This window comes from Hibiscus syriacus, unplaced genomic scaffold (genome assembly GCF_006381635.1).
Source record: "Hibiscus syriacus cultivar Baekdansim isolate YM2019G1 unplaced genomic scaffold, ASM638163v2 tig00110895_pilon, whole genome shotgun sequence".
Classification (NCBI taxonomy): Eukaryota; Viridiplantae; Streptophyta; class Magnoliopsida; order Malvales; family Malvaceae; genus Hibiscus; species Hibiscus syriacus.
In genome coordinates this window covers 2,290,549-2,362,637 of record NW_024062903.1, presented here as the reverse complement: position 1 = coordinate 2,362,637, position 72,089 = coordinate 2,290,549, and the positions used below count along the sequence as shown (strand labels likewise).

The window sequence follows — 72,089 nt, the reverse complement described above, 5'->3', positions numbered from 1 at the left end:
TTTTGGATTTTTTAGTGTCGATGGGAAGCGTTCCTTGATGTATATTACTCAAGGCATTTCCTAGCTGACCAACTTGATTTTCTAAAGCTCTTAATGAAGCAGATTGACTACCCATACATTCTTTCATTAAAGCTTCAAGAGATGAAAAAGAAGAAGTTTGAGTTGAAGATTGACATTGATAATTTTGTCTTTGTTGTGGCTGAGCTACAAGATGCTATGCTTGTTGTTGTGGCATCAGGTTCTGCTGATTATAAGGATGATACTGCTGATGCTATTGATATTGTTGTTACTGTAAATATTGTGGGTTGACAACATTTTGATTTTTTCGAGAGAGATTTGGACGAGTTCTAAAATTTGCATTGTATTTGTTGCCAAAAAGATTGTCATTTCTTTGATAATTCCTCATGTAGTAGACATATTTTGGATATTGAGGGAATTCATCAAAGTTGTGCCCTTTACCACAATAGACACAAGTAATTAGAGATGTAGCTTTGAATTTATGTATTCCTCTTGGTCGTTGCAGCTTCTTTACCATTTTTGTCAAGGTTGATATTTGTGATGCCATAGAACTGAAAGATTTATAATCGATTACTACAATATTATAATGATCAAACATATTTCTCGTATTTGGATATTGGCAATTATTAGTTGAAATTCTTTCATATTTCATACTCCTCATTGTATGATTTATCTAGCAAAGCTGCATTCACTGAAGCGTTGACAACCATACAAGTGTGTATGTTTAAACCATTGTATAACATCTCCATTTGAGTCCAATGTAGAAATCCATGCATACGTCATTTCCTCAGTAATTCTTTGAATCTCTCTCAAAGCCTCATACAAACTTACATCCTCAATTTTATTGAATGAAGTCAGATCGTTTCGTAGCTTAGCATTCATGTTCGGTGGGTTGAAATGCAACACGAATTTCTAGGCTAATTCATTTCATGATGCTATAGCCCGAGGCGGTAGTTAACTCAACTAGCCTCGTGTTTTGTCACGGAGCGAGTAAGGAAATAGTTTCAGTTTCAAAGTCTCCTCCGGAACTCCTTATTGTATAAACGAATCGCAAACCTCCATAAAAGCTCTTAAATGGGTTCTAGGAACTTCCTCCATACTGTCCCATAGATTACAGTATCTGAAACATGACAGAATTTAATTCAAAGTTTGTAGCATTGATCACTAGCCTTGTAATACCCTAATGCAAATCGTCCAAAGTTGGTACCACATGCTCGAGAATCGGGTGATTCCGGTCATCAACATATTGATTTGGTTGCCTAGCTGACAAATCCTCATTTTCCCCGTGTGGCATCAGAGGTAAAACATTGTTATTATTCCCAACATTCATGTTTGCTCGATTTAGTGAAGCTTCTCTTCGACGTTAATGAAAAGTACATTCTATCTCTGGATCAAACGGCTCTAGCTCGTCACCACTTCTAGACATAAACTAACAAGTGAAAACTAACAAGTACCTACAAAAAAATAAAAAATAAAATCAAAATAAAATAAAACTCTAAATCAAACGAACACTCCCCAATAACGACGCCAAAAAATTGATGTTGTGTAAAATGCTATAGCAATAACGCAAGTGCATGTGTTGCAAATCAAGTAATAAAAGTGGTAACGGTTATGTTACGAGTATCGATTCCACAGAGAGCATATGGTTTTCAATTGAGATAAAAACAGAGAAACGTTGATTGATTGCTTTACGACGAGAAAATAAAATCAAAATGTAAAACTTCAGTTCATGCTACAGCATTACAGAGAGCGACAAGTCAGCTATCAAATGGAAATTTGAAGTATTAAGGGATTCAAGTTTCAAACAAACAATGAATACGATTTCTATGCTATTAGCAATGATTAAAACCTGTTGAATTACTTTAATCACTTTCATAAATCAAAGATCCAACATTTTAACAAGGCTAATACTAGGTTACCTACTTTTCAGTATGCACAATGCTACTCAGCATCAACTAGGCTATTAAAAGTATATGGCAAGTTAAACGAATCTATTTCTATAAGAATTTAAAATAATCATTCATTGATTACAAATATTTCGACTCATAATCTAATCATCCAAGCTCATAAAAACATAATCATAGTAGCATAAAACCATAAATCCAAAATATCATCCAATATAAATTTAAGTATATTCAAACACTCACTTCTCTCGATGAAATGCTTGAACAGTGATATGCTGAAGAACGATGCTACTCGACAATCTCTCTTTCTACTGCAATAATCCCTGGTAGAAGGCTTAGGCTTTCATCGGGTGAAGAAAACAGTGGCAGAGGTGTGGATTTATTCTCGAAATGTGATGTACTTAGTGTATGCTAAAGAAGAGGCAAGTGCCCTATTAATAGGTGAATAGGAAATCTGATCCTCCAATGGTTTATTTCCACGTTTTGGATAGGATATAACCCTTTTGAAAGCTAACCAGGACAACTGTCCCATTTTAGAGAATTCTACAACTGCCAGCTAAGTCATCAGATGCTCCATAGCAGTGGTATGCTCCATAGCATTGAAATGCTACAGTATCAGTAGCATCTTCAATCGGATGCTACACAACATTTCCTGCAATGTTACAGCGTCAGTGCACAATTTTAGCATTAAAATTCATTTTTAACCCAAAGCAACCCACAAAGGATAAACATTAAAATGATAAAAACTAATTAAAAATAATCCTAAAATACTCCTAAAAATGCTTAAGATCAAACTAAACTTAGGCTAAAAGTTTTTCTAAAGATAACTCTTTTGGAGAGTTATCAATATATGTGGACTAATTTGTGGTAAAGGGTCAGTGGCAACAACAGGAATATCTGTTGTGGGTCGCGTTTCTCCCTTACCTTGCTCTTGAGCTAGCTTTTCAAGTAACATATTTCTTTTAATGGAAGAGGGTGTTATGGTAGTTATATTCTCGAATACCTGGTCATAAGCCAAGACAACCACTTGTGATTGTATGCACAATGCAATAATTAACGAGGGGGAAAATAAGTGTCCAGACATTTTCTGAGAACATGCAAATAATTCTTTTGAGATTATTTTCCCTACTTCAATATGTCTATTAAGCATGATAGAGTGTAATAGCAAGATATGATCCTTAGTATTGGAAGAATAATGCATAGTGGGTATCAAACAAGTGCAAAGAAAAGGTAAACCATACCCTTGTCGGAATAGTAAGGTTGAACCTCTTGATGGTGTAGGCTCCGATTATCAACTTAATCCAGCCACGACCAGGTAGGCACATGTCAGTGCTGATTTTATCCAAGTCGGCCAGTGTGAGATTAGCTATGAACTTTGTGTGCTCGTATTCAGCCTCTTGGATACTTAATAATTTATTTATGGGTTTTGGACACTAATGCACCATCTTCTCCCTCACGTATACTAAGGGTTCTATTCATCAGTCAAGTTGTTATAAAACTCCCATACCAATTGTTGCATGATTTTGTTGGGGTGGCTACAAAAAGTTTCCCACTTTTAACTTGGCCATGGTGTTTGTGATATACACATATGCATGAGGGTCTTCCACCGAATTCAAGTCAAATTTCACCGGAGCAACGTTGGAATCAGTTAAATGAAGCACTGGTGGTGATTATTATATTATGCCCAAAGACTAATCATATGATGATTGTATGGAAACATTTTATTTATCGATTTTATTGAATAAATGAATTGCCACTATTATTTTTAGTTATATATTTGTGTCTAACATAAACTGAAAGATAATTAAGTCCATATAATAATATGATTATTATTAAGTATCCTTAGTCGAATATTATTATGTGTTTAGACAATAATAATATTTTTAAGGCTAACGTGTTATTGATTGATGACAATGAATTGTCATTGACATAGAGATGTCATAATCGATGCGTGAATATATTGTTAGAGAATGACATATTGGATTGTCCTACTATGAGAATATGTCTTGGATTATTATATGACAGTCACAACATTGCTCATGGTGATGACTATATGTATGATCCTCAGACTTGAGATAGTTACTATCTCAACATTTATTATTAATGTTTTGATGCAGTTAAACGTGCTCCGTAACTAGTTGCACTATAAATACTGATATTGAACATATCTCGATATATGTAGTGAGATGTGAATGATTAAGATAAGCTTCCTACATAATAGGAAATATATCACATGCCACTTGATTGAGTGAGACTATAAATGCATGGTCATGCTTGAATAAGTTGATATGAGATATAATAAATTATTCGTTAATTATAGTCTACTCTAGATATCAAGAAATAATAGATAGGTCATACAAGTGTGACTATTCTAAGACTTATGCCTTTTGGATATAAAGGATAAAATGATGTAAGGCATAAAAGAGTCAGTCACGAAGATTATATGTCAAATAATGATTTCTTGTAACTTAGGTGACAATGATATATTACTAGATGTCATTCATTGTTTGTAATATTAGAATGGTTCTAATAATTACTACTAATGTTACAAGAACCTACAGGGTCACACCCTAATGTTGAAATGAGCAAATATCACACCGGTTGGAAGGCGATTGATGTGATTAACGACGATAACAATAGCATAGGACCAAAATTTATAAGTTAAAGATGCTTGGGCCATCAGAGTTAGAGTTATCTCGATGAAGTGACGGTGTTTTCTCTCAACAACACCGTTTTGTTGTTTCGTCAAATAATTCAGGTTGTGGACGGTGAAGAACTAGAAGAATAGGTAGAATGTTGAGGATATGTGTGAGTTGTTTTCGGGTGATGATAAGTTTGTTAGGTTTTTAGGTGAGCTATCAATTAGTTATATTATTCTATGTACAAATGTCCTCATTCTATGGACATGTGCCCCTCCTTCTTGCTCCTATAAATAGGGTTAATGTGTAATCAATGGATATAGAAGTTTCTTTCTTCAATTCTATCTCTCATTTTTATGGTTTATAACAACGTGATATTATCTTATGGTGACACATCAACATTATCGATAAGTCTTTAATGACGAGAAACCAAAATGAAATCTAAACTAAACGTTAGGTGTGATTTTGAGAAAAAAAAATAAAGTTTAAATACCAAAACGGAACAAAAATAATAATTTAAATACTAAAATTATAGTTTACCCTAAAATCAAATGTAAAAAGAAATGGAAAGCGTCACCAAATTAATAACGAAGCAGGCGCTACTAATGGGGAATTGATGGGTCAAAACTTAAGGAGAGACATTGGCCCCTTGAGAGAGCATTGATCAACCTTTGTTTCTGGTGTCTGCCGCCAGCTGACAAAAATTGTTTTTGTCGAACTTGAATGAGGTCCATAGATTGAGGGCAAAAACTTTCCACAACCTTTGTTGTCGGTTTCTTCCAATTTTTCTAATGTATAAATAAAAAAATGGAAAAAATACTTTGCTTCTCACATTGTGTATGATGTCGATTGTCTTGTAAAAGGGCCATTAAAAATCAATATCTCAAAAGATTGAGGGTGCGGAGGATAATCTATTTGGTCTCTTTTCATTTGGCTTTTGCTCTTTGTTTTTGGCTGTTAAAGTAATGAAATAAATAGCCAAACTTTTGTATGCTATATATGATTTATGCTCAAGTGGCATCTCATTTTCACCATCAATGTATATACTCTTTGTTTACTTTCCTAGGTACTTCTTTTAATATATAATATTTTCACATACATATACACATTTGTAATATATTCTCATATATACAATATCAGTCACCCATATATATATATAATATTCACATACACATTTCAAATATATTCTCATATATATTATGTGTTGAGTAATGTTATATTCTTCGCCATACTCCGTCATTCCTATAGGGTTTATCTAAAAATCATCCATGAAGCTCAATAATGAATAACTTATATGATCTAATAGATTTGCATATTGTATCATGGAGTATTAGACCTGTAATGAATTAAGCTCAATCTTCACAACTCTATATCTAACTCGACTAAATGACAACTACGTGACTATCGAATACATGAGATACATGATAAAGTACCCGTGAAATTTTAGGGACTCCTATTTATTTCCTCTAGAAGAGTGAAAGCCTATTCTACACGTTGCATCCATAATTTAGTCGATCAATAGCTCTCCACCTAAATTAAAATGAATAAAACACGAATCGACTATTATTTTACATGTACATTGATATTGGTGGGATGAAAGTCGATCTTTCTCTCGAAAAAAATCAATTAAATCGCAAAAAATCCAAACATGCAACCATGTTCTCAAATTCTAATCACCTCAAATTCCGATCCAAGGAGGATATCAGCTCAAGGAGGGCAAGGTGAGCACATGTAGTTCCAATCCAGCTGTTGAAGAAAACGGGTAAAGAAAACAAAAGAACACGAGAATTTTACGAGGTTCGACAATGTGCTTATGTCCTCGGTGCCTAGGCGGCGCTAGAAGTTTTATTCAATGATATTTTAGGTCTAGGTTACATCTCTATTTATAATAGAAAACCCTGGTACATAATTACAAAATCAACCCTGTACTGTACCGCGGGGCTACGCCCCCGCACCCCCAACCCACATAATTCGTAACCCCACAACGAGACTTTCTTTGTAAGGAAAGTTGATGTTCACTTCGCTCACTCCGCTCCATCTTCTGTCCTCTTTACTGGTATATTTATGAGCCATACCTAACAAATCTCCACCATGGCGAATATCCTGCCCCTTGGAAACTTCAATGTGGGTTGGGTTACCTTACTTCTTTAACAACTCGAAACATTCAACAAGTCCAAGCAATGCTTGAACTTGTCTGTCGTAACTGGCTTGGTGAACATATCAGCGACATTCTCATCAGTATATACCTTCTGAAACAAAAGCTCTCCAGATGCAACCAACTCTCTGATCTTTTGGAACCTTACATCAATATGTTTAGTTCTAGCACGATACACCTGATTCTTAGCCAAGTGAATAGCACTTTGATTATCACAAAGCAACTGAACTCCACATTGTTGAACACCCAACTCCTTCACTAAACCAGTAAGCCATAAAACTTCTTTTGCAACTTCAGCCGCTGCCATGTACTCAGCTTCAGTTATAGATAGAGCCACAACAGATTGAACAGTAGACTTCCAATAAATAGGCCCTCCACCAAGAGTAAACACATACCTTGTCATAGATCTTCTATTATCCAAGTCACATGCATAGTCTGAATCCACATATCCTACAACCAAAGGATTATCCCGCTGACTCCCAAAAACAATTCCATGTCCCACAGTACCCTTTAAGTACCAAAAGATCCACTTGACTGCTTCCTAATGTTGATTACCAGGTTTAGACATCTACTTACAAACTTGACTAACAGCATGAGCTAAATCAGGACGAGTACATACCATCGCATACATCAAGCAGCCAACAGCATTAGAATACGGAACCTTTGCCATATCTTCAGCTTCCTTATCTGTCTTAGGGCACTGTTCTGATGAGAGCTTAAAGTGATTCGCCAATGGAGTGCTAACTGGTTTCGCGCTGCTCATCGCAAACCTTTCTAGCATTTTCTCAACATAACCCCGTTGAGATAGCCGCAGTTTCCTTGAGTCTCTATCCCTGCAAATTTCCATTCCAAGAATTTTCTTTGCAACACCTAAATCTTTCATATCAAATTCCTGACTCAATAAAGTTTTCAAACCGATAACACCATCCATGTTCTTCGCAACAATCAACATATCATCAACATACAGTAATAGAAAAATAAAAGAACCATCATCAAGGCTCTTAACATAGACACAACAATCATACTCACATCGGTTGTAGCCAATCTTGATCATATATGAGTCAAACCGTTTATACCACTGTCTCAGAGACTGTTTTAACCCGTACAAAGATTTCTTCAATCTGCAAACTAAATGCTCGTTTCCAGGTTGAGTGAAACCTTCAGGTTGCCGCATGTAGATCTGCTCCTCTAAATCACCATGCAAAAAAGCAGTTTTAACATCCATCTGCTCTAAATGCAAATCCCAACTAGCCACCAATGTAAGTACTGCTCGGATTGAAGTGTGCCTGACCACAGGAGAAAAGATTTCATCATAATCAACTCCTTTCTGCTGTGAAAAACCTTTCGCTACCAAACGAGCCTTGAACTTCTCCCCCTCTTTTTCTGTTACTGCTGGTTCTCTCTTATACACCAATTTGCAACCAATCGGCTTCTTACCCTCAGGAAGGGGAACTAACTCCCATGTGCGATTGTGATTCAAAGACTCCATCTCCTCAACCATGGCTGCCATCCACTTGTCGTTTTCCTGACTAGTAACGGCATCATGAAAAGTAATCGGATCATCACTGCTAACAATAAGTGCAAAAGATACCAAGTCTTCAAAACCCAATCTGTTCGGAGGCTTTATATTCGTCCGTCTCACCCTGTCTCTGGCGAGACTATAATCCTGCAAATCATCCGTAGTGGAACCACCAGAAGTCGGTTGAGAAGTTTTTGGTTTCTCAACTGGAAACTGCTCGAAATCCACCACTGTCGTGTCTTGCTTCTGCTGCAACATGGACTGTTCATCAAAAACGACATCTCTACTAATCACAACTTTCTTCGCAATTGGATCCCAGAACTTGAATCCTTTGACACCTTTCTTGTAACCCAGAAAAATGCACTCTTTCGATTTTGCATCAAGTTTGGATCTCTCATCAGCAGGTACATGCACATAAGCAGGACAACCAAAAATCTGTAAGTTATCAAAACTAACATCATGACCAGTCCATACCTCTTCTGCAACTTTCCCAGCCAGCGATGCCCTTGGCGATCTATTGATAAGGTAACACGCCATGTTAACAGCCTCAGCCCAGAAGTGTTTGGGAAGCCCCGCATTCAACCGCAAACATCTGGCTCTTTCATTCAATGACATGTTCATTCGTTCCGCAACACCATTCTGTTGTGGTGTCTTGCGCACTGTAAAATGCCTCTGAATCCCATGCTCCTTACAGAATTGTAGGAACTGTGAATCTGTGTACTCCGTACCATTGTCAGACCACAAACACTTGATTTTTCGTCCTGTTTGGTTTTCTACCTCAGCTTTCCACAGCTTGAACTTCTCAAAAACTTCAGATTTCTGTTTCAAAAAATACACCCAAACTTTCCGTGAAAAATCATCAATAAAAGTAACATAGTACCTAGATCCACCCAAAGACGATGTCGTGGAAGGCCCCCATACATCAGAATGCACATAATCAAGAATCCCTTGAGTTGTGTGCTTCGCAGTCTTAAAACGGACTTTAGTCTGTTTACCAAGAACACAATACTTGCAAAAATTGATCTTACAGCTTTTGACACCATGCAACAAGTTTCTCTTGTGTAATTCTGCCATACCACGTTCACTAAGATGAGCAAGACGCATATGCCACTATTTTGTCGTATTATCACAGGACTCAACAGAGTGAACTCCACCTGCAACGGTACTCCCTAACAATCTGTAGATATTCCCTGCAGTCATCTTGCCTTTCATCACAGTCAATGCTCCTTTAACAATCCGAATGGTTTCCCTATCCTCGTCAGCCTTAGGGATAAAACCATTCTTGTGCAAAGTGCCCAAGGAAATCAAATTCTTCTTCAAGTCTGGGATATGTCGAACACCACTCAACGTCCGAACGGAGCCATCGTGCATCTTAATTCTGACATCACCCAATACAACAATATTGCAACATCGATCATCACCCAAATAAAACCGAACCAGAATTAACCGGCCTATATGTCGAAAACCATTCCCTATTGGCGTGATGTGATAAGAACATCCAGAATCAAGAATCCAAGCATCGTCAATTGTGTCGTTGAAATAGAAGCATATCACCTCACTGCAATCAGAATTATCATCCTCGACCACGTTCACAGACTTGGATGAGTCATCACGCTTTCATCAGTCTGCTTTTTCAACTTCGGACAGTCGCTTCATATGTCCCGCCTCCTGCACTTGTAACAGTGAATTCTTTTCCCTGGATTGGATATGAAATTCCGCTTCCCAGACCCTGTCTTCCGTCCACGATCTCGATTACCCTTGACATATAAGCTATCGGCTTGAGAGATTTCCTTTGCATTCTGCTTCCGCTGGTTGTAAGTCAACAAGGCTGTAGTAATATCCTCAACGTTGATAATCTCTTTCCCACATGTAAGAGTAGTCACCATGTGTTCGTAAGAGGGAGGCAACGAACACAACAGAATCATCGCTCTGTCTTCATCCTCAATTTCACATCAAGCCGAGCCAGATCAGAAACGATTTGATTGAAGACATCACGTGTTGCGCCAAATCGTGATCGTCCTGCATCTTCAGCCCATACAGCCGCTGCTTTAGATACAGTTTTGTCGTTAAGGATTTGGACATAAACTGACTTTCCAACTTCCTCCAAATTTCGTCTGGAGACGATAGATGCATGACGTGATACATGACCTCGTCCGCCAAACATAATCGTATGGTTCCTGCCGCTCGCTGCTGCAATTCTTCCCAATCTTCCATCGACGCCGGCTTTGAAGGTGCAAAGCCTTCAAGATCCCTTGTTGCGCCAATAGATCCTTCACCCTCGTTTGCCATAATCCGAAGTTACCCTGACCACGAATTCGCGAACATCTCTATTATAATAGAAAACCCTGGTACATAATTACAAAAATCAACCATGTACTGTACCGCAGGGCTACGCCCCCGCACCCCCAACCCACATAATTCGTAACCCCACAACGAGACTTTCTTTGTAAGGACAGTTGATATTCGCTTCGCTCACTCCGCTCCATCTCCTGTCCTCTTTACTAGTATATTTATGAGCCATACCTAACACCAGCTAAAAATAATGTAAGATGGACACAAATATCAATGAAAGATGTGAAGTTGTAGAAGAGAGCATACAAGTTCGACATGCTAGCGATATAACAGAGAAAAGATAGGTAGATAACATCATCCAAGGAACGTGTCAGCTCGTAGGAGTTCAAATGAAGTAGATGCAATTAGGGGTTGGGTCTAATCAAGAGTTTAAGGTGAAAAAATCCTATTTGATTTGATATAATATTATAATTTTTTTTATATATTTTAAAATAATTGAAATAATAATTTTTTATATTTTCAATTAGATCTTTATTTTACTTAATAAAAATAAATTTATATATAAATATATATAAGTTAGATTGATCGAATTGGGTACGAGTTTTGACTTAAAAAATTGTCAGTTTAGAGCCGGGTGGAACCCTCCTAAATTTAAATCAGATAAGATGTAGGTAGATAAATTTAATTTTCAGGTCTAATTTTAGTAGACGAGAAATCTGATCATACCCTACCGATGATCATTCTTAAATACAACCCAACAACACATCAAGGAGATGTAAACAAACCACATGCAACCTCAAATACATAAGTCCTCATTCAACCTCATAAAAAGTTTCATGGATAATAAGATGGTACATGCGATTAGCATGAGTATAATATATTGTAAATGTATATAAATAAAATAATATAGTAGTGTGAATGTTTCATCGAAGGTTAGGGAAGTCCTCCTAATCGGAGGATTGAAATCCCTAATTGTGCAAATTTAGTAAAGTACAACCAAAATACTAAGTTTATCTTTTAGTAATATTTGTATTCAAACCTTTGAGATTTTAAATAAGCATTCGGGCTTGAGCGAGTATCCTGTCCTTGAACAGATCATTTCCAACGTATGTCGTCAAATTGCATTTCAACACCATTGAAAAAGAATAAGTAAGCATATTCTTCGTATATTCCTATTGCACTGGAACTAACCGAGCATCTATCTATTGTAAAATTTTGGCTCACATTTTTAGGTTTTTAAATTGTACAAAAAATTAACTTCTTGTGCTTAAAGATTTTTTCATTAAAAATATATGCATAAATTTTTTTTCGTTATATTTTTAATTGTCTACCGATATATTTTTTATTTTTTAATAATAAAAATATTATTTTAAAAAATTCTAAAAAAAAGAACAAACTCCCGTATCATCTCTCTCCCTCCCATCCCCCATGTCCGACAACGACAAAGGGTCACCACCGACTGGGTTTTGATCGGAGCAGGACGAGAAACACAAAAGTGACGATCGTGTAACGTACGACTAATTGTAACCATCAAAATCATCGAAAAACAACGAATGAAATTTAGAAAATCGACGATCCTTCATGGCGCTTTTCACGACAATCAGTGCAATTTAAGCGCCAATGACCATCAAAATCATTTAAAAAAACAACGAAAAACATTAGACACATAATTATATCAAAAAAAAATTAAGCGCCAAAAATTAATTTAAGCTACAATTTAAATACCTAAAAGTAGCCTACACTTTTCATTTCCTTATTGTCACATCAATGAAAATAAGAGAGTTCTATAAATCAAATTATAATATCAAAAACATAGCAAAGAACATGAGATACACAAATATTTTCAATGAATAATTCTCACAAATTTCCAACATCACTACTATTCAGGGATCGTTTAGCACCCCATCCCAATGGTAACTTTATCGTTTAATTATTTAAAATCTTGAACTTCTAAATATTAAAAAAAATTGACCCAAAGCAACAAAGCTATGATCTAATCTTTTATAAATTGTAAATTAATATAATAATAAAATTATATTTGAACTTTAAAAAAAATAATTTTAACCACATGTAATGACATCAACAACGTTGCTTGCCAACTTCTAAAGCAAAGATAGTAATAAAAAAGAATGTTTAAATTTTTATTCTGTCAAATGAAGCCCGCCCCCCAAATGATCTATGCATACGACCAAATGATAGATTGCAAATTACCTTCTATGGGACCTAAGGTCAAAATACCTTGGGTTCACCACCTTACCAGTGACCTACTCCTACAATACCTGCCGCATCACATCATGTTACCATAAATTTCACCATGTGACTGCAGTTGAAAATACATCTACTTATTCTCAAGTGCGGTTACGTAAAGGTCCAGTCCTTGTATGGGTAAACACACAAAATTATCGGTTTCCATTACGTCCCCGGACCCAGGGGATTCGCCATAGCCCTACCGACCCCAATAAGCGAGAAGGCCTAGATCGAGCTGCTGGGGAAGCTGCACGGAAAGCACGGTGCATCCCGAAACCTCCGTCCTAAAATAGGTCATAATCAATGAATCTGCCATGCAATCAAACAGATGAGTCCAGGTGAAGGAAGCCATCATCAATAGAGTCATCATATTCGTCCCTGTAGATACCGCGAGAGTATGGCTCGATCACATAATCCCCTAATACCACAGCCCCCGGTGTTGATGACATGATTGTACTAATTACATCACCCGCGCTCTCTCATTCTCTAGTTTTTCCCATTTTTCTTCAAGTACAGGGTCCACTTCTCGAGGTCGTGCCAATGGGTGTTTTGCCTTAACATGTTTCTTGAGCTCTTTGTAAGTTCCAACAAAAGAGCACTTGTCTTGCATGTATTATCTCTTTTTCCTATTGAGATATTTCCGTACAGGTTCTACCACAGTCCAACCCTTCACTTGTCCTCGACAGAGCGGGCATAGAAGTTCTGGTATTTCCATCTTTTCAACGGGCTCTCCCACATCTTAAACAATAATTGAATTATCTACGAACCACTGTCCACTGAAGTTACTTAAGTGTAGGCTTTCTTGTTTTGCTCGAGACAATTGGAAAAGCGCTGACTAGCATGTAAGGGTGACAACCCGTGTCATAGGAGGAACAAAGGAGGAGAACAGCATTGTGAGGAAACTCTAGACAAACAGAACATTTTGCGGTTCCCAAATCTTTCTTCTCTGAAGCCTTTCAAACATTGTTTCTGTTGGGTTCCTTTGCCAGCCTTCTTTGGGTAAGAAGACAATAGATAAGGATTCACCTTTTTATGACGTGAATCAGGCTTTCGCACTTAGCTAACTTTGGCCATTTGCAATTTTGCCTAAATCATGGGAAGATAAAATAAGATCAGACACACTTAAAAATACATTTTTTTTAAAAAATAATCAAGAATAATGTGGCTAGCACTTTACACGAAGTTTACGACTTGACCCCATATTCCATATTTTCTAATGGGAGAACAGAACAGAGTCAAAGTGCAGTGCATTCATTTAATGCATGGACTTCAAAATTTGTACAAAACCAATAGCGATGTTCCTTGTTTTCAGTACAGAACAGAGATAAAGCCTAGGGCAGTAAGTAGAGCTGTCTCTAGAGAACGAGAATTTAAAGTTAGAATGGATGTGCATTCTCATAAAAAATGACACCTAACACACTTAAAAATTCACACTTCTAAGGCAACAAAGAACGGAATCCAATGCCAAAATTTGAAAACAAATTTGAGTTGGCCTGTTGACTAGGTTAGACTAAAGTATCCGGAATTACTGTTTGAGCTAGGGATGACATACAAACAGAGTGGGTGTGGATACCCCTTTCGCATTCTCATACTCACATAATATTTTCGTATCCATTACCTATTCACTACCTACTACGAATAAATTTTTTAAATCTACACCCGTCCATGTGGGTACATTCTCAAATCTACCCCACACTACCCACATGTATCAGTCCGTACCTGCCTGGAAACAACTTCACATATTACATAAGCAACAAAATATAAAACAAACACATCCATTAATAAGTATAATAAAATAAACCAAGGATTAATTGAGTTTATACCCTAACATTTAATTAAATTACAAGTCATGTCCTAGAAACTCTTAAGATTTATAGAATATTATTTGAAATTATACCTAAATTCATAGTAGTCCAAAACTTATATGGAGGGTAATTAGTGAGCGGACGGATGCGGAGCGGGTAAGGTCTTAAACCCATCACCTACCCACGACGGGTATGACTTTTTACATCTACACTCATCCACTACCCACTAAACTTATATTCATACCAGCCCCAATTGGAGCAAGTGCGGTGCGAAATCCACGATTTTGTACCCGTTTGTCATCCCTAGTTTGAGCATTCCTACTTTCATGACTGGAAAAGGTACTGTTCTTGTTACCTAAAAACTGAAACTGTATTGTACACACTTTCAGACAATGTAATGTCTGGAATCTTAGTTGATAATAAACAGACAGGTCTGTCAAGAGAAGACAAAAAACATGAAAGAAATCTTCTAGACCATATCACAGCATGCAGCACTATCCTGATTTGTTCGTGGATGGCACATGCCAAAATGTCAATACTAAGAAAATCCACAAAAGCCAATTCACTATAGTGATTGGGAACTTAAAATTGAAATTAGTATAAGTTGTGTGATAGAACACATAAAGGTAACATTCATGATTACAGATGAAATCCAAATCTAAATATTCAAATTCATATTTCCAGACAGATGTACAGCATTGCATTATCAGAGACCAATTTTGCTGTTGGTTGATCATGAATGACGTACGATGATTGACATTTTTAACAATACTACCACTAACAACATCAAAAAGACACTCCAGATATTTATGCACAGGCACAGATTTATTTGTGTGACCAGGTTAGCTTCTTCTCTGTGACATAACTGAACATTCATGATATAAAATAAATCAATAAGCACACAAAGAAACCAGGTAGACAACAGAACCCAATTCTCATTACATGCTCTTAAAGGTAAACGGCTTTTTAAATCAGAAATTACTTCCAATTCCAAATATAAAAGAATAATAATAGTAAAAGTGATACATACCGACTCATAACCAGCAATGGCGGGTCCATGCTTACGAGGAATTGAAGTTTCAATCCGTGAACGGGTACTTGTCATACTGTTGAACATGCCACCATAATACTAAAGTTAAAAATCTTGTACACCATTACATGCAGTTCAAAAAGAATTTTGAAGACTACAACAGCCATAATAGAAAGTTCAATGGGAGCTGCTTGTTTTATATATTTTGGAGGTAGTAATAGCAGTGCAGTGACTAAGAATTAGCTAGAACATCAATCTTGATTCCACTAGAATTTGGGAATATTAATAGTTTCTCCTTCAGTTATATTATTTCTTTGCCTCAAAATTAGATTCTAGGGCTGTCATTCCCCCAGCAAACTAAAGGCAATTTCCCATAACAATCAACTTACTATCTACCAAAATTCATTCTTCAAGTTGGTCTCACATACCTTCTACCAACAAGCAGTATATACCAGGATCTGGAATATGTGTAATTGCAAAGTTAAATCATGCTTGTTAAAAAGATGCTACCTAAATTTGCATTACTCAAATTACAGACACAGAAAACAAATTATGAGCAAACAAAGACAAAAGACAAAAAATCTATATTTTTGGAGAAAGACAGGAAACAGGAGGTAGAAGAGAAATCCAAACCGTTATTCAATGAGCGCTAAAAGAGGCAGATAGACAGAGACAAACAAATATGTAGGAACTATCATTTTAACATTTTTTGGTTGAAGCCTGAATTTTGTTCCTCTATCATTTCAATTCTGTGGATACTGGATTTAGTTTCCCTAGCTAAATTTTAGTGGTTTCAGTCTTGATATATTCTATAAAATGCACTTTAAGAACAGTTGATAACAAGGTTAAAACTTTATTGTTAAATTAGACCATGACTTTTTTGTTGCTGATGCAGCATGCCATCCTGATTTTTTTATAGTACTATAGATACATTTTTTAATAAAAAATTCTGTCAGTCAGGGTCGGTTATGGTTCAGTCACAAATTAAACGAGTTTACAGGTATGGATAAACTTTGCCAGCATTATCTAGATGATGCTGTGTGATATCGTGCTTAGACCCATGAGATTGCACGGTGATACAATGCTAATACCAAGTATACAACCAATAAGCACTAAATGAAGGAATCAGACCTGAATTAAATATAAAGCCACAAATTAGCTGATGTAAGATATGCCATTCTACTATACTGAATAAGGAAAACATGAAAACAACTCTAATAATGAACACTTTAACCTTATTTGTGAAGCTAAAGAGATCATTCACCCTTTTTCAAATCCACACTTTAACCATGAAGTGCAATATATCAGCTAAAATTTTTGAAATACTAGAACGCTTCTAAAAACCTTAATCAATATACCAGCAATTTGTCACCAAGCAAAATGAAACTAAGAAATCAGCCCTAAGCATGATAATAAACGTCAGATGCTTTCATTTTGAAGTTTCACAGACAATTGGAGAAGTCAGACTACATACCAGAGGCCTGATGGAGTACATCTAATGCCAATGAGTCCCATATTTCCTAAGATATGAAAGGAAAATTCCATGATTCATCTGGAGTATCAAATATTTTGAGAGCGGGAAGATGACATAATTTAAGGAGAAACATTAGTTCAAGAACTAGTAATATTCAACAACAATAAGACTAATAAGATAAACCAAAAACTCTAAGGAACACAATTCTAGTAACTAGCTTGTGCGATGTGTTAAAATATTCCAAGTAAACGTTATGTATTATGTCCATGAATTCCAAAAGATAATTGTCATTCTGAAGGCTATAAAAGAAAGAATGACCATAGGGAATATACCTAGGAGTTTAGCCAATATTAAGGGTTGCAGTGAGGATAGACTAGAATCATTAATAAGATTTCTCAATGATTTCTATTATTGGGTATGGTCCACTCCACCTTTGCTTGCTTTCTATAGCAGCATAGCGCATGCCTATAACTTGATTAATACTAGATAATAGTTTATTTTTTTGATTAGTTTTGAAAATTAGGTTTCATTAGGCTATGTTACTCTTCAAACTAATCCAGTTGTAGCCTGCCTGCATATAGCTTATGAAAATATGCCAATGATTGCCAATGCCCTTGACCTCTGTCAACTATTCCCTTTCACACATTCTTGGTGATCTCCATCCCTATTTTTCAAAACACGCACCCAGAACAGAGGGACATCTCTTGACTAGCCACAAATATCTGCACATGGCATAGCCCTAAAAAGGCCAAAAAACATGTAGAAAGTAAACAAAGTAACATTTATACTGTATCAAAGATTCTTTAACTAGACAGGAATATGTGCACAGATGAATTGCAGAAACTACAATGATATTCACAACTATCAAGAATAGAAGTTTGCTTACTGAAGTACGAAAGAGATGCCCAAAAGCATACAATTTGTACATTACACAGATTTAGTTCCGAAGGTTAGTGGACAAACAAGAAAGGATACAATATTATAGATTACTCCAGAAAGGATAACTACCTTTGTTAATACGAAAGGTCGATGAAGCTCAAGTTCTAAAGTATGGAATGCCCCTATCTGCAACAAGACAATGATGCATTTAAAAGCAATAAAAAAATATTAAAAAAGAGACAGCATTCTATGATGCACTACCTTAACATGTTCATTCTCCAAGGTGTTCTTCCCCCTTAGTCGCAAGACTGATCCTTCTTTGTCATAATCTATCACCTAAAGGAATATGACTTAATATCAGTATCAATGCTCATAATTAAAAGCAGCTTCAGAAAATTTTTCATGTTTGAAGGATTTAAAACTTAATCATAACCAAAAAAGTACAAATTAACCACACTGTTAAAAACTGTTGGCAATTCAAACATGGAAAAAAAATCAGTTATACCTCGACTTTTATTTCCAACTTCAGGGGAACACGTTCTGCATCTCTTCCACCAGATGTCTCCCTTAGAACTTTCCTAATAAAGAATGTACATAATACTTATAAGGATTGACATCAAGAAACTTATGAACATCAAATTGTTCAGATTTACACACTAAAAATACATTTTCTGTCAAACTTATGAATTATGATCTAGTGTGAGAAAAACTTTGAGTTTGAAGTGGATGTTTTATAGGACAGCTATTATTCTTGCGTTGCTATAAGGCACAGAATGTTAGATTAACAAGTCGAAACATATACAAAAGATGAATATAGCCAAAATTAAAATGTTACAATGCATGTATGGTATGACAAGGATGAGTTAGAAAAAACGATAAGTCCCATAAGACACAGGTCGAGGGATGCACTTTTAGAATGATGGAGAAAATTAACGTAGCATAGGCTGAAAGCTTGAAGGGAAGCCCAAAAACTATATGGTTAATAGTTATAAAGAATGAAATAAAACTATTAGAACTTTAAGGACATAATGGTCAAGCATTCATGCACCCAACATAAATTATTTTATTTCATTATTTTTGTAGCCGAACCCAAAAACATTGATTGGGATTAAAACTCGTTGATTTGGTATAGGTAGTACATAGTAGCTACCATTGGAAACAAGATCCACAATTACTGTAAGAAAGGTATATTGTTAAAACAGGTTTATCTCTCCATCGATAATATTTCTTTATGTAGAAAATACACTATTTATATATACACATTGGTGTCTTATCTTAGGAAACTAGTAAGCTAGGTAAATAATTGATTCTAGGAGTAATTCTAATCCCTTAAAGTTAGGGATCCTAATTAGTATAATATATTTACAAATATCCTACATAATCTTCCTAATTTAGAAAGCTAATCTTTGACACTCCCCCTCAAGTTAGGGCATAGATGTCTTCCATCCTTAGCTTGTCTGTCAACTTTTGAAAACATTTATCAGGTAGACCCTTGGTAAGTATATCTGTGACTTGATCTCCGATGGTCACTTAAGGAGTACAGATCAGGTCACTATCGAGTTTCTCCTTTATGAAATGTTTGTCCACTTCAACATGTTTTGTTCTGTCATGTTGAACTGGATTGTGAGCAATATTAATTGCTGACTTGTTATCACAATATAACTTCATTGGTTCATCCTATTTGACCTTCAAATCTTTTACAATTATCTTCAGCCATAGTAACTCACAAATTCCCAAAGCCATAGCTTGAAACTCATCTTTTGCACTCGATTTAGCCACAACATTCTGTTTTTTTCTCCTCCATGTAACTAAATTTCCTCCAAAGAAAGTACAGTACCCAGAGGTTGATCTTCTATCAACTATGGATACAGCATAGTCTGCATCAATGTATGCTTCTAGAGTTAAATTTTCCTTTCTTCTAAACAAAATTCCTTTGCTTGGTGTCCCTTTTAAGCACTGCAAAATTTGAGTCACATCCCTTAGATGTGATTATTTGGGATTGTGCATAAATTAGCCTACAACTCCAACAACATATGTTATGTCTGGTGTGTGACAAATAAATAAGCATTCCCATAAGTCTCTGAGATTAACTTCTATCAACTATTGCATCATCATTTTTTGAATCTTCAAGCTTATGATTGACCTCTATTGGTGTTCATACACTCTAGTTTTCCAGTCTCTTTCAACAAGTCCAGAGTATACTTTTGTTTAGATATAAAAATCCCCTACTGTGAATGTGTCACTTCAATTCCAAGAAAATATTTTAATATTCCAAGTTCCTTAACTTCAAACTCCTTTATCAGACACTTTTTTAAACTACCAATTCCTTCAAGATCATTTCATGTGATAATTATGTCAACTACACACACCAAAAGTGCAGTCACTCCCTCTAAAGAAGAGTATTTCACAAAAAAAAGTATGGTCACCTTGGCTCTGTTTAAATCCTTGTCTTAGAATCACTTTACCAAACCTTACTTAAGTGTAAAATTGTGTTTCAGCCTTTAAATATTTTTGAAACAATTTTTACAAAGTATTTCAAACCTTAATCGAGCCAAAAATAATTTTTACAAAGGGAGGTACCGATACACTCTTGGATGTATCGATATACCCCAACATCGAATGTAATATGAGTATCGATACACAACTGATGTACCGATACACCCCTGGCTCAGGAAAAACATCGAATGTAATTAGTGTATCGATACACCCCAAGTGTACGATACACTATGTCAACCAACGGTCGAAATATTTGAATTCACCAATAACAAGTTTATTGACTTCACCAATAATCCTCAATGTTCAGAAGTGATCCAAGGTGTATATAAACAAGTTCTGAAGCCATTGATCAACAATAATTAAGAAGAGAAGCTAGAAAATCAAAGAGAAAGCAGCAAACCTCAAGTTTGAGCATTTCAAGCCTATATTCATTTAATATTGATTTTGCTTTCAAGAACACCATTTGTGCTCAATTGTATTCATTCTTGAGTGTTATTTCTTTGTTCTAGAATTGTGCAAACAACTTGCCTTGTGAGATTTTTTTGTAAGTTTGCGAAATTTGTATTGTTCTCTTTGAGAGAGAGTGTTTTCAAGAATTTGGGGTATAATTCTTGAGGGAGTTGTAAGGTTACTCTTTGTCCTCAAAGAAAGACAAATTAGTGAATTTGTGGAAAATCCTTAGTGTGTATAGCTAAGGCAGTGGACGTAGACTTTGGTTGAGAAAGTCGAACCACTCAAAATCGATGTGCAAATATTTTTAATTTTCTGCAAAAGTTTCCACCAAAATTTTAATTGTCAATTCACCCCTCTTGGCTATTTCATCGATCGATTAACTCAACAATTGGTATCAGAGCTACACTCATTTGAAGGTTTAACAACCTCTTGAGTCGATTTAGGAAGAGTCATATCAATATTCAAGTCATCAATGACCTCCACTTCAAACTTCGACTTCGTTCTTGATTCTCATCCCGTCAACAAGCCTCCTTTCTTCAATGGAGCTAATTATGCTTATTGGAAGAATAGAATGAGGTACTTCATTCAAGAAAGTGACATGGGAGCATGGAAAATCGTGGAGAACGGATACATCATACCATCCACTCATTCAAATTTATGGAGTGAAGAATAGACGAAAATTTTTCAGCTTAACTCTAAGGCTATCCATATTCTATTTTGTACTCTTGGACCAGATGAATACGAGAGAGTTTCATCTTCTACAACCGTCAAGGAGATATGAGATAAACTACAAGTTATTCATGAAGGCACAAACGAGGTAAAAGAATCTAAAATTAGTCTTCTAACTCATAGCTATGAAAATTTCAGGATGAAACCGGATAAAGACATCAAATCTATGAAGGATAGATTTTCCGTGATTATCAATGGTCTCAAATCATATGGAGAGATCATTCCAAATGAGAAGCTTGTGAAGAAGTTAATTTATTCTCTTCCAAAAGCTTGGCAATCAAAGAAGACATCGCCGTTAAAAACCTAAAGTCTCTAACTCTTGATGAACTAATCGGTTCTCTCCTCACATATGAAATGATGATTCAAGATGAGGTAGACCTCGAGAAGAAGGACGAGACAAAGAAGGAAATGGAGAAGAAGAAAAACGTTGGAGTTGCTATCAAATATACAAAAGATGAGAGTAATTCTGATGAAGATGACGATGATGAGGAAATGACATTATTTGTCAAATGGTTCAGAAAACTAATGAAGCCCAACAGAGGAAGAAAATTCAAACGAAATGAAGGCTTCAAGAATGAACCAAAAGAGAAATACCCTATTATTTACTACAAATGCAAAAATCCCGGGCATGTCAAATACGATTGTTCGCAATTAAAGAAGAAATGTCAATCAAAGAAGAAGCACAAGGCACACATGGCTACTTGGAGTGATGATGATGAATCATCAAATGAAGAGGAACAAGAAGTAGTAAACTTGTGCCTGATGGCCATCGGGGAAGATTCTTAGGTAACCTCTAGCTCATTTAATTTCGAAGATTATTCTTTTGATGAGCTGTTAGAGAAATATACTGGGTTGACTTCGTATTATGAGAAATTATTTTTAAAATACAAGAATAATATTTCGAAATTGAAAAACAAAAATAATCTCATATCCAAGACCAACTTTGATCTTGAGAGTAAGATTAAAAATTTGCAAATCAAACTACATGAGTTTAAAAAGAAAAATATTGATTTGCATAACTTACTTTCAAGAGTTAATGAAGATACTAAAAAAGATATTGATGATCTTAAAGCTTCTTTTAATAAAATTGGAACAAAACGTTTTAAAAATGGAGAAAGTTCAAAATTCAACTTTGTTAGAAAAAGTTTTAAAAACTACAATCATAGAGGTCCCCAAAGAACCTTGAATGAAAAATCGTTAGAAGTATATGAGTTCCTAAAGGACTCATTACTACTAAAGATAAGGATATCCTACACAAATGGATATCCAATGAGACTAGGATTTTAGAAACTAATGAATATGGACCCAAAAGAATTTGGGTACCAAAAATTAAAAATTAATCTATGTTTGTAGGAAAAGGAGCATTGTTATAATGTGTAAAATACAAGATCAAATTCATGGTTCCTTGATAGTGGATGCTCAAGACACATGACCAGAGACAAGAGCCGGTTTATAGAGCTTAACGACAAAAATGGAGGACTGGTAACCTTTGGTGACAATTCAAAAGGTTACATTGAAGGTATATGTACTATAGGTAAAACCACTTCCATACAAATAGAAAGAGTATTATATGTGAATAGGTTAAAGCATAATCTATTGAGTATTAGTCAATTATGCGATAAAGGATACAATGTCTTATTTGAAACAAATGGTTGTAAAATTGTTGACATTCAATCTAATCGGATTATGCTTGTTGGTCATAGAATAGGAAACATATACATGGTGCATTTAGATACAATAAATATGACTAACTTGTGCCTAGATGCTAAGGATGAATATGATAGTTGGTAATGGCATAGGAGACTAGGACATACAAGCATGAGTGTTTTACAAAGACTAATTCAAGGAGATTTAGTAAGAGGGTTGCCAAAGCTAAAATTTGACAAAGATAAAATCTGTGATGCATGTATCAATTAGTAGAGTATTACAATTGATCCATATAGATCTTTTTGGGCCAATTAGGACTATTAGCTTGGGTGGAAGACAATATGCATTTATCTTGGTACTTGGGTTCTATTCTTAAGTACTAAAGATGAAGCATTGGAAACATTCATCACGTTTTCAAAAGTAATCCAAAACGAAAAAGGTTACTCCATTTCTAGTGTTAGGAGTGATCATGGTACTGAATTTGAAAATCTTGGATTTACTGAGTTTTATAATTCTAATGGAATAAGCCATAATTTTTCAGCACCTAGAACCCCTCAATAAAATGGAGTTGTTGAGAGGAAAAATCGAACTTTAGAAGAAATGGCTAGAACCATGCTTTGTGAAAACAATTTGCCAAAATATTTTTGGGCAGAAGCCACAAATACTGCTTGATATGTTATTAATCGAGTAATGATTAGGCCTATTTTGAATGAAATTCCATATGAACTTTTCAAAAATAAAAAGCCTAACATTAGTTATTTTCATCCTTTTGGATGCAAATGTTTTATTTTAAACAACGGTAAAGACAATCTTGGCAAATTTGATGCTAAAAGTGATGAAGGAATTTTTCTAAATTATTTCTTAAATTCTAAAGCTTATCGAGTATTTAATAAAAGAACTTTAGTGGTAGAAGAGTCTATGCATGTTGTTTTAGATGATAATCCCCTTCCAATGAAGGATTCTTATGTTGATGATGACGTAGGTATTGTAAATACACATGACGTTGGACATGATGTTGGATAACCATCATCAAAGGAAGAAATGAAAGATGAGGAAACTCACGATGCTCTCGAGAATCCAACCATTGAATAAAGGGAAGTCTCTCACCCAAGAGAATACAACTATATCAAGGATGGTGAAATTATAGGTGATCCATCCAAAGGGGTAATAACTCGATCTTCTCTTAGAAATATATATAATTTTGTTGCATTTATCTCATGCATAGAGCCTAAGAATATTCAAGAAGCATTAAAAGATGAAAATTGGATTATGGCTATGCAAGAAGAGTTAAATCAATTTGAGAGAAGTACAGTATGGACATTAGTTGAAAGACCTAGTAATAAATCTACTGCAGGTACTAGATGGGTATTTAGGAAAAAGCTTGATGAAATTGGTAATATAGTGAGGAACAAGGCTAGACTTGTTGCTCAAGGCTATACTCAAGAAGAGGGCATGAACTATGATGAAACATAAGCTCCTGTAGCTAGGATGGAAGCAACAAGAATGTTATTAGCATTTGCATGTTTCAATTAATTTAAATTATATCAAATGGATGTTAAAAGTGCATTTTTAAATGATTTTATAAAAGAAGAAGTGTATGTGGAACAACCTCCTGGTTTTGAAGATTCAAAATTTCCAAACCATGTTTTTAAATTGACAAAAGGTTTATATGGTTTAAAACAAGCTCCTAGAGCTTGGTATGAAAGATTGCCAAGCTTTTTAGTAGAAAAAGGTTTTTCAAAAGGGAAGGTTGACTGTTGAGTTAATCGATCGACGAAATAGCCAAGAGAGGGGTGAATTGGAAATTAAAAATTTGGTGGAAGCTTATGCAAAAAATAGAAAATATTTGCACAGCGATTTAGAGTGGTTTAACTTTCTCAACCAAAATCTACGTCCACTACCTTAGTTATCCAGACTAAGGATTTTCCACAAATTCACAAATTTGTATTTCTTTTGAGGACAAAGAGTAACCTTACAAATCCCTCAAGAATTATACCTCAAATTCTTGAGAACACTCTTTCCCAAAGAGAACAATACAAATTTTGCAAACTTACAGAAAAACCTCACAAGGAAAGATGTTTGCACAATTCTAGAACAAAGAAAGAACACTCAAAGATGAATACAATTGAGTACAACAAGAGTTCTTTAAAGCAAAATGAATATTGAATGAAAAATAGGCTTGAAATGCTCAAACTTTATGTTTAAGGCTTTCTCTTTGATTCTCTCTCAATTCTTATTGATCAATGGCTTCAGAACTTGTTTAAATACACCTTGGATTAATTCTAGCCATTGTGAATCATTTGGGTGATGTTAGAGCCGTTATAGTGTGAAAATTATCTTGAAAAAGGCTGCTGGGAGCGTGGGGTATCGGTACCCCTTCAATGGGTATCGGTACCTGCAGTGTAAAATTTAAATATTTCGACCGTTAAATGACTAGGGGTATCGATACCTCTAGGGGGTATCAGTACCTATAGGGCATTCTATTTTTCTCGGAGCCAAAATTGGCATAGGGTATCGGTACCTCCTTATTTAAAACTTATTTTTGGCTCGATTATGGTTCGAAATACTTTGTAAAAATTGTTTCAAAAATATTTTAAGATTGAAACGTAATTTTACACTTAAGTAAGGATTGAAATTGACATTTGAAAACTTGAAGTAATATTTTTTATATTTTAATAATTTAATAGAATATATAAATTAAATGTTTATATTTTCAATATAAAATCTTAAAATTCATGAACACTTTATTTGTTATATCGAAACATCAAAATGTTTTCAACAATATCCCTATTTTTGATATAACAAACATTTTAGAAATTTTAAGATTTTCTTATTGAAAATAATTTTTGAAATCAATTTTTTAAAATTACTCCCCCTTACTATAACACTTCTCCCCCTTTTTGTTAAATAAAAAAGACTATAAAACGATTTTAAACAAGAATTTGAAATTTAAGCCAATTGATAATTTGATAAAGCTTAAGCTGCTAAGATCACAATGAAGGGAAAGATTAGTAATTAGTTCCATAAATCAATACTCATAAATAATGTGCAATGGTAATTGGTCATATATTCTAAATGATGCAAAATGTTAAAAGTTATTCTCGGTTACCCGGATCCTCCAATATGCCAACATGACATCCACATCGAGCTTGAAAAACAAGCACTGCTCTTCCGTAAATTGGTGCCATCTTCTTTAACTATGCTCTTATTCTCAAGCTAGCTTGACAAATCTAGAATTCTAAAGGATTTTATAGACTTAGAGTTAGCTTAATCTGCTTCTCTTTGGATCTGGTTTTTTACTTTTCTAGTTAGCTTGATCTGCTTTCTATAGTTCTTGTGAGAACTTTTTTGACTTTATTTTGAAATTGATCTTCCTATTTGTTCTTTATTATAGATTAATGCTTTTATTGTGTAAACAATTAAAAATTCTAGAAGATACAGAGACTTGCGTTTTCTCTCTTCCTCAGATCCAAATCTCTTCATGTTCTATATTTCTTAGATCTCCGAATTCCAACTTTTGGATCTTCAAGCTGTGGATCCTTGGATTTAAATAGAAATTCCATTTAATTTCTGTGCAGCCGTGACCTTTCCCTGTCCATTTATTTCTCCTTTGCTTTTGCTTTTGCTTTAATCTCTGCATGTATTTCTTTCCACCTTTGTCTTTCAAAGTTTACTCTTTGATTTGGGTTTTTGAATTCTGATCTGGGTATTAATTTTCAGTGTTTTAAATTTACTGTTGTAGTATGTGGGTTTGAAATCTGTTATGGCTGTCTAGGGTTTATTCATTCATACATCAAGATCTATTTTCTTCCCTTTTAACACTAGGTTTTTAGCAATAAAAATAACAATAGTATTATATAAATTAAAATCTTATTAAATAACCAACTAAGCTTCTTATACCCCTCAATTCTCTAGCATTTTATTGGTGCATCTATTGTCTTCTTTGGATTCCTTTTTCATAGCTCCCCATAGCTTCGGCTATAGATGATTACTTGAGGTCATGTCCTTCTTTTAGATCCCATAGGGCGCATAGGGGGAGGGCTCGACAGAGTGGCGTCAAAGAGACTAGACTTAGAGTTTGTTCGTTGAATGTAGGCACATTAAATGCTAGACTGCTGGAGATGACCGACGTACTTAGTAATAGGAAAATAGATTTTGTATGTATTCAGGAGATTAGGTGGAAAGGGGCTCGTACCAGAGAGTGTAATGGGTACAAGTTGTGGTATTCAGGCGTAGATAACACTAGAAATGGGGTTGGTATCTTGGTATCCTCTAGGCTTAAGGAAAATGTAGTTGAAGTTTGTAGATACCGGGATAGGATCATGATGATTAAAGTTATTATAGAAGCGGAAGTGGTGAATGTCCTTTCAGTGTATGCCCCACACGTTGGACTAGGGGATGGGGATAAACGTTGCTTCTAGGATCAGTTAGATGAAGTACTTAGGAGCATTCCGGAGGACCAAAGAGTTTTCATAGGGGGAGACTTCAATGGCCATATAGGTAGTGCAACAGACCGGTATGACGGTGTTCATGGGGGTTTCAGTTTTGGTAGTAGGAACAAGGAGGGGCGTACGCTGTTTGAATTTGCTACTGCACACGATTTGGTGGTCACTAACTCCTTCTTTAACAAGAGAGATATGGACCTGATTTCGTTCCATAGCGGGGGATATTGTACCCAAATCGACTATATTATGGTTCAAAATCGGGATCGATGGGTTGCATTGACTGTAAGGTGTTCCCTGAAGAGGCATGTGCTTCACAACACAGATTGTTGGTTTTGGTGTTCCGCGTATGACACGAGCGGAGCACTCATAGGGGGGCTAAACTTGGTAAACCTAGGATCCTCTGGAAGAACTTACATAGAGCGACAGCTGATGACTTTAGGAGTAAGGTTTTGTCTAATACAAGTTTTGGAACTACAAACTCAAATAATGCAGATATGTTATGGAAAAATATGGCAAATTTCATCAAAGAGGTGGGGAAAACACCCTTGGGTTGTCGACAGGGAAGGTCAAGGAGCATAAAGAATCGTGGTGGTGGAACGACGAAGTCCAAACTAAGGTGAAGACAAAGCAAACTTGCTTCAAGGAGTATCTACACTGCAATGACGACGAAGAAAGATCGAGAGCTAAACAACGATACAAGGAGGCAAAGAGGCAAAGAGGGAAACAAAAACAAAATGGTTGCTAAAGAAAAGGATAAGGTATACGAGGAAATGTACAAGATATTAGACACTAAGAAAGGTCAAAACGGCATCTTCATGCTAGCAAAATCCAGGGAGAATAGGAAGAAAGATCTAGGTAGCATTAGGTTTATTAAGGACAACAATGGTGTTCTTTTAGTGAAAGATAATGATATTAAGAGGGTTTGGGGTAGTTACTTCTTTGGCTTATTTAATGACAATGCCTCTCCTTGTAGAGATAGTATCGTTGATGGGTCAGTCGACCACCATACTACGATCAATGACTGCCCTACAAGTAGAATTGGGTTTGAGGAAGTCAAAATGGCTCTTAGAAAGATGGGGAGGGATAAAGATGTTGGTCCAGATCAAATTCCTATCACTGTGTGGTTGACCCTAGGAAAAGAGGGGGTTAAGTGGTTGACCAACATCTTTAATATTATTTTAGAGACTGCTAAGATGCCAGAGGAGTGGAGAAAGTCTATGGTGATACCAATCTATAAGAATAAAGGAGATCCCCAACGTTGTGGCAACTACAGAGGTATTAAACTACTCAGCCATACTATGAAGCTATGGGAAAGGGTGATAGAGGCTAGGTTGAGACAGGTTACTAGGGTTTCGAAAAACCAATTTAGCTTTATGCCAGGCAGGTCTACTACGGAGGCGATTCATCTACTTCGACGGCTTATGGAGAAATACATGAAAAAAAATAGAGATCTTCACATGGCATTCATTGACCTTGAGAAGGCGTATGATATCATTCCCCGCGATACGATCTGGAAGACCTTGGAAATGAGACGGATCCCAACTACTTATATCCAGGCAATTCGTGATATGTACTGTAGATCTACTACATACCTCAGGACTACAGTTGGTGACACTGAGGCATTCCCGGGAAATCGGACTCCACTAGGAGTCGGCTCTTAGACCTTACATCTTCGGCTTGATTATTGACGACATCTATTGTGCGACACCAGACGATGTTCCATGGTGTATGCTTTTCACTGAAGACATTATCCTAGTTGCTGAAACAAAAACTGAGTTGAATAGTAGACTGACTACCTGGAAGACTGCTTTGGAAGAAAAAGGTCTAAGGATCAATATTGAAAAGACAGAGTATTTATGCTCAAACCTCATTGGGAACCAAAACGATGAAGATGTAGAAGTATGCATAGAAGGACACGTTCTCCCCTCAAATGATTGTTTTAAGTACCTAGGGTCTATGATACATAAAGATGGGGGTGTGGATGATGACGTTATACACTGTATAAAGGCGGGATGGCTAAAGTGGAGGGATGCTACTGGAGTTTTGTGTGACAAGAAGGTGCCTCTAAAACTTAAGAGAAAATTTTATAGAATGGCAATAAGACCAGCGCTGCTATATGGATCAGAATGTTGGGCAATCAAGAAGGATCACGTAAGGAGGATGGAGGCCGCATAAATAAGAATGCTTCGATGGGCATGTGGTAGGACTCTGTGGGACATGACACCAAACTATGCTATTAGGATGTCCTTGGGGGTGGTGCCTGTATCCAAAAAATTGAGAGAGGGAATACTATGGTGGTTTGGGCATGTCCGTAGGTGACAACCATCGGATGCAGTCAGGAGGGTAGAATCGATTACAGTCGACGGTGCCAGAAGGAGAGGACAACCAAGATAGAAGTGGGAAGACTGCTTGAGATCTGATTTGAAGGATTTAGCCCTTGCCGAGGACATGACCTCTGATAGGAAAGTATGGAGACTTAAGACCAGGGTAGCCGAATAGTGCAGGTCATATCCATAGGGTGTATCATCTCTGTCTTCTTTTAATGCCTTTGTAGTAATTTCTCTTTTTTTTACGTCTCTGTCATTGGAATTTATGAAGGCTTAGAACTAGGGTAACGGAGTAGTGTTACCTTAGTTTAGGTTTTAACCCATTTGACTTTATACCTTCTCGTTGCTTGCTATCGTTGATTTTCTATGTATCATTCTCGTCATGTTTCCTTTTTTAAAATTTTGTCGGGTCTTACGATTCTGTCTTTATACAGAGATTTTTACGCAGGGATTCATTTACATGGATTACTTCCCATTACATACGCGCATATGAAGACTGCATATGAAGACTGTTTCAACTACGTATTTATATATACATGCATTGCATTGCATTTTATCTTTATTTTTAAATTTCTGACAGCCGGAGGTCTTCCACGGAAGCTGCTCTCAACCTGGCGTTGGGGGCAGCCTACTACCCTACCTCCCCCTTACCCTATTGCATATGGGAATAGGGTTTTGTTGTTGTTGTTGTTGTATGTAAAATGTTAAAAATTAAATTGAAGCTCAAATAACTAATAATCATTCAAACCAAAATAAACATCCAAACAAACAATTTAAACATCTAAATTCTAAAACACAAATCCAAAACAAGCAAAATGTTTTAAAAAATATTAGGATCCATTATGATTCCACCTAAGAAAACTAGCAAGCGAAGTTCAAGCATCCGTAAGAGGATCGAGAAGAGATAGATTTGCCCATATATTAGCCACATCTCGTGTAAGCGCATCGAGTGTATCGTCCATAGCATTGAATCGATTATCCATTGCTTTGCGGTTAGCTTGAATCTCTCGTTGATTCTCCAATTGTTGAGTCCCCATAGCAGTCAAGTGGGACTCTAATGATGCAAACCTCATATCCAATGTCTCCATGAATGTTTAAAAGTATGGAGGCATTGGATCCTCTTGCTATGCCGGCTCATCGTCGGGTACAAGATCGTCGATATCTTGAAATAGATTTTGAAGTTATGGATCATCGTCCGCTGCCGGTACCAGAGGAGCTTGTGAAGAGCTAGCTCCCGGTGTTTTCTCAGTGGATCGAACCCATTAATCATTTTCCTTTTTCAATCCCGATTTCTTTAAAGATGTCAAGTTGATTTAGTTTTTGAGAGAGATGGCTACACCAAGCTGTACTCTAAGCTGGGCTTTGATAAACAAGTTACTCAGAAGGCAACCATAAACTAGAGTTTCAACAAGCTTTTTATTAGGGACAAGGTTTACGGTTTTAATGAGTTCAACAAATATAATTTGTGGTAGGTTTATTTTCTTATTTTTCTGGATACAATGTATCCACCAAAGGTCTAAAGCTCTAAGAGTGGAGTATTTGCCTCTGGATGGTCTAAACCACCAAGAGATGATCAGATGAAGAAAATGATCGAGGTGATCTAACACACTCGCACTCGTCTTGGCTTTCTAAGGAGTACTTACTACTTGTTTTTCATTATCTAAGCCGTTAGTATCTAAACCAAATGCGTTAGCTATGTATTCCGAATCAATTTAAATGAATTGACCTAGAAGATAGGATCAAATTCCTATTGTTTCGGTTCGAGCTTCGTTTTGGATACAAACTGCATTGGAATAGAAAATTCGAACAAGTTGTTGGTAAACTATTGGTTTGAGTTGAAAAAGTTTATCAAATTTCCAAGCTTGTAGGGTAGGAAGATATCTAAAGTTCATATCTACCATAGCTTGAAGAAAAGGAATACGTTCTTCCCGAATTTTGTAAGACTCGAAGAGATAAACAAACCTATGGTAAAGATTATCCCTACGTCCAGGTTCGTTAAAGAACGAGTTTCGAATTGTCATTTTGGGATCATCGGGGTTAGAGTTTTGTGGTTGTATAGGATGTGGATTTGGAGGTGGGTTTTGTGCTCGATTTGAACGACTAGATGATGACCTAGGGTATTTTTGAGACATGGTTCAAGATATCGAAATAGGATAGATACATGCAATTTTAAAACACATGTATGCAACAATATCAAACCCAAAACTCAAATGAGTCCTTAATATTTCAAAGTTCTCTAAAATAATCCTAATGAGCAATTTTGAAAACTATGTTTGAAAACAATGTTTGAAAATTAATATGTAGTTTTAAAACGACATAATTAAATCAAAAACAACAATTTTAAATTCAAAACATTTTTTATTTCGAAGTTAAATTTTTTTGATAAAATCTTGTGTTTTTTATGAAATTTATTGTAAAATCTAGTTTAGAAACATCATATAATCAATGCCCGATATATAGATCAACCTAGAACTAATCAAAACTAGTTCTAAGTTTAAAAATCAATAAAATAGAAATAGTGGTTTTAGGATAATACCTTGAAGATTTTGAGATTGAGTGAGAAGTGGTGTAATTTGCACTAATTTGATGATGCTAGCAGGATTAGGAGTTGAAAATTGACTGAAATCCGACTTAGAATCGTTGATTTTGAGGAAAGTAAAGATTAGGGGTGAGAGAGAGTATGAACAGCGTGTAGGGTTTATATTAAGGGTTTTGGCAAAAATGAGAATTTTAAGGATTTAAAACCTAAACATGACAGGGGGTACCGAAACCCTTATAAGGGTATCTATACACATTGAAGGGGTATTGATACCTAGTAAGGGGGTATCGATACCTATAAAGGGGGTATCGATACCTGGTGCACAAAAATGTCAAAAATATGTATTTAAACACTTAGAAAGCTAAATTAATTAGATCTAGTGGTATTGGAAACTCATATAATGAAAATTAACAATGTTTAATCAAACAACTCTATCCTTAAATTTTATTTGAACATGATATTAATTTTCACTAAGAATCATAAACTTCCCCTAACTATTAGCATAGAATGCACTCAAAAATGTTATTTTTATAAGCATTTTTCATCTTTTAATTAAAAGTTCTAAAATTATTTTAAACACTAAGTGAAGATAGATCAGTTAAACCTAATTCTCTTCTAAGTGTCCAAATTCTTTCTTTATCTAAAGGTTTTGTAAAAATATTAGCTAATTGGTGCAAAGTATCAACAAATTCTAGAACTACTTCTTCTTTAGTGATATGATCTCTAATGAAATGATGTCTAATTTCAATGTACTTAGTTCTAGAGTGTTGGATGGGATTTTTAGTGAGACAAATAACACTAGTATTGTCACACTTGATAGATATGGTACCTACTTCAATTCCATAATCTAAAAGTTTTTGTTTCATCCATAAAACTTGTGCACAACAACTACCAACTGAAATGTATTCCGCTTCAGTGGTAGATAATGCAACACAATTTTGTTTCTTTGAAAACCAAGAAATTAACATATTTCCTAGGAATTGACAAGTACCGGAGGTGCTTTTCCTATCTATTTTGTATCTTCCATAATCCGCTTCAGAGAAAGCATGCAAGTAAAGCTAGAGTCTCTAGGATACCAAAGTCCTAAATTAGGAGTGTCCTTAAAGTATCTAAAGATTCTCTTAATGGCTAGTAAATGTGATTCCTTAGGGCATGATTTGAACCTAGCACGTAAGCAAACACTAAACATAATGTCCGGTCTACTTGCGGTTAGATAAAGCAAAGAGCCAATCATTGACCTATACAATTTAAAATCCACACATTTACCTCCTTCATCTTTGTCAAGCTTTGTAGAAGAGCTCATTGGAGTGACATGAGGTTTTCCATTTTGCAATCCAAATTTCTTGAGCATATCCTTGACGTATTTTGCTTGATTAATGAAGATGCCATCTTTTATTTGCTTGATTTGGAGTCCCAAGAAAATGAGAGCTCCCCCATCATGCTCATCTCAAATTCACTCTGCATTAGCTTAGAAAATTCTTGGCAAAGAGCATCATTAGTAGAACCAAATATTATATCATCACCATAAATTTGAACTACTAATATATCTTTACCTTTTCGCTTTAAAAATAATTTAGTGTCAACCTTTCCTTTTGAAAAACATTTTTCTATTAAAAAGTTTGACAATCTTTCATACCAAGCTCTAGGAGCTTCCTTTAAACCATAAAGAGTTTTTTTCAATTTAAAAACATGATCTGGAAATTTTGAAAACCAGGAGATCGTTCCACATACACTTCTTCTTTTATAAAACCATTTAAAAATGCACTTTTAATATCCATTTGATATAATTTAAATTCATTGAAACATGCAAATGCTAATAACATTCTTATTGCTTCCATCCTAGCTACGGGAGCATATGTTTCATTATAGTCTATGCCCTCTTCTTGAGTATAGCCTTGAGCAATAAGTCTAGCCTTGAGCAACAAGTCTAGCCTTGTTCCTCACTATATTACCACTTTCATCAAGCTTATTCCTAAATACCCATTTAGTACCTACAATAGATTTATTACTAGGCCTTTCAACTAATGTCCATACTTTACTTCTCTCAAATTGATTTAAATCCTCTTGCACAGCCATGATCCAATGTACATCATTTAATGCTTCTTTAATATTTTTAGGCTCTATGCATGAGATAAATGCAACATAATTACATATATTTCTAAGAGAAGATAGAGTTGTTACCCCTTTAGATGGATCACCCATTATCTCACCATCCTTGACATAGTTATATTCCTTAGGGTAAGATACTTCCCTTTCTTCAATGGTTGAATTCTCGAGAACATTGTGAGTTTACTCATCTTTCGTTTCTTCATTTGATGATGGTTCTCGAAAGTCATGCCTAATGTTATTTACTTTTACAAAACTACGTCATCATCAATATAATAATCCTTCCTCGGAAGGGGATTATCATCGAAAACAACATGTATAGACTCTTCTACCTTTAAAGTTCTTTTATTAAAAACTCGCTAAGCTTTAGAATTTAAGGAATAACCTAGAAAAATTCCTTCATCACTTTTAGCATCAAATTTTCCAAGATTGTCTTTACCATTGTTTAAAATAAAACATTTACATGCAAAAAGATGAAAATAACTAATGTTAGGATTTTTATTTTTGAAAAATTCATATGGATTTTTTTTAAAATAGGCCTAATCATTACACGGTTTACAACAAAACAAGTAGTATTTGTGGCTTTTGCTCAAAAATATTTTGGTAAATTGTTTTCACAAAGCTTGGTTCTAACCATTTCTTCTAAAGTTCGATTTTTCCTCTCAACAACTTCATTTTGTTGAGGGGTTCTAGGTGCTGAAAAATTATGGCTAATACCATTAGAATTACAAAACTCAGTAAATCCAAGATTTTCAAATTCAGTACCATGATCACTCCTAACACTAGTTATGGAGTAACCTTTTTCATTTTGGATTACTTTTAAAACCGTGATGAATTTTTCTAATTTTTCATCTTTAGTACTTAAGAATAGAACCCCAAGTATATCTAGAATAGTCATCTACCAATACAAAGCAATATTGTTTTCCACCCAAGCTAACAGTCCTAATTGGCCCAAAAAGATCAATATGGATCAATTGTAATACTCTACTAGTTGATACATCACTAATAAACTTAAAGGAAGCTCTTTGATGTTTTTCTTTAGCACATGCATCACATATTTTATCTTTGGCAACCCTCTTACTAAATCTCATTTAATTAGTCTTTGTAAAACACTCATAGTAGTATGTCCTAGTGTCCTATTCCATAACCAACTATCATGTTCATCCTTGGCAACTAGGCATAAATTAGTCATATTTATTGAATCTAAATGCACCATATAAATGTTTCATATTCTATGACCAACAAGCATAATCTGATTAGAAACAATGTCGATTACTTTACAACTATTAGTTTCAAACATGACATTGTATCCCTTATCACATAATTGACTAATACTCAATAGATTATGCTTTAACCCATTCACATATAAAACATTATGCAATGTCAATTATTGAGATTAAGTGCATATGCATAAAGTTTTGAAAAATGTTATGCATTAGAAATATATCATTAAAAAAACTAAATTCAATGCATAAACATTAATAAATTTTAGGTAAAAAAATTTATAAATCCAAAGTTTTTGAAATATTGATATAAATTGTTGAAGAGATATCATTTACATTTAAAAACAATTTTGACCAAAAATTATTATAATGAACTAAAAAAATTCTAAAAAACATTACAACTTAAAAATGTTCATCATAAAACCTTTTTAACATACATGAGATTAAAATAATAATGTATAATCATTTAAAACCAAAAACTCATGCATGTATAGACTAAATGATCAACCAAATGAAATAATAATATTAAGTTTAGAGGTTACTCATTCCTTTTTCATGTGTGGGTAGAGCATCTTGAATATTATCATTTTCATCACAATTGCTCCCACACACCTACAAGAGACATTTAAGTAGATTTTGGTATCCTAATTGCTTTGGTTCCTTGAACGTTAGTTTCAATGCCCCTTGTTCCTTTTGGAACCCATACTTGTCTAATTTTAAATTTTTTTCCTTTCTTTAAAGGACAAGTATGTTCCTTATAACCATAATAATGACAATATGAACATATTGTCATTATTGAACTAGATGAATTATTTAAAACGATCTCTTTTTCTATTGTTAAACATTCAAGCTTAACTTTCAAATCAAAATTTTCTTTTTCAATACTTTCAAAGTTCATTTTTGAAAGCTCTAAATCCTTCTTCAATATTTCATTTTGAATTTCAAAATCCATTTTAGTTTCTAGAAGAATTTTGTTTAATTTGAACATTTCTTTTTCAAAGTTTTAAGATTTCATTTTTGAAAGCTCTAACTCTTTTTTCAAAATTTCATTTTGATTTTCCAAGTCTATTTTAGCTTTCAAAAGAATATCATTTTTAGCTATAAATTTAGAAATAAAATTCTTATATTTGGAGTTCATGGTCTCAAACTCCGAAAATGATTCATCATAGGCATCTTGTAACTCATTAAAAGAACGTAAATTTAACATATTTGAGTTTGAAGATACCTTTGACTCTGTTAGAGCTAATAGAGACATCATCAGAATTTGCTCTTCTTTCTTGTCTCTATAGATTTCCTCAAGCTTATCCCACAGTTCCTTGGCATTTGAACATGAAGAAACTCCTTTATAGACTTCTGGATCAATTGCATAACATAGCATGTGCATAGCCTTTGTGTTTTGTTGAGCTTTCTTATGTTCTTGATCACTCTACTTCTTTTCCTTCTTAGTAGGAGAGGAATATCCTTTCTTGATTATCATCCAAGCTTCCATATCATGTGCTTAGATAAATATCATCATGAACCTCTTCTAACACCGATAATTTGTTCCATTGAAGTAAGGAGGTGCTTCAATTGGTCTAGATTCTTCCATGGAGAATGAACCAGAAGTGGATGCCATCTTTATCGATTTAACTCTTCCCGAATCAACTAAAGAGGTGGTTAAACCTTCAAATTAGTGAGGCTCTAATACAAATTATTGAGTTAATCGATCAACGAAATAGCCAAGAGGGGGGTGAATTGGCAATTAAAAATTTGGTGGAAGCTTTTGCAGAAAATATAAAATATTTGCACAGCGATTTAGAGTGATTCGATATTCTCAACCAAAGTCTACGTCCACTACCTTAGCTATCCACACTAAGGATTTTCCACAAATTCACTAATTTGTCTTTCTTTTGAGGACAAAGAGTAACCTTACAAATCCCTCAACAATTATACCTCAAATTCTTGAGAACACTCTTTCCCAAAGAGAACTATACAAATTTTACAAACTTACAGAAAAACATCACAAGGCAAGATGTTTTAACAATTCTAGAACAAAGAAATAATACTCAAAGATGAATACAATTGAGTACAACAAGTTTTCTTGAAATCAAAATGAATATTGAATGAAAAATAGGCTTGAAATGCTAAAACTTGATGTTTAAGGCTTTCTCTTTGATTTTCTCTCAATTCTTATTGATCAATGGCTTTAGAACTTGTTTAAATACACCTTGGGTTGATTCTAGCCGTTGGGAATCATTTGGGTGATGTTAAAGCCATTGTAGTGTGAAAATTATCTTGAAAAAGGCTGCTGGGAGTGTGGGGGTATCGATACCCCTTCAATAGGTATATGTACATGCAGTGTAAAATTCAAATATTTCGACAATTAAATGACTAGGGGTATCGGTACCTCTAGGGGGTATCGGTACCCATAGGGCATTTTGTTTTTGTCGGAGCCAAAATTAACACAAGGGTATCGGTACCTATTGGGCATTCTGTTTTTCTCAGAGCCAAAATTGTTATAGGGGTAACAGTACCTCTAAGAGGGGTATCAGTACCTCTCTATTTAAAACTTATTTTTAGCTCGATTAATGTTCGAAATACTTTGTAAAAATTGTTTCAAAAATATTTTAAGATTGAAACGTAATTTTACACTTAAGTAAGGATTGAAATTGACATTTGAAAACTTGGAGTAATATTTTGATATTCGAATAATTTATCGAATATATAAATTAAATTTAATATAAAATCTTAAAATTCATTAACACTTTATTTGTTATATCGAAACATCAAAATGTTTTCAACATTGACACTACATTGTTTTTAAAGCAAAATGTAAAGATTTATTAGTAGTTCAAATTTATGTCGATGATATAATATTTGGTTCTACTAATGATGCTCTTTGCCAAGAATTTTCTAAGCTAATGCAGATTGAATTCAAGATGAGCATGATGTGGGAGCTCTCATTTTTCTTGGGACTCCAAATCAAGCAAAGAAAAGATGGCATCTTCATCAATCAAGCAAAATACGTCAATGATATGCTCAGAATGTTTGGATTGGAAGATGAAAAACCCCAAGCCACTCCAATGAGCTCATCTACTAAGCTTGACAAAGATGAAGGAGGTACATGTGTAGATGTTAAACTTTATAGGTATATGATTGGCTCTTTGCTTTATCTAACCACAAGTAGATCGGACATTATGTTTAGTGTTTGCTTATGTGCTAGATTTCAATCATGCCCTAAGGAATCACATCTAAAAGCCATTAAGTGAATCTTTAGATACCTTAAGGATACTCATAGTTTAGGACTTTGGTATCCTAGAGACTCTAGCTTTAGCTTGCATTCTTTCTATGATGCATATTATGGAGGATGCAAAACAGATAGGAAAAGCACCTCTGGTACTTGCCAATTCCTAGGAAATATGTTGATTTCTTGGTTTTCAAAGAAATAAAATTGTGTTGCCTTATCTACCACTGAAGCGGAATACATTTCAGCCGGTAGTTGTTGTGCACAAGTTTTATGGATGAAACAACAAATTTTAGGTTATGGAATTGAAGTAGGCACCATTCCTATCAAGTGTGACAATACTAGTGCTATTTGTCTCACTAAAAATCTCATCCAACACTCTAGAACTAAGCACATTGAAATTAGACTTCATTTCAGATCATGTCACTAAAGGAGATGTAGTTCTAGAATTTGTTGATACTTTGCATCAATTAGCGGTTATTTTTAGAAAACCTTTAGATAAAGAAAGATTTTGGACACTTAGGAGAGAATTAGGTTTAACTAACCTATCTTCACTTAGTGTTTAAAATAATTTTAGCACTTTTAATTAAAATTGAAAAATGCTTATAAAAATAACACTTTTGATTGCATTCTTTTCTAATAGTTAGGGGGAGTTTATGATCTTGAGTGAAAATTAATTATATGTTCAAATAAAATTTAAGAATAGTTTTGATTGACTGAACATTGTTAATTTTTGATATATGAGTTGCCAATACCACTAGAGCTAATCAATTTAGCATTCTATGTGTTTAAAAACATATTTTGACATTTTTGTGCATAGTGTATCGATACCTATGTATCGATACCCCTCGTTATGTATCAATACACTATGAATGCATATCGATACATTCCTTGAATATGTATCGATACACACAGGAGTGTACCGATAGACCCATCGGGTTTTAGGTTTAAATCCCTAAAAACTTCATTTTTACCAAAATCCTAAACTCTCTAAACACTCAGCCATTCGAACTACTTCTCACCAAAATCTCCATTTTGTTCATTTTCAACGATTCAAGTCAGAATTTGTTCATTTCTCAACTCCTGATCCTGCTAGCATCATTAAATTCGTGCAAACAGAATCACTTCTCACTTAAATCCGAATTTTCAAGGTAATTTTTTTAAAACTACTATTTTATTGATTTTGAACATAAAACTAGTTTTAATTTGTTCTAGGTTGAATTAGATATCGTGCATTTGTTAAATTATAGTCTAGAACTATAATATACAACTAATTTCATCAAAAACACACTATTTTTCAAAATTCTTTTTAAATTTTCGAAATTAAAATAAAAAAATTGTTTTGATTTTAAAATTGTTGTTTTTTATTTGATTATGGTGTTTTAATGAAAACTATATGTATTACGATTTTTCAAACATTGTTTTTCAAAATAGTTTTCAAATTTTGCCCTTTAGGATATTATTTTAGAGAACCTTGAATATTGCGGACTCATATTGAGTTTTAGGATTGATTATATTGCATACATTTATTTTTAAATTGCATATAACTTTATCCATTCCGATTCTAATCATGTCTAAACGCCCTAGGTCGTCTTCTAATCGTTCAAACCAACCTCAAAACTGACCTCCTATTCTACCTCAAAATCCAAACCCAAACGCTCCTGATATGACTATTCTTAATTCTTGCTTTAACCAACCTGGTCGTCTAGAAGATCTATACAATAGGTTCGTTAACTTATTCAAGTCATATAAAATCCGGGAAGAGCGTATCCCCTCAATCTAAGCCATGATAGATGTGAAATTCCAATATCTTTCTACCCTCCGTTCTTGGAAATTTGATAAACGCTTTCAGCTCAAACCCATCGTTTATCACCAACTGGTCTGTATTTTCTATTTCAATGCGGTGTGTGTCCAACACGAGCGTCAAACTAAAACCATAGGGATTCGATCTTATCTTTTAGGTCAATTCCTTTATATTGACTCTGACACAATCGCTAACATCTTTGGTTTAGATAATGAGGGTTTAGACAACGAAAAAGAAATTATGGCTACCACTGATAGGGCTAAGGCGAGTACCTTAAAGACTCATCACGAGCGTTTTCTTCATTTAATGATCTCTTGGTGGTTTAGACCATCCAGAGGTAGATACTCCTCCCTTAGAGATCTAGATTTATGGTGGATACATTGTATCCAAAATAATAAGAAAATCAATTTGCCATAAATCATTTTCACCGAGCTAGTAGAAACCATGAACAATGTCCCGTCCAAATATATAGAAACCTTGGTTTACGGTTGTCTTCTAAGTAATTTGTTTATAAAATCCAATCTTAAGGTTCAACTTGATGTAGCCATCCCACTTAAGAACCCAATAAATCTCATAACCTTGAAGAAATCAGGATGGACTGGGGAAAAGGATCAAAGGGTCCGATCAACCGAGAAAACAGAGGGTGCTTGTTCTTCACGAGCAGCACCAGCACCGGCAGCTGATGATGATCCAGAGCTTGAAGAGCTTATGCGAGATATTGATGATCACGTACCTGATGACGAGCCGGTCCAGCAAGAAGATCAAATCCCTCCACACTTTCGATTGTTTATGGAGACATTCAACTTAAGGTTTGCATACATAGAGTCCCATTTAACTGCTATGGAGGCTCAACAATTGGAAATTCAACGGGAGATACGTTCAAATAACGAAGCTATTAACGAGAGACAACATGCTCTGTCACTCAATAAGCCGCTATGCGAGCACATTATCCTCCTCCCGATCCACCAATGGATGATTAGACATTTCTTGCTTAGTTTTCTTAGGTTGGATTAGAACTTATTGTTAAAACATTTTGAATGTTTTTGGATTTGTGTGTTTTGAATGTTTGGATTTATTTTATTTTGAATGGTTTGAATATTGAATGCTTATTACTTTTGAACTTAAATTAAATTTTTCATGTTAGTATATGCATCATTTACATTTTAGACAAATTATGACCAATTTACCATTACATATTATTTATGAATATTGTTTATGAATTAATGGCTAATCTTTCTCTTGATTGTGATCTTAGCAGCTTAAGTTATATCTATAAAAATCAATTGGCTATTTTCTTAACACCACTGTTTAAACGTTTTATAGAGTCTTTTTGATTTAACAAAAAGGGGGAGAATAAAGTAAAGGGAGTAATTTTCAAAATTTATTTCAAAAATGATTTTCAAAGAAAATCTTAAAATTACTTAAATGGTTTTTATATCAAAAAGGGGGAGATTGTTGAAAACATTTTGATTTTTTGATATAACAAATAAAGTATAAATGAATTTTAAGATTTTATATTCGATTTAAAAATAATATTCGATTAAATTATTCGAATATCAAGAATATTACTACAAGTTTTCAAATGTCAATTTCAATCCTTACTAAGTGTAAAATTATGTTTTGGTCTTTAAATATTTTTGAAACAATTTTTACAAAGTATTTCGAACCTTAATCGAGCCAAAAATAATTTTTACAAAGGGAGGTATCGATACACTCTTGGATGTATCGATACAACCCCAACATTGAATGTAATATGGGTATTGATACATAGCTGATGTACCGATATACCCCTGGCTCAGAAAAACATCGAATGTAATTAGTGTATTGATACACCCCAAGTGTATCGATACACTAGGTCAACCAACGGTCGAAATATTTGAATTTAACACTGAGTGTACCAATACACCTTGATAGTGTACCTATACACCCACGCTCCCAACAGATTTTTTAAATGATATTCACACCATAACGGATCTATTGACTTCACCAATGATCCCTCAACGTTCAGAAGTGATCCAAGGTGTATATAAACAAGTTTTGAAGCCATTGATCAACAACAATTAAGAAGAGAAGCTAGAGAATCAAAGAGAAAGCATCAAACCTCAAGTTTGAGCATTTCAAGCCTATATTCATTCAATATTCATTTTTCTTTCAAGAATACCATTTGTGCTCAATTGTATTCATTCTTGAGTGTTCTTTCTTTGTTCTAGAATTATGCAAACAACTTGTCTTGTGAGGTGTCTCTGTAAGTTTGCAAAATTTGTATTGTTCTCTTTGAGAGAGAGTTTTCTCAAGAATTTGGGGTATAATTCTTGAGTGAGTGTAAGGTTACTCTTTTTCCTCAAAAGAAAGACAAATTAGTGAATTTATGGAAAATCCTTAGTGTGGATAGGTAAGGTAGTGGACGTAGACTTTGGTTGAGAAAGTCCAACAACTCTAAATCGCTGTGCAAATATTTTCAATTTTCTGCAAAAGCTTCCACCAAAATTTTAATTGACAATTCACCCCCTCTTGGCTATTTCGTCGATCGATTAACTCAACAATACTTAACTATAAAAACACATCTACATCCTACTATTTTCTTCCCTTTTGGCAGTTTCACTAAGTCTTAGGTTTTATTCATTTATAGTGCTTCCATTTAATCTTTCATAACCTTTTTCCAGTTCTCATTCTTTAATGCCTCAAAAGTAGTCTTAGGAATGGTAATGGTGTTTAGGCTGGCAAGGAAAGCTTTGTGGCTAAGGGATAGGTTTTTGTAAGTCGTGAACAAGTAGGATGGATGTTTAGTGGTACAAGTTTTTTCCTTTTCTAATAGCAATGGGAAATTCAAAATCAGAATTAGACATAACATTTTCAGTAGTTTGATCAGGAAGAGTTTCAGATTGTACAGGAGTAGGAGAATGGGATGATTGAATATGCATATGTGTCTTCTTCCTTGAATTGACTAATAGAGGACGAGTAGTGTCCTGGATGGCTAGTTGTCGTGTATTTGGTTCTGGTTGTGGAGAAATTGGAGGAGGAGTAGGTTGAGCATGCTGTGTTTTTTGTATTTGGTCAGACTGTATAGGTGTAGGGAAATCAATAAGGGGTTGAAGTAGGAAAAATCAACATCCTTATATTCCTTAAATGATATCTCCCCTGAAGATAAGGAACAGTAAAGTAACTATTTCTTTCAACAAAAGTAAAATCAGTAGAGGTGGAGTATTTTCTTGTAGGTGGGTGATAACATTTGTAGTTTTTTTAGTGGAGTAGCCAATAGATATGCATTTTAGTGCCCTTGGATCAAGTTTTCCCCTTCCCTGATAATGTATATGAATAAAAGAAACACACCTAAATATTCTAGGTTTTAGGTTAATAGATGGGCTAAAATTTGGATAGAAATTTGTTAGGACTTGAAGAGGACTCTAGGATTCAAGGACCTTAGTGGGTAGTCTATTTATTATGTAGGTGGCAGTTAACGCAACCTTTCCCCAGTAATAGAAGAGGCTAAATATTCGAGGATTTAGGTTAATAGATGGGCTAAATATTCTTTGTTTTGAAATAGAAGAGCTCTTGTAGTGGCAAGGATGTGATTATTCTTCCTTTCAGCTACACCATTCTGGTGTGAAGTGTTAACACAAGATGATTCATGGATGATACCTTTTTTCTAGATAGTAAGGAGATAATATTTGGTTAAAGTAGTCTTTGGCATTGTATGGTCTGAATCTTTTTATTTCAGTCCCAAATTGGGTTTTAATCATGGTGTAGAAGGTTTTAAAAGTAGCTGTAACAATTGACTTTTATTTTAGGAGAAAGATCCAAGTAACCCGAGTGCAATCATCTATGAATGACACAAACCATCTAGCCTCAGTTATGTTAAGAATAGTGGAAGGCCCCCAAACATTGTTATGAATAAGAGTAAATGGGTTGGTAGTCATTTTATTGCTTGCTTGGAAAAAGGCAAGTCTATGTTTTGCAAGTTCACACACTTCACAATGAAATTCTTCAGTACTTAGGGAATTAAACAAAGAGGGAAACATAGTCTTTAAAACATTAAAAGGTGGATAACCAAGGTGAAAATGGTTTAGCCAGATTTGGTCTTTATTGGCTGTAGATTCTGATAAGAGTGAAAGAGGTTCCGTATCCAAGATTCTAACTGGTCTACTGATTTCTTCAAGGTAGTATAGATTGTTTACTTCCTTAGCACACCCAATCATCCTCTTCGTTTCTTGATCCTAAAAAATACATTGTATATGATAAAACAAAAATTGCAGTTAGTATATTTGATAAGTTTCTAGATAGATATGAGACTGGTAAACAATTTTGGTACATATAGGGTATTTTTAAGAATAAGGGTTTCACTTATGGTAATATATCCTTGAATAGCAATTGTTATGATAGTGTCATCTGCAACTGTGATTTTCTTACTACTAGGACAGGGTGTGTAGGTAAGGAATTTGATAGAGGAATTAGTCGTATGGTTTGTGGCTCCTGAGTCAATTATTCAGGAATTTCAGACAAGTATGTGGGTAGATAGTTTCGAGACATTAGAATCCTGAGAAGAAGAATAAGATATACCTGAGAATACCAAATTGATGTACCTGTAGAGGAAGGTTTCTCCAAGGATTCCAGTAGACTCTTTAATTTTTCAACTTCTTCCTTGTTGAACTCAGCAGATTATTCTTCAGCCTCCTTAACAACTTGTCTAGTTGTATATGCTCTGCTCTGTCCTCTTGATGAACCCCTTCCTCGATAAAATTCTTTATTGATTGAGTTTTTTCATGTAAACTCAAACATTTATATTTAGTGTGGCGTGCTTTCTTGTAGTTAGTACACCATAAGGAGTCTTTGTTAATTGTCCTTGTTGCTTTTGGTCTAGCTTCAAAAGTATGTTGTTCAAGGCGTGTTGGTTCCTCAATTATAGCCCTAGTGGCCAAGGTTGAACTCTCTATTTGGCTATTTTCAACTACCATCACCCCATTATTCCATCTTCAGTCCGAATGATAGCAATGGTCTCGTTCAGTGAAGGCAAATCTTCTTTTCCTAGGATCTAGACTTTTACTGCATCAAACTCAATGTTCAATCCAACAAGAAAATCATAAATCCTTTCTCTCTCAATAAACCTTTTTAGGATTGTAGCATCTTCACTACATTTCATTTGAATGCATTGATAATGATTGATTTCTTGCCAAATATTCTACATCAGGTTAGAATTTTCTGTAACTGACTTGCTTCCTTGTTTAGTAGATGAAACCTTGCTCTTGATCTCATAGATCTGGGCATTATCTTGGACCTTTGAATAAGTTTGTTTCACATCCTCCTATATCTCCTTGGTTGTCCTAAGAAACATACATGTGTCACTAATCTTAGGCACCATTGAATTCCAACACCAAGACATAACTAATGAGTCTTTCTCATCACAAACTTCATACCTAAGGTCTCCTTCTTTAGGGCCAGTTCCTAGGAGATGACTGAGTTTACCTATTCCTTTTAGGAACGTTCGAACTAGTTAGGACCACTGAAGATAGTTCTTACCATTCAATCTATAGGTTGCTTGTATATTTTGTAAGTCACTAATAGGATTTGGGTGACTTACTTAACTCATTGTTCCTCTTTGAATGGTTTCAGCTCCACTGGAATCAGCCTCATCACCCATATTTTTGTTGGGAAGATACTTGATTTTTTTAAGGGAGTTTAAAGGCTAAGTAAGATTGTTTAAGTGAGGATAACTGGACTAAAAAAGAGCTGGAGAGGCTTTAATACCATGTTAACACTGGTTTATCTCTCCATCGATAATATTTCTTTATGTAGAAAATACACTATTTAAATATATACATTGTTGTCTTATCTTAAGAAACTACTAAGCTAGGTAAGTAATTGGTTCTAGGAGTCATTCTAATCCCTTAAAGTTAGGGATCCTAATTAGTATAATATATTTATAAAGATCCTACATAATCTTCCTAATTTAGGAAGCTAATCTCTGACACACACATATATATTAAAAAATTATCAACTAACAAATAACAGACCTAGAAGTAATAATTCATGGGAAAAAACACCATAATAACAAAAAAAAAGATGACGAACAAGTAAGAATTTAAACTAATTATACTACAAAAAGCCCTATAAAAACCCTAATTTACATCATCCATCAAAATATAAAGCAGCTAAATTCTATCCAGATATATATTACATCAATTTTTTTAAACACAGAAAATTAAAAAAGTGAAGCAAAGAAAACCTCATGGTTCGAACCATAACCCTCTCTCCAGTACTTATCAAATTGTAAACAAACCAGAGATCATCTGAATCTACCGGTATCATCTGCAATGAAATATATTTCTTTAGAAAGAAAAGCTCCAATTTCAAAAAAAAAAAAAAAAAACTTCTATATACCTTACGATGCCAGGGCTGTTGGGAACTAGGTCTCTGTGTACAATTTTCATGATTTTACTTCAAAATCTGTGTCTTTTGGAGTATTTCTTTAATTCACTTTAAAATCGAATTTACGCTGACCAAAATTGAACTCCTAAAAATATAAACACAACAATGATGTAGAAAATACATTTTAAAAGAACAAAATTTTCAGATGCAACTTAAAGGAAGATGGCGCTGAGAGATATAATGACGCGAAATTATATAAGCTTTACACGCTTATGCAATATTTCATGCTATGTTCGTGTAGATTATGCACTTTGAGTTTGAAGTAAATTGAAAAAATCTAACAATTTATTCTTGACAAGAACTTGGGGGAGGGAAGAATCTTAACAGACATACAGAATTGAAGTTTTAGGTGCCCGAATCAGAATCTAATTAAACATAAATTGTATAAAAATTATGATAAAATTAATTCATTTAGCTTTGCACTAGGCGATTTGATCATCGAATGTTTAAAAGCCTAATTTCTAATCAGAGACAAGATTAAAGGGGAAAATAGGTAAAGATGATTAAATTTTATATGTTATATACAAAAGAAGTGGTAATTTAAAACCCTAGGATAAAACATTAAAATTCTAAAGCAAGATCAGAACTTTTTAATACCAATTGTTGTTATTTGAAAATATCAATTCTGTATACATGTGACCGCCTGGATTCAGTCGTAACGTCTAGGCCGGGCTTAGGAGGTTATATTTTCGTTACATTTTTAGGTGTTTACCGTTAAAAAACCGTTAAGTGACACGTGTCACGTCTATATTTGTTATTTAAAAAAAATATAAATGTGACACATGTCACTTAATGATTTTTTAACGATAAACACCTAAAAATGTAATGAAGATGTAACCTCTTAGGCTCGCCTGAATAAAAAAATATAGACGTGACACGTGTCACTTAACGGTTTTTTAACGGTAAACACCTAAAAATGTAACGAAGATGTAACCTCCTAGGCCCGGCCTAGACGTTACGACTGAATCCAGGCTATCACATGTCGTATACATAATTTTCTTTCCATATTTAAAACGTACTTAAAACCCATTCTAGTAAATAAAATACATATAATAGTAAAATATTGATATAATCATCAGAAAAGTCCATATGGTAAACATACAGAGATATTAGTGTTGGAAAATAAAATATCAATAATACAGATACGGGAAGATAATAGTAAAAACATGTGCCACCTAAATATAACAAAAATGGCATACAAAAATATACAGTGGTACAAAAGTGAGGAGAGATTGATTCTTCTGATGCCAAGTCTGTTATTAGCCTACTGTCTCGTACTTTTTGAAAAGTTAAAAATTAAAGAATGAGCTAAAAATTAGTGTTCTCCTTGTGGTGTATAAAAACATCCAGATTAAATACTTCGATAAAAGTTGATTTACGAAATAGGTTTTGAAAACATGAACACTATCCCCATCCAATCACCAGAATATATAGGTTCCTATGAACCATACACCATCTTGTACACCCGGTAAGGACCTTATACTGATAGCATAAGGGTATGCGGTAAGGTCTTACCCTGTGCATAAAGTATAGGAGCTTGTGGCAAGGTCTTACAAGTATAGACTAGGCCTGAGATACTCACTTTAATCATACCCCAGTGATAGTAAATGTGCATGTATTTGACTGAAAACAATAATTTAATTTATTAAAACATTAAAACATGTCATATTCCAAAATCAGATACAAAAATATGGTAACTAAAGATCATGTCAGAAATATACGGTAAATCAGATATTATGCAGTCATAAAATTTAATATAATCAAAATTTTAAAAATAGTTTAGACATATAGTTCAAAACAACATTGTAACACCAATAGGAACACACTTGTATCGTTCTGAGTAGTTCGATTGGGTGGCCTACTATCGGGTCTGCCTAACACAGTCAGCGACATTGCTTGATCATACGAATCAAAATATTCGTATCAAAATCCTAAAATAAAAAATAATAAACTTCAATTCAACTATTTATAGAAATCTACGAGTAGCTTTCGAAGAACATGGACCATACATATCTATTGGAAGGGAAGCGTCAGATCTAGTCAACACTTAATGATAGGAATCACGAGTACCTTCATGAAAATATAATCCCAAATTAATCCATTAATCAAAGCCCAAATAACTATGCAGAAATGCTAAAAATACTAAGGTGGTGTTTGGTTCGCTGGAATGTTTATGAGGGAATTAGAATCTGTGAAGGAATTGGAATCTGAATCTGAAACCTGTTTGGTTGGCAGGAAATTGAATTGGAATCCAATTCCATATTTTGTTTGGTTCGCAGACATGTCAGATGAATTTGATTTCAGTAATATAAAATGATATAATTGCTCTTCTTGTTTTTTTGCTTAATTTTAATTTGTTTTATAACTTACATGTAGCAATATATTATAAAAATTTAAAAAATATTAAATTTTCATTTTATTGATTGATTATTCATTTCAATAAATTATAAAAATCATACTAATAAACATTATAAGTTAAAATCATCCCAATTAGGGACGGTAATGGGTCGGGTTGGGTCAGGTTTTTGGTCCACCCGACCCGAGAACAAGGGAACCTCCACCCGAGACCCGACCCGACCCGACCAAAATAAAGGTTCACCCGACCCGACCCAAACCAAATATATGAATTAGAAACCCGACCAGACCCGAAATAATAAAAAAATATTTTTATTCAATAAAAACAGTGACTTAATTGAAAAATATTATATATAGAGGGGTATTATTGTAATTATATCTAAATATATAAGGTAAAATTATATTTTTTTCGGGTCGGGTCGGATATTTTTCACCCTAAACCTGAATCCGACCCGAATATCACACTTAAAAAAACCTGACCCGACCCGAATATCAAACTTAAAAAAACCCGACCTGAACCCGAAATTTTTTAAAAAAATCCGACCCGAATACCAAAAGATTGATGAGGTTAGTATGGTCAAATTTCACATTCACTGTAACACCCCCAACCCGTATCCGACCCGGATCCGAGTCCGAGGTATCACATTGACTTTTCAAAACTTTTGCTTGTACAAAATTAATGAATAATTTCAAACTTTTAAAACATATAACTTATTCAAAACGTTTATAAAACTATTCAGAGCTTATACAATACATTATTTTGAATACATGCCAACTAAAACTTTAGTTGTTAACATACATATTATTCATCTTTCTTCTAATCTGACCTTCGGCAAGGAGAACTGACCTGTCTTGCTCCACATTGCTCTTTACTCTTCTCACTTCTGTAACCTACGTGTGAAACAATCACACGCTAAGTCTATGACTTAGTGAGGCAATAAACATATAATGTAAACATTTACTAGTAATCATTTCTTACAACTCATATACTGTTATATGTAACAAATACATACATACATACATACATACATATATGTCATTATCATTCATATCTCTTATCTCCTGTTCCTATGGTCTTTTATGTCCATAAAATATATCTGATAGACTTGCTATTATATCATCATGTCAATCAATTATACTCATTCACATATACCTTAACATGTACTCACGTATACCATATAACATATATATATATATATATATATATATATATATATATATATATATATCATGTCATGTAAAACATATATCCTATCGTAAATCAAACACACAAGCAACTATATCATCATCTTCATTCTTATCACTATCATTGATTCCTTTTATCATATAATCTTATAATTACCATTTGTACCTTCATATATCACACATAACATTTTATAAGGAAACAAACATATCATCATATCCAGTTTATTAATATTATCTCTTTATTAGCCCATGGTATACATGTTAGAACTGTAGATACGTGAGGTCATAAAGAACCTCGAAAACTGTCCATAGGTCCCGAAGAACCTAGGTAAACTGTCCATATGTCTCGAAAGACATAGGTAAACCCTCGACTCTTGGCATGCCAACTATACCCTAGCTCTCATATCACATAACATGGGCATTATCATTTATAACATTTCATATCACTTGTTATTTCTCTTCTGTCACATACCACATGTATGTGTAACCATATATCTCATATCATATCACATGTATCACAAGTGCATGTATTCACGTAAATCGTTTCATATGACTTACACCATTTCTCATTTGTTCATATAACTCGCATGTCATATCATGTAACATATAACACATAATCATATAGGCTCACGGTTTTATCACTTATCATGTTATTTCACATATACACTTTTATATCACATAAACTCATATATATCATGTCACATGTAATAACATATGACACATATACCCATAACTTCATATCACATACTTATATCAATTCACACTTAGTCACATGGGTCATTTCTCATAACATATATCACATCACATATGTTCATGGGTATATCACATAGCATATAAAATAATATATAAAGTTATATATGTATTAATGTGTATACTTTCATCTAGCCTATATATCAATGTTATATAACTTATCTCATAACTTATTTGATATTCCTATATATTCTCATCTTATAACTTATATTACCTATGCATATAACCTTATGACTTATTATCAAGTACTCAATTAATGTTCCTATATGGTTCCATCTTTATCATATAACATATGAGCTATTCTTATATTACCCTATATCAACCATACTTTGTTTATCTCACTTTTCATATCATTCATTTATCACATATATGTCACTTTGCTTATAACACTTCTCTTGTTTTCATATGACATGTAAATCATTGTCATCTCTTGTTCTCATATAATTCCATATAGTCACTTATCACTTATCACATAGTTTACATCCTATGATCATATAATCATATCAATAACACATATACTCATGCACACATATAAATCATAACAAACACATACCTCTATGAATTCATGCATTTTACTATTGGAAATAGACTTATCATAAGTCTTATTTTCCATTTAACATCATATACTAAATAATGTGCACTCACCTTGGCCTCACTAAGTTTCAATCCACTTTATAATTTCCTCTCTTTCGATCGAATCTTAACTTGATACACAACCCGGAACTTGTTCGTGTTCGATATCTACATAATTATACATTGATACATATCAGTATCCCATTGTTATAATCTAATCTATCATTTCTTAGACCAGAAGAAATGTCTATTTCAATTTCCCCTTGAAGTGCATCGATGCATGCTACAGTGCATCAATGCATTCTTTAACATGTGCATCGATGCACTACCCATGCATCGATACACAAATTACCTTCGATGTTTTCATTTTAAAGGGATGCATCGATGCACTCCTTATGCATCGATGCACCATTTGCATTCGATATTTCTTTTTTAAAGAGTGCATCGATGCACATTCAATGTGCAACGATACACCTTGCCCAGAATTTGCATTTTAAGCCCGAAAATCCATTTAATTCAAACTCAAATCCATTTAATTCAACTCAAATGCTTCATATTTCATCCCCTTTCATATTCCTTACTTACATATACATATTTTCCCTCATTTCTACTCAATAATCACTTCTTTAACCTCCATATCCTATTCTCCTTAAGAAATTCAAGAATCATACCCAAATTTTAACATGTTACAAATCCAATTCTAATACTTCATACATGTTAATTAGATTGATGACAAGTCAAATTCACTCTAAAACCTCATTAAAGAACCCTCTTTTAAGATTTCACTTATTCCTCTCTTTTCTTTAATCCTCTCTATTCTCTTCATCTTATTGTTTCAAGATAATTTAAGCTCTTCTTATGCTTAATTATCACCTAATAATCAAAACTCAACCTTAAATTTCAGCTAATAATCAACAAATAAAGAAACTCACCTTTGCCTAGCTTGGGCACGTTGGAGAAAGAAGAAAGCAAGTGAAGAAGAAGAGAGTTTTCATCTTCCTCTCCCCCACGTGTTAATCTCTTAATAAAGGGGAGAAAATATCTTTCCTTGTCAATTAACCATTTTACCCTTTACTTCATTTAATAATTACCAACAACTTTTATGATTTATTTCCAAATAAATCATTGAACTAATCCATGGTTCTACTCTAGTCACCAAATTATGAAACTTTATAATTTGATCACTAACCCGATATTGAGGATGTTACATTCACTCCTCCAAAGGATTTCAATTCCATTATGTTATGGATGGAATTTACTTTCCCTCCCTTGATGGAATTGGATTCCAATTCCCCCTTTGAAAATTTGAACCAAATATGGGAAAGTGGTGGAATTGGATTCCAATTCCCCCCAATTCAAAGGGATTCCAGCGAACCAAACACCACCTAAGCATTTTTTTATTTAATTGGCTCGATTCGGGGCTTTCATGTTAGAATTTGACCAAACGAATTACAAAATCAAACTTAGGACATCGATAAACGTCAAGAGAGAGATTGTTTTTTAAAAAAGTCAACATCGATAACGATCAAAGTCAACGTTAATTAACAATCAACAATCAACAGCAAAACTCAATGGTCAACGATCAACAGCTTAGCTCAGCGCGACTCAACTTAATTCGGTTAGGTTGGACCAGTATAATTCAGTTCTATTGGGGCAGTCTAACTGGGTTGGTTTGGGTTTAGGCCAGATAGGTAAACAGATCGGGTTGGATGCGGGTATGGATAAGATACACGGATCAACTGGTCGGGTTGACCAGCTTATAGAAGCCCACCAGGGTGGTGGACAAGCCCCATGCGTAGAGGCAACGCGTAAGGGTGCGTGCAGGGCCTCAGACCGTTAGAAAATTTTCAAAAAAATCTATAATAATTATGAAGCATTTTAAGGTACTTACTAGGCTCGGTTTAAAATGTTGAATAATGAAGAGCCCAATTACACTTCATCGAAAAATCGATTTACCTCACCCCTCCACAAGCCGATGGCAACGACTGCGAAACGGACACCAGTGGACTCATGACGATATAAGGACTTCAATAGTATGAACGATGTAGTAAATGAAGCAACGATCTATATCAAAATGACTTTTGAAGATTTCTCGAGAAAGTTGCTAAAAAATGAAAGCCGGAGAGAGGTAGGTGTCTAGAAAAGGAAATTTTCAGTTTTGGAGTTTATAAACCAACCAAAAAGAAAAATGGAAGAATTATACTATAAGTCCTCAGACTTTGTCATAATTCATGAATTTATCCCAAATTTACTGAAAACTTCACTTTGGTCCCGAATTTAATTAAAAATTATTTTAGTCTTCAGAATTAATATTAATAAAAATCTAACCCTATTTTAAGGTGTGATTGAAGAAAACATTACGCACCTATTTTTAACGAAAATTCTTTAGACACAAAATCAATTTAAGATATATATGTGACAAAGTATATTATGTCTTTCTTACATATAAACTAGTAAGTTGTTAATTTTTTAATCGTCAATTTAGTGATAGTATTTAATGGTGTTATCCTATTATATTAACGGTAAACAACATAAATGGTCACCGAACTTTTAAGGTGCTTGCATTTTGGTCATTCATCTTTTAAATCGTACAATACAATCACGAACTTTTAGTTTGTTTTTAGTAAGGTCCTTGACATTACCTTCTGTTAGTTTTATATGACGTGACACATTGTTGTTAATTTTTTAGTTTAATATAAATTTTAAAAAATATTCTCAAACGTCGTCGTATAAAATTTGATAAAAAGTTAAAAGAGTTTAAAACTCTTTCAACGGTCAAAATTTAGATCAAATGACTAAAAAGAATAAGCATAAAACAATCAAACATTTAAGATGCACAATAACAAATTGATAATTCATGTTCATATTCACAATTTTAGTTGATCTTACATAAACTTCAATTTACATGATGAACCTCAAATTTTGAATTCATTTTCAAATTATAACTTACCAAAAATGAATTTGAAGCATTAAACATAAGTAAACAACAGAATCCCTAAATCATACATTAATGTTTTTTAACCCAACTTAATTAGGTACAATAAAATCCCCAAACAAACTATCCAAATCATGCGTTCAAACCTTCCCCCCTCCATGATTCCCATCTTCCTTAACAAACCAATGATAATAATATGTGAACATGGATCCAATGGGAGATCATATCTAGTATTATTATTCATGTAAACTCTTATAGTTTACATTCCAAAAAAACATGTTAGGATTGCAGTTGGTCTCTCTATTGCTAGCTTTGATTGTTCATAAAAAAAGATAATAAGAGAAAGGAAATTTTGATTTTTAGGGTTTCTAGTCAATTTTGAGTGAGAATTTTTTTATTAAGCTGGAATGACTTAAAATAATTATTTTATTAAGATAAAAAATAATAGTAATGTTCCATGTCAGATAAAACTAACGAGAGGTAAATTCTGAGACCTTACTTAAAATGAACTTAAAGTGTAGTGACTGTATTATAATCTGTAAAAGTTGGATGACTAAAATTCAAGCTTGCTAAAAATTGGTTTGATTTTTAGGGTTTCTAGTCAATTTTGAGTGAGAATTTTTTTATTAAGCTGGAATGACTTAAAATAATTATTTTATTAAGATAAAAATAATAGTAATGTTCCATGTCAGATAAAACTAACGAGAGGTAAATTCTGAGACCTTACTTAAAATGAACTTAAAGTGTAGTGACTGTATTATAATCTGTAAAAGTTGGATGACTAAAATTCAAGCTTGCTAAAAATTGGTAACCATATATGTAGTTTACCCAGATATTAATTGGTAAGTACGCACTAATAATGAGGGATATAGTAAGAGATTGAATCTTATCCGTTAAATCCAATAGAGAATCACCACGTGGTGAAAGCTGCAAGTGCACAAATATACACGCATGGTGAGTCTACATGTTATTTAAACCCCACTTAAAAACAAAAATAAAAAAAACAACCTCCTAAAACGAACCGTCCTTTCTGCCTGCAAAAAACGCAATCTCTCTCTCTCTTGGTTTTACCCACTCATTATCTTTCTCTCTCTTCGAAATTCCCAAAAGCAAACAACTCAACACCTAAATCAGATCCGAAACAACACCTCCTCCTAACCCTAGACGCAGAGTTTATATTCTTCGGTTTCCATTTATATGGCCATTCCCTTTTCTTTTAGTTCGCTCCCGAAAAGACTGGTTCCAGATCTTTGACTTTTAGAGTTAGGGTTTTGTGTTTTCCCGAGGGGTGGATTTAGGATTAGGGTTAAACTTTTATGGAATTTAAAGGGCTTGGCAACACTGATGCTTGTGGTTGTCGTCGGTGATGACCGGAGCCCTATAACACCGGCAGAAGAAGAAGATGATGTGTAGGGGTGTGGACAGAGGTTGCGGAACTGAGGAGAGGCCTTGCCGCCCGATTTCTAGGGTTTCTAGTCGGAGTCCGGTGACCCAGCCCGAGACTTCCGGGAAGCAATATGATATTGGTGTTGATTTCTTTTCTTAGGCACGGAAAGCCCTTAGCCAACGTTCACCTTTTGATATCCCTGAAGGTGGTTCTGTTATCGAGTTGAGCGTGCCGACGCTGCCCAGTGGACTGGCTAGTTTATTGAAGCTGACTGATAGTAGGAAGAGACATAAAAAGTCACATTCGGGAGCAGATAAGAAGTCATCAAAGCAGGGGGAAAAGGCGCGGGAAGCCAGCATTTGGATGAAACGGAAGAATATTTTAGAGACCTCACATTGCCGGATATCGATGCTTTGTCTTATATTACTCCATTTAGGTCTTTAGCTGTTAGGAAGAAGTGTTTTATGATTCCTTATGTTGGAAATGAGCCAGTGGGGAATTTGAATTTGGATGCTGAAGTGGACGACAAGGTAAGCGTGAGTAGTGGAGAGAATTTTAATGTTAGGAATGAAGAAGGTAATATTTGTGAAGAAGGGTTTGGGAAGGATTTCGTCAGGGTTGAGGATGGACAATTAATGGAAATTGATAGCGCGGCAACGCAAGCTCAATTTTCACTGAAGGAAGCAGAGGTGTGTTTTGCTCCAGATTCAACTAGTAGTTTAGAGTGGCTTTTAGGTTCTAGGAGTAGGGTATTGTTAACTTCAGAGCGACCTTCAAAGAAGCGGAAGTTTGTTGGAGAGGATGCTGGGCTGGAGAAAATATTAATTGCATGTCCATGTGATGTGAATTCATCTTTATGTCATTTTTGTTGCACGGGTGATACCAGAAAAAAATCGAACAGATTAATTGTTTGTAGTTCATTTTTGTTGCACGGGTGATACCAGAAAAGAATCGAACAGATTAATTGTTTGTAGTTCTTGCAAGGTTTCTGTTCATCAAAACTGCTATGGGGCGCAAAATGATGTAGATAATTCTTGGCTCTGTTCCTGGTGTAAGCAGGGAAATGATGGCTGTGGTATGGTGAAACCTTGTGTTTTTTTTCCAAAGCAGGGTGGTGCATTAAAGCCTATCCAAAAGAATGATGGAAATGATGCCTCTATGGAATTTGCTCACTTGTTTTGTTCACAATGGATGCCTGAGGTTTATATAGAAGACTTGACAAAGATGGAACCAATTATTAATGTGGGAGGAATAAATGACCCTAGAAAGAAATTAGTTTGTAATGTATGCAAGGTGAAGTTCGGTGCATGTGTTCGGTGCAGTTATGGTATGTTTGTTGCTACCTTATTTTTTTTTACCATTCTGCCTCTCTTTTTTGGTTGGTGCTAGGAGGGTATCTTTTTATAATAAAATGCTTGGCTACTTTTGTTTTTATCTTCTTTAGATTTGCAACTGCAAAATGTGTTCATCAAAGTGCTTCTTATAAAGAATAATGACTACTATTTTGTTGTGTTATAAACAGTGACTTGAAAAAATTCAAATAAAATAAGGGTTTTTTTTAACCCATGGTGTCACCACTATTTATGCATCTTATTATCAAAGAACCTTTTTTTACCTTTTATTTTTTGTTCACACAAATAATTTCCAGCACTGAGCATGACCTTTTACTAATAATTTCTGCATGTTTTTTAGCATTTATTGGTTGGGATTGTTAAGTGTTTGTAACAAAGCAAGTTGGATTAATCAAATTAAAGAACCTATCAAAAACTTTTTGACCTTTCTAGGAAGCATTAATTGTTTGCCACCTTCCATGCAATATGAGGATTTGAGGGATATCTCTTCTCTATGCATTGGACACTTCATCCCATTCCATATTTTCTGCAGCAATTATTCACAGTCTTAGAATAGTCTTCTTTTTTAATATCTGCATGAGGGTTTTCTGGTAGAGAGAAGATATACTTATCTACAACTACTTGCCTTTTTTAAGATATCACCACTGGTATCATCAATGGCAGTTGGGTGGAATGGACTAAGTTATTTGAGAAACAATACAAAGTCTAAGAGTGAAGGCAGATGTATCTGAAAGTGATATTCTGGGTACAAACAAGAAACATGGCCACTTAGGGTCTTGCGATATGAGTGATTTGTTCAAAAAATATGGTTTTCAAACTTCCTGCCTTTTAGCTTTTCATGTTTACTGGAACCTTTATAGAGAAGGAAACAAGGTAGTTTGATAATTGAGTTTCCTTCCTTGGATGTTCTTCTATGCCCTCTTTGTCATAAAGAGGATGAAACAATTCAACATCTTTTTTTACTTTGTCCTGTTGCTTGGGATTTGTGGAATAGGTTCGTTAGGTTATGGGAGCTGTCTATAGTTCTGCCTAATGATCCCAGGTCTTTACTAGCCTCTTGGTCCTTTCTAAGGCCGTCATCTACTATATGGAATTTTATCTCGGGAGTGGTGCTGTGATCGATATGGAAGGCGAGAAACTACGTGGTGTTTGATAACTGTATTGTGGATAGTTCTTTGCTGTTCTTCATTTGCAGGTTCAGGCTGGCAAAATGGTTCTTAGCTAAATTTCCTAAGGCAAATTTTCAGGTTGATCTTTTAATAGGGGATCTTGTGTTGGTAGATAGGTTTTCAGTTAAGCCTATATTCAAGCAGAAGGACCAGTGCTGGTCTCCACCTCCACCTGACTTTTATAAATTCAATGTGGATGGGGCGGTTAGAAGCGATGGTTTGCAGGGTGAAATTGGTGGATTGTTGAAAGATTCATTTGGCTCTACTTTAATTTCCTTTTCTAATGCTACGGGACCAGGCCCTCCCGTGTTTGCTGAATTGAAAGCTATTAAACATGGCATTGATTTATTCCTTTTTTCTGAATGGGTCTTGAAGGGAAGACTAATTTAGAGTATGATTGCAAAATAACAGTGGATTGGATTTCGAGGACTGTTGCTGCCCCAGTGTTCTTTAGTTCTCTGGTTGGGGAGATTGGGGCTAAAGTTTCTGCTAGAGATATTTTGCTTAGGCAGATTCCTAGGTCTTGTAATTGGGAGGCTGACAAATTAGCCAAGGAGGGGATTGGATGATAAGTTTTAGTAGTATTTTGGTTTTGTTGTTTTTTCTGGTGGTGTATTGTATTCTGTAATCTTATGTAAGATGGGTTATTAATAAATTGGGGTACTATTTTCCTCCTTCGTTAGCTGCCTCTTTTCAAGAGGCAACTATGAGGGAGGTTTTTAATGAGGCCCCTATTCTTATAAAAAAAAAGATTCCTTCCTTGGTCACAAACCTTTATAGAGAAGTTCCTCATCTGATAATATTACTATCTTGGAGATTAACAGGTTTACCCAAGAGCATCTTTTTCTGCCAGAGGCTATTGCTTAGTTTAGAAAATGTGTTCTGAAATTTTAATTTGTGCATTATGTAAATGTTTATTGAAGAAACTGGAGAGGATAGTTCGAATGCTTTATACGCTGACGACTTTTGGGGTTCTTTCTTTTGAAGCGTGAGATCTCATTTAGGAATACTGTCATGTACAAGTACTTACAAGAACATTAGGTTATTCTTTTTCCCTTTTGATATCGACTTGCTTGGACCTTGTGTAGACTTTGGATGAAGTTGTAAGGGTGGTTGCAGCTGATAAATATTTAATTAGCAGTGGAAGGAAGTTGTCAAGAAAATATTATCCATTTCATCTTGTTTCACCTACTTGTTACTACACAGAATAATCTGTCTTCCCAATATTTTGGATTAGAGAGGGGCAATACAAGATAGAATTGCTTTGAAGTGTTCTTCTTGCCTTCTGTTGAAAGTCATCTGGTCTTTCTATGGAGGCTGGGAAGTGTATCAGCATTCAGCATATTCATGCCCAATGTAGATGGTAAGGAAGAATAATGGTTTTTTTTTTATCATAGGCAGCAGTGGTTTTTCACTCCTTTGCCTTGTTACAACTGCTTGGGTGCCTTGAAGATCCGATTACCAGTTACCTTCTTGGGTTAGCAAAACTGTTGTCAGGAATTTGGGAAAAGAACTTGAGTAGGTTAGGCGTATCAATAAGCACCCACATTCTGGTTAGATTCCAATCATAACATTTTTCTGTTGGCCCGAAAATGATTCTTTTATTTAAATTTTGAATGGACTCCAATGAGTTCATGGGTTTACCTTATCATTGAACTGCCATTAGTTTCTGGATAACTTTCTGAAGTCAAAATCTATTAACACTTTCGAGGTTCCAATAGTTTTCTACTGTCATGTGTTGAGTTGTGGGAAATTGGTAGTTCAATAGATGGTATATTAACTTATGTCCAAAATATCAATTTCTTTAATTTTTTATTTTAATACTGTTTATAGCCCATAGAACTTGTCTTGACATGTTTCGTTCTCCATTTATCAATACTCTTGAAAGTCCGAATATTCTATAATGCTTCCTGTTGTGATGGATGTTAGTGTTTTTTGCAGGAACTTGCAGAACCTCATTCCATCCTATGTGTGCAATAGAAGCCAGACATAGAATGGAAGTTTGGGGAAGATATGGGTGTCATAATGCAAGTATCAATTCTTTTTCCTGACACATTTTTTGTTATTATTTAATAGCAGCTACATTCTTCATATTTTGAGGTTCTATTATCATAAATGCTCTATATTCTTTCTACAGATCGAATTGTGGGCGTTTTGCTCTAAGCAATCGGAAATTGATGATAACAGCAATTCCCCACTGCTTGGAGAACTTTGTGCTTCTTCCACCGACTCTTCTATCACCAACCAACTTCCTCTGCAACATATGGACAAATCTCAAAGTTCAAAAGTTAGCCTAAGCAAGGGAGATAAAATTGCAGTGGGCATAGAAGCTCCTGATACCAGATCAAGTGCCCAAGTTGCATCAGAATGTGGTGAGACACATCAGCTGGGTGATGTGGGGTTGTTGGGGAAGAGCAATGACGACGAACATAACCCATGTATCTCCCTTAGTTTTGCAATGATTTTGAAGAAGGTATCTGATCCTGTCATCCATGGGTTTATAATATTTTCTCAATGTTTTTAAATCTCTGGAGTGTTCGGTCTTACAATCTACAAATTATGCAGCTAATTGACCGAGGGAAAGTCAATGTAAAAGATGTAGCATTGAAGATTGGACTCTCAGCTGATTCTTTGAGTGCTTCATTGAATGTAACATCTGTAATCATGGTTTCTTTATCTCACAATTGTTTTCTGAAAGCAGTTTCAGTCCTCAGTTGGTGCTTTCATCTTCCTTTAATTTTCATTGATTTTTATTTTTGGTTTTTCTTTCTTCAGAATGATAGCTTGGCACCTGACCTGCGATGCAAAATAGTGAAATGGCTTAGTAATCATGCATATATTGTTTCTTCCCAGAAAAAATTAAAAGTTAATATTATGCCTTTGATTTCATCGAAGGATGAGACTGAAGCAACAGATATTTCTGATGATATAATGGTATACAAGTCTGACATAGCAGATCTTACTGCTGTTAAGCTTATGCCTCCTCGAAGAACCAAGAACAATGTAAAAAATTTGAGGGATAACAAAGTAATATGCTCTGATGAAATTATTGACTATATCGGGGTAGTGATGGATGAAGTTAGTTGCGATCTGCTTGCTAAGGAAGAAACAAATGATTCAAGTGAAGTATCCATTCTTGGTACCACTGGAAAGGTAATATTGCAAATCATTAATGTTCATTTCAAAGGGTTTTTTGGGGCAAGCTGTTTTTAGGTTTAATTGACTATTCTGTTGAATTTTTCCATTGAGTTTGTCTGTTTACTTGTATTTGCTAATAATGGCTGGATGTATAAATTCCTCGAGTACTTCTCTATGATTACTGTATTCACAATTTCCCTAATCTAGTATAGTGTATCTTTTTCATTAGTAGCCTTACAGGTGATTTTTATGTTTAGTTTCCGTCTTTGGAGTGCATGTTGCTGGAGCTTTTCCAGTTTACTAGATATTTTTAATATTTGACAATGATTATTTTTGAAGCGTCACTTTCTTTTGAGCATATTGCTTTATGTTTTTTTCTCCTGTTAGCCATCAATATCATTTGTATATTACAGCTATCCATTTATTTTCTTTGATGTCATATGGGGATTGATGTTTTCTGGAGTAGGTTTAGATGCAAAAGGGATTCTGTTACAGGCTAAATATACAGTAAAGGACCTTAATTTGCCTTATTTAATTAAGGTTTAGGTTACGCTTTAATTCTTTCCTTATGTTTTTTCATTTCAGTTGATTTATTTCCTTTTAAGAATAGGTTTTCTCTTTATGTAACGAGACCAATCCTTATTTTAAATGAATATATGGAATAAAACCCCTAAAAGATTGTAGCAGAATCTCTCCTTAGTTTTAAAAAGTGTGCCTAGGCGAGCCTAAGGTGCCAGGCGCACACCGAACCAAACGCCTTTGGAGGCACAGGTGCAGTGAAAACCGGAAAGCTCTCCTAAGTGCGAGCTTCTTGGGCTTGTTTGAAGAGGCGCATGGCGTGCGTTTCAGCCGCCTTAGGGGAGGAGAATTTTAATAGAAAAAATAATGAGCTGTTAATTATTTTAATAAAATTTAAACGAATTTTTAGTAAAAAAAGGATTCTCTGCCAGCCCAGCATCCCAACCCTCCCGACATTCTTTTGAAAAGAGTAAAAGAGCCTAATCATGCCACCATCGGAGCTTTCCAAGGCCAATGTAGCACTCTGCCTGTCGCACACACCGGATCTGCCTTTCTCTTCTCCATCTCTTCTCTCTCTCTCTCTCTCTCTCTCTCTCTCTCTTTTCATTTTCGGTCAATCTCTTCAATTAGTGTTTTTAGTTTCCTTGTGAACCCTACCCGTGCTTTTATTGAACTATTCACGGCCTCTAGCAATTTACATCCTAAGCTTTAACATGCATGTGAACCTTTGATTATACTAGTCAAAATATCTCACAGGTGTACAAAGTGCACAACACATCTTACACGTGTACGAAGTGCACAGCTTGCAGTTGGTTTTCACTCTTCTTTTTGTTACATATTTTCCTATTCTTAATTTCCTATAATGTATAATTTCACAGTGAAAATTGGAAAATTAAGGATAAACTCTTATACTATAAAATCAACTATACCGTATTTTGAGTATAGAATGTGTTCTATAATTGATATATAAGTTTTTTAGCATGAAAGTGCGCCTCGCCTACGACAGGAATGCGCCCTCGCCATGCGCTTAGGCTCCAAAGACCCTTTGTGCGTCGGTGTGCCTTGCTCCTTTTAAATTAAGATTCCATCTCCCTTTGGTAAGTGTTAGTTCTCTTGTTTCTTGTCTTAGGATCTCATGTCATAAAAGCCTTCTTTTTACCTAATGAATTGATTTTAAATTTATGGAGCTCTTAGATATTCCTTTCATATACCAAATATGTTCTAGTTGTGTGGGCCATTGTGTTACGAACATTGTAGATGTGGTTTATCTAATGACTCTAGAAAGTTATTTTAAAAGCAATTATGTTGCTGCCTATGCATCTATTCCGCCCTTCACAGTTCTTTTTGTTCACCAATACTCGTTTTAGTCAAGTTGTGTACAATTAGTTTTATTTGCCAATACTCGTCAGTGCAAGTTGTTCAGAGAGTTGATCGACCATGCCCCTTTTAATTTGTAAAAAATTGAAAGTGAAGTGTTCCTTTTGTTATGTATTTAAAACCAATATTTTAATCCATGATATTAATTAACATTAAGAAATTATGAAGGATGGGAAAAGGCTCATCTTCAGTGAAGTTGATCATGATTAGATTTTCTTAGCCATGTGAGAACAATTTCAGCATTTTCCTTATAAGGAGTGCTCATGTAACTATACCATGCATAATCAGGAAACATATTTTAATGAACTAAGAGGTGCAAAACATGAATTTATTATGTGTAAGTAGTGCCCTAGTGTTTTAATTTCTCCCTCTTTTCTTCTTTCACTCTGAAAATTTTGTGTGATGATATCTTTCAATGTCTGAACTCACAATATTTAAAGAAGAAACTGCTTTGGGAGTTTGCTTCTGTGCCGCATGTTTTATTTGTTTACTTTACGTATTTTGTTATAGGTTACATTATTTTTAACTCTTTCTTCCATTTCTTAAGTGATGTTTCCTCTTCTATGTAGAATTCAGCCAACCCTGATGGCCCTTTGGAGAGTCATTTTCACAAATCGGAAGGTATTCTTTGTTGAATTATTTGCTTTCTGTAATACGCTTTTTGTTTGTCAAGCTATTTTCAGGGAAGAGGTTTAATATCATTTTCCCCCTTTTGCTTCTTTTGGTGCTGAAATGTGAATGAGTTCCAAGGTGCATGTGTTACCCAACGCTAGTCAGATCCCGGATGAGTTGTATTTTCTAGATTTATCCTTATTTTTTTTTGTAAAAACTAGATCTTCCCGGCACATTTTGCAGAGTTGTTTGAAGTCCTGATTGTTCTTGTTCAGTAGATTAAGTTTCAAGTTTTGCTTTTGGATTTTATTAAGGGTGTATGACCCTTTGTTCAAGAGATATGGCTTCCCACCCATATTTGTTTTTCCATAATATGTTTTGTAGAATGTGAATAACCATTGTTGGTCTTAGCATGCAGTCTATGTGCCATGTAGAATCAAGTGACCTGCCAAGGCTAGTAACTCCTTGAACTATTTTTTTATTTACAACTGTTGGGGGTAGGGTCCTGTAACTCTGGGTCAAGTGTTACACATTGGTATTCATCTATGGGCTTTCAATATTTTCAAAGTTTCCACATATTTCATTTAAGAGATCACATGGGTACTTTAGGTAAAATGAAGAGTCCAAGTAACACAGATAGGATGTAAAGATATTTTTGCAGTTCTAATTGTCAGTTAAAATTTTCAGTCTTGCATCTTTATGGACGGCTAAATCACGAAAAGTTACGTTATAAGATTGCATTACGTTATAAGATTACATTTTATCTGTGAACATATTTTGTAAGACATGAAAATTGTCCCTGAATTCGTCTCAAGAATATTCATTAAAATTTATAGGAAGTTAAATTTGACTGAAACTGGCCCCTGAAGGAGAAAAAGCTCCCATGTTTTCTAGAAACTTGGGGCAGTTAAAAATCAGGTATGTGGTTGAGATGTTTTTTCTACTGTATGAAATGTGAAAATGCTTGCATATCTCTGTTATCAGCAATGAAGTTTCTGTGATTATGTTTCTTTTTGTAAATATCTTCAATCAATGTAATTGTAGATTCTGATGTGGATTGTATTTATAACTTAAAATCGTACAAATTGGACAGGGATTTCAACTGATCTCTTAAATGACAACCTTTATGGAAGGAGTCAATCTGAGAGGGCAACGACTCCTGAGAAGAAACAAGATCAAGGAAATTCCATTTGTCCAATCATTAATCCAGTTATTGCCGATCTCATGTAAACTTTGTGATAAGCCTCTTTTCTATTTGTTAAACCAGTATCCTTTTTGTTTATAGTTCACTGGAGATTTTCCTGTCTATTTTGATGAGATAATTTCTGATTCTTGATAATTTTGTATTGCAGAAGAAACGAAGAATTTTCCAATTCTTACATTCACCCCTATACACGGAAGCAAATGCTGCAGATGCACCATGGGATGCTTTGTAAGAATAGAGTTGGTGATTTTAATGGAAGAAAGGACACATTAAAGGAGTTCGATGGCAAGTTTCATCTCATTATTTAGGCTGCAATTTATTCTTTCTTTCTGCTTGTCGTTTTGGGCAGGTCTAATAAGTTGCACTTTGCAGGTGCAAGTGAGAGATCTCTCTCTTGCTTGGTAGCATCTTCAAATGCCAGTGTTTGCTGCAGTCACCAAATTGATCATTCAAAGTGCAATGAAAAGAGTCGTCAATCTGATGATTTAGTGCTGTCAGTTAAGGCTGGTAAATTGGGAGCTATCGAATTTTCTCGTTCAGTGCTTATTCATAGTCCTTTTTTTCATCCGGATGTTAGCTCAGAATCTGCAACAACTTCTCTCAAGGGCCATATAGATGATAACAAATCATGCAGCGAAGCAATGCGATCAGATGATGTAACCGTCAATAGTACTCTTTCAGTGAAGCGCCAAACGAAGGTTCCTGTGCCCGTGGACAATTCTCAAAGGACTGATGACAGCTCCACTTCCCAAAGCCTTTTTGTTCGGAAGCCAACCGAGAGGGTGTCATTTTCCGGGAAGCAAATCCCTCATAGATATTCTCTTGCATCTCGTAATGCTTTGGTAAATGCAGAATGGAACTCAAAATCCAGGAAGGTATAATTTTGTACACTTAGGTTCTCCCTATGATGATTTTGCGGACAGTAATTTGACTGATGCTTGCCTTGACGTGAATCTCAGCCTATTGAAACATTTGAAAAGGAGCTGGTAATGACATCGGATGAAGCATCTATGAAGAATTCACGGTTACCGAAAGGATATTGTTATGTTCCTGTCGATTGTCTTCCCAAGGAGAAACAGCTCCCACAGGATGCTAGTTCTGATGGACAATTGGAGCACACAATGGTTAGGCTTTGTCAATACATGAGGTGTTTCACTTGCCTTATGAAAGGTGATGGCCATCTATGGCTTCATACTGTTTTCGGTGTGGAACCTCAGGTATGTCTTTATGAAGGCAGTTGAGTGAGTGAGATGTTGATTGGTCGATGCCATATGATGAGGCACATCATGCGACTTGGGATGGGGAAGTTTTGGCATATCATTTGTTGTATATCTCACAGAGTAATTGTACAGTTGGTGAAAATTTCATTCCATCATGTTTTGCCAGTTAGGAATTGGGTACAAAGGAATGAAGATTTGCTTATTGAAGAAAAAAGATAAAAAAAAATGGTCCTAATGTATGTGCTGAGTCTGATGTATAGTATAGTTGTAAATGTTTAACAACCTTCAAAAGAAATGTTTTGCTCAATCAGAGATATTGATGCATGTTAAGTGTTTAAAGCTAAAAGTGGTAAAATACTAAACAGTACATCTTTCAAATAAATCGAGTCTATCGTGTTGTGTACACGTTCCATTAATCATCAAAAGTGATTATGAACCATATCACATGTTGCAAACTGGTCAGAATATTAAAGAAGTTATCATGTACCTTTGTCATAGGCTGTGATTGCATGAACATACAGCTATAAATGTTCATAATCAAAGAGAAGGATCCATAAATAGTCCACTACATAGGGAAAACCCATGCAGGACAAAACGAACCTATTGCTACATTAGTTTCATAGAACAATATATCAATCAGACGGGGGTAACAGTCAATGTCCTCTATTATATGGACACATTGGATCAAAAGTCGATTCCCTTTATTATATATCTAGTAGTCATAGGATAATCATATAGGTCCACTTGGGTAATTGTGTTGTTGCTGTAATTTCACTTGGGTAATTGGGTAGTCACCAACAATGTTTAATTTTTCAACATTCTGTCCGCAGGAAAAAAGATGCTCTTTTTACAGACAAAACATCATGAGTTGTTGGCCAATACATTTATCATTCTGCAGATGATAATCAATCCAATGCTCTCACTTTAGGATTTTCTTTTTTTTTTAAATGAGATTTTATCATAGAAAAATGGAGGTAAAAACAGATGAAAATTGGAGTTTTAAGAACAAATCTCAACACAAATGAGCTATTACCATAAACTGACCTTGTACTTTTCAAACTGTTGTAATTGATGTCTGTTTAGTTGAAGTTGTAAGGTTTCCAATGCAAGCTCACGTGATCCCCTCTCCCAAAGAGTATCCCGATCTCCTTTTATCACCTTGTTTTAAAACTCTATTGATCACTGGCTATGGTGGATCCAAATTCTCAATGTTGATTGAAGCAGAATTCTCCTTCTCATCACCATTCTTGGGCCGATTTGTCCTATTTCTGCAATTGGTGGCGGTTAGATTCTTCCCCGAAAACAGCTTCTTGATGTCATGAACCAGGAGGCGAAATTAGAGGCTGATTAGGAGAAAGGGGAAACACGGGGAAATTAGGGATTATAATTGGAAATGTAGATGATGAGCATATGGGTAAGGTAGAGATGTTACCTGATGGGCAAAGGACCGAGCGTGGGCTGCTGAAGCAAGAGACCAGACGCTTATTGGACCAAGAAATGACAAGCCCAATAACCTGCATCCAACAAATGAAGACAGAAACGGTTAAGGAATCTAGGTTGTTAGAGAAATGATACAGATGGCAATATGTTATGAACTAATTCCTATAAAATAATTCAATTGTAATCAGATGAAATTATCAATGAAAATATTATGAATTCTGTTTTCTTCATTCTATTCTCTCTATCTTCTTAATCCTTTCTATTTCTCATGAGCAATTCATCACAATTGGTAATCAGAGAAAGGTTATTTTGATCCAAAAGTATTAATGTTTTTTCAAGCTGAGGAAAAACACGGAGACTACAACAGATGTCTCACAATGATCAGCCACCGGTTATTTCTGCTGATCCAACAGAGTCTTCTGAAGTAGAGGCAATTCCAACTTGGTGGCTTAATTAACAAAGTGCTTTAGAGAAGAGGATGCAGACACTGGAGACAACAACAAATGAAATGAAGAACATGCTTCAGCAACTATTAGGGTTGATGCAGAAGGCTGAGACTAAATCTGGGCAATCTACTCCTGCAGAACGACCACCAACACCAATAACTCAGACCAAGGATGCAAATAAAATACCTTTACAAGTTACAATCATTGATGATCGGGAAAAATATTCATTTCAACCAGGACAACCGGGAATTCTAGCATCAAAGCCTACTTTGCCACAGGATGCTAATCAATCAATTCATGATGTTTTAAAGATGAAAGCAACAACAAATACAATGGAATCAGGGGAACAATATATTATTAAAAGGTCATCCATTCATGGAAAAACATTCCAGCAATAACAAATCTGGTATGTTCATTCCAAAATCGAAAATAGAGCTCCAGTTCTTTGATGGTACTAATCCTAGGAGTTGGATTAGGAAGTGTGAGAAATATTTTTCTATTTTTACTATTCCTGAATTACAGAAGTTAGAAATAGCTGCCATTTTACTTCACTGGTAAGGCTGAAGTGTGGTTTGATGGGTACATTATGAAGAAAAGTCACTTGGCATGAGTTTGTTTATGACACGTGTCATCGATTTGCTGATAAAGGATATCTTGATGTTATTGATGAGTTTAATAAATTGACTCAAATATCTTTTGTAGAGGAGTATGGAGCTCAGTTTGAGGAACTTCAACCTTATCTCCTTAATATTAATCCTGAATTAGGAGAGGAGTATTTTATTTCCAGTTTTTTGAGTGGTCTTAATGAGGAATTGAAATATAAGGTGAAGGTTTTGGAACCAAAAACTGTAGCTGAAGCTGCTAGGAAACTAAAACTCTATGAGCTGTCATTGGAAGTGGAAAGTAAAAGATTTAGAAGTATTTCCAGACCAATACTACCAGGAAATTCTACCAATTCCAGAATATCTAATACTTCGGTGAGTTCACCTTTGAAAAACAATTCAAGGTTCACTCCTAATAGACAACAACTATTGGAGCATAGACGGGCCAATAATTTATGCTATAAATGTGGTGATAAGTTTACTCCAAGCCATCACTACAAATTGAAATAATTGAATTCTATGGAAGAGGTGGAAGAGCAAGAGGAACATGAAGAATTACAACCAGCTTAAACTAATTTTGATAAAGTACCATCAGAAGAAAAGGATTATGAGATTTCTATGAATGCAATTACTGGCAGTTTAGGAAGTAGCACTTTAAGGATCCAAGGATTCATAAAAGGAAAACCACTTAGTATATTAATTGATAGTGGCAACACTCACAATTTTGTCACAAATAGGTGGGCTAAAGAAGGGTTGGAATTGGAGGAAACTAATCCCTTAGTCATCACAGTAACAAATGGGGATAAACTTTACAGCACAACAAAGAGTAAACAACTGAGCTGAGAGATGCAAGATTTTTATTTTTGTACTTGATTTCAGAGTTTTACCCCTTGGAGGCAGTGATATGGTGCTAGGAGTTAACTGGATGAATAAATATAGCCCGGTCTTAATGGATTTTAATAACATGACTCTTAGTTTTAAAATGGGTGACCAAGAGATTGTGTTGAAAGGAAGCTTGCACACTACTGCAATGAAGATAATTTTAGGCAACAAAATGCAAAAACTGATGACTAAAAATCCTGAAGTAGTGGGGGAGATCTATACGTTGAATGCAGAGGTTGGTCATAATGAAATTCCTCCTACAATTCAAGCAGTAATTGCTGATTACAAAGATGTATTTGAGGAACCTACTGGAATGCCTCCAATAAGGAAGCATGATCATTCTATTACTTTAAAATCAGGAATTGAGGCAGTTAATGTCAGACCTTACGGATGCCTTATCATTAGAAAACAGAGGTTGAGAAGCAAGTGGTTGAAATGTTGGCAGCATCAATCATTCAAACTAGCAAAAGTCATTTTGCTTTACCTTGTTTGTTAGTTAAAAAGAAATATGGCAGCTGGAGAATGTGCATTGATTATAGACAGTTAAATGTTTTAACTGTTACTAATAAATTTCCTATTCCTATGGTGGATGATCTCTTGGATGAACTAGCTGGAGCTAATTTTTTTTCTAAGTTGGATCTAAGATCTGGATACTGGCAGATCAGGATCAAGCCTGAAGACATTCCAAAAACAGCCTTCAGGACACACCATGGTCATTTTGAATTCAAGGTAATGCCCTTTGGCTTACCTAATGCACCAGGTACTTTTCAAGCTCTTATGAATGATTTATTTGGAGCCTATCTCAGGAAATTTGTCCTAGTATTCTTTGATGAAATTTTAATCTACAGTCTTGATTTACATAGTAATGCACAACAATTGAGATCTGTGTTGGAGATTCTAAGGTAGAATAAACTTTTTGCTGAGAGAAATAAATGTTTTTTGGCCAATCAGAGGTGAAGTACCTTGGTCATACTATTTCTCCACAGGTAGTATCTATAGATTCTTAAAAAATTAAAGCTATTCAGGAATGGTTCATTCCAAGGAATTTGAAATCTTTAAGAGGTTTTTTGGGCCTCACTGGCTACTACAAAAAATTTATTAGGGGTTATGGGGAAATCAGTAAACCCTTCACTTCTATGTTAAAAAGGATAATTTTTTGGACTAAAGAGGCTAGAGAGGCATTTATCACACTTAAGGAGATTATGTGTACTGCTCCTGTGCTAGCTTTACCAGATTTCACAAAGCAATTCTGTTTGGAAACTGATGCCAGTTCTAAGGGTATAGGTGCAGTTCTGTCTTAAGAAGGCAGACTTATTGCTTACCTTAGTAAGGCTTTGGGACCAAAGCATATTGATTTGTCTATCTATGAGAAAGAGTGTATAGCAATATTAATGGCTATTTCTAAATGGAGGCATTATCTTGAAAGCATTCCATTTATTATTAAAACAGATCATGAATCTTTGAAGCACTTTCTAGAATAGAAGCTCAATACTGTAATTCAGAAAAATAGACTAACAAAATTGTTAGGACTGGATTATTCAATTCAATTTCGAAAAGGCAAACATA

The 72,089-nt window shown here is 34.7% G+C and overlaps 1 protein-coding gene and 2 pseudogenes across 1 annotated transcript; 1 reads left to right on the top strand and 2 right to left on the bottom strand.

The window, feature by feature from the left end:
- Nucleotides 1–12,926: 12,926 nt before the first annotated feature.
- On the bottom strand, nucleotides 12,927–13,848 carry LOC120145948 (annotated as a pseudogene).
- Nucleotides 13,849–17,634: 3,786 nt separating this feature from the next.
- LOC120145947 (protein PELOTA 1-like) lies at nucleotides 17,635–47,432 on the bottom strand. Its single transcript, XM_039159640.1, has 7 exons — nucleotides 47,331–47,432; nucleotides 47,175–47,259; nucleotides 18,468–18,540; nucleotides 18,224–18,298; nucleotides 18,092–18,148; nucleotides 17,768–17,822; nucleotides 17,635–17,654 (listed from the first exon to the last, which is right to left on the bottom strand). Exons 1-7 carry the CDS (start codon nucleotides 47,377–47,379, stop codon nucleotides 17,635–17,637), a joined length of 414 nt encoding a protein of 137 aa, XP_039015571.1. The 5' UTR covers nucleotides 47,380–47,432.
- Nucleotides 47,433–56,541: 9,109 nt separating this feature from the next.
- On the top strand, nucleotides 56,542–67,358 carry LOC120145945 (annotated as a pseudogene).
- The last annotated feature ends 4,731 nt before the right edge of the window (nucleotides 67,359–72,089 follow it).

What these genes read in the sequence shown, in the direction of transcription:
- LOC120145947 (XM_039159640.1), bottom strand. Translation starts at nt 47,379, where the DNA reads ATGAAAATTGTACACAGAGACCTAGTTCCCAACAGCCCTGGCATCGTA. An exon ending in AGTTGGAAATAAAAGTCGAG is followed by an intron (nt 18,299 to 18,467) that starts GTATAACTGATT and finishes ATATTCCTTTAG; the next exon opens with GTGATAGATTATGACAAAGA. An exon ending in GAGATGTCCCTCTGTTCTGG is followed by an intron (nt 17,655 to 17,767) that starts GTGCGTGTTTTG and finishes AGCTATATGCAG; the next exon opens with GCAGGCTACAACTGGATTAG.